The 51,450-nt window shown below is 37.1% G+C and overlaps 5 protein-coding genes and 1 pseudogene across 9 annotated transcripts; 4 read left to right on the forward strand and 2 right to left on the reverse strand.

Moving 5' to 3' along the window:
• The first annotated feature begins 243 nt into the window (after nt 1–243).
• LOC121755545 (eyes absent homolog) lies at nt 244–6,093 on the forward strand. 3 transcript variants are annotated; one of them, XM_042150853.1, is made up of 6 exons: nt 244–301; nt 4,069–4,321; nt 4,410–4,577; nt 4,809–4,902; nt 5,409–5,591; nt 5,682–6,093. In XM_042150853.1, the coding sequence occupies exons 2-6, from the start codon at nt 4,133–4,135 to the stop codon at nt 5,954–5,956; spliced, it is 909 nt and encodes a 302-aa protein (XP_042006787.1). In that variant the 5' UTR covers nt 244–301; nt 4,069–4,132; the 3' UTR covers nt 5,957–6,093. The 3 variants fall into 3 exon arrangements, with proteins under 3 accessions (XP_042006787.1, XP_042006785.1, XP_042006786.1); XM_042150851.1 differs by having other exon boundaries at nt 255–392; XM_042150852.1 differs by lacking the exon at nt 244–301 and adding an exon at nt 3,770–3,902.
• Nucleotides 6,046–10,672, reverse strand: LOC121755544 (protein TPX2-like). The gene is made up of 20 exons (XM_042150850.1): nt 10,421–10,672; nt 9,854–9,933; nt 9,700–9,755; nt 9,507–9,620; nt 9,370–9,410; nt 9,114–9,279; nt 8,933–9,032; nt 8,737–8,850; nt 8,373–8,648; nt 8,225–8,287; nt 8,059–8,136; nt 7,808–7,966; nt 7,592–7,726; nt 7,415–7,495; nt 7,216–7,335; nt 6,956–7,122; nt 6,741–6,849; nt 6,605–6,664; nt 6,408–6,502; nt 6,046–6,324 (listed from the first exon to the last, which is right to left on the reverse strand). Exons 1-20 carry the CDS (start codon nt 10,575–10,577, stop codon nt 6,207–6,209), a joined length of 2,289 nt encoding a protein of 762 aa, XP_042006784.1. The 5' UTR covers nt 10,578–10,672; the 3' UTR covers nt 6,046–6,206.
• A 1,341-nt stretch (nt 10,673–12,013) lies between these two features.
• LOC121755546 (probable protein phosphatase 2C 58) lies at nt 12,014–14,667 on the forward strand. Of its 3 annotated transcripts, XM_042150857.1 has the most exons (6): nt 12,168–12,677; nt 12,769–12,833; nt 13,488–13,739; nt 13,804–14,080; nt 14,160–14,317; nt 14,409–14,667. In XM_042150857.1, exons 3-6 carry the CDS (start codon nt 13,602–13,604, stop codon nt 14,544–14,546), a joined length of 711 nt encoding a protein of 236 aa, XP_042006791.1. In that variant the 5' UTR covers nt 12,168–12,677; nt 12,769–12,833; nt 13,488–13,601; the 3' UTR covers nt 14,547–14,667. The 3 variants fall into 3 exon arrangements, with proteins under 3 accessions (XP_042006788.1, XP_042006791.1, XP_042006790.1); XM_042150854.1 differs by lacking the exons at nt 12,168–12,677; nt 12,769–12,833 and adding an exon at nt 12,014–12,126; XM_042150856.1 differs by lacking the exon at nt 12,769–12,833.
• Nucleotides 14,668–19,024: 4,357 nt separating this feature from the next.
• On the forward strand, nt 19,025–25,307 carry LOC121756019 (annotated as a pseudogene).
• Nucleotides 25,308–35,932: 10,625 nt separating this feature from the next.
• LOC121756573 (ethylene-responsive transcription factor 4-like) lies at nt 35,933–36,973 on the reverse strand. Its single transcript, XM_042152150.1, has one exon. The coding sequence runs from the start codon at nt 36,876–36,878 to the stop codon at nt 36,252–36,254; it is 627 nt and encodes a 208-aa protein (XP_042008084.1). The 5' UTR covers nt 36,879–36,973; the 3' UTR covers nt 35,933–36,251.
• A 6,920-nt stretch (nt 36,974–43,893) lies between these two features.
• Nucleotides 43,894–47,127, forward strand: LOC121756428 (nicotianamine aminotransferase 1-like). The gene is made up of 7 exons (XM_042151978.1): nt 43,894–44,281; nt 45,104–45,443; nt 45,534–45,752; nt 45,970–46,029; nt 46,360–46,515; nt 46,601–46,694; nt 46,802–47,127. Exons 1-7 carry the CDS (start codon nt 44,001–44,003, stop codon nt 46,918–46,920), a joined length of 1,269 nt encoding a protein of 422 aa, XP_042007912.1. The 5' UTR covers nt 43,894–44,000; the 3' UTR covers nt 46,921–47,127.
• Nucleotides 47,128–51,450: the final 4,323 nt, after the last annotated feature.

Here is a 51,450-nt window from a genome sequence, read left to right on the forward strand (position 1 = left end):
CAGCGTTGCGGGTGCCCTAAGCATCTCGAAAAAACCCTCCACCAAAAGCTCTTCCCAAGCCCCCTCCAATAAACATATTTTTTAGTTACCTACATTCATATACACAAAACGCAAATGAAGAATAAAATAAACATATTTTTATATATAATAAAAAGTTCGAATGACACCGACATTTTATAGTACGTTATATAATTAATTGTGGTTAGATCTAATTACTTCACTAAAATTAATAGAAACATTGAAATTAAATTAACAAAATATAAAAAATAAAAAATATGTGGCAACCGCAGCTGACTCGTTGGTAATTCTTCAAAACCTTTTTTCTATTTCTCCAGCATTTTCAAATTTCAATCTTCGGTTCGCAATTGCTCAAATTGGTTTTAAATTTCTATGTAAGTTTCAATCTTTTATATATTTCATTCAATTTTGTAATGATCCGTTGATTTTTACTGAGTAATTTCAGTGTTTATTGCACGTTTCCCCTTATTACCATGGTGAATTAGCTGTAAAATCGGTTGATGTGTGCGGTTGAATTAGTCTTTGAATTCACTGTTAGAATTCTATGTTACGCCCGCTGATTTGCTGAAAGGCCTTTGTTTTTAGATGGATTTTGATTAATGAAATGTGTATAATGAATCAGTGGTTTCCCAATCGCAGTTTTTGACAAACATTATGTTGCAATTATTCTAAGAAGTTGTTGAAATGTGGTGATGATTATGTGTAGTGATCGACACAATCCCTGGTAATCGGAATTTCTTAAACGAGCAGCGGCACTGATAGGAGCTAGTTAATTTGCCTCGTATCTCCTTTTACGTTGCTGAGCTAATGATGAAGCAAATTTAACATAGAATAGCTAGAAAATGATGTGCTTGTGGGTGTCCATACCTGAGGTAAAAGTATCGGCACGAGCAATACAGTGAACGGCGGATATTAATGTAGGAAATATTAGATTATAATGAGAGCATGTGGCTGATGATATTAGGATTGATGATAGATGTTGATGGCACTGCAATGAGCATTGGAAGCTTGAACTGTGCCAGCATCTGTCAACGGGAAGATATAGGATGTTGGAGAAGGAATAACTGGTGCTGACTTGAGATAGTGATATCCTAAAGTCAATAGGGGATATGATTCATTTCATGAACTTCAACGGTAGCGGTTGTTCTATTTGTAAAATGATAGAACTAGATTGGTAGGAAGATGATTCTGTTGAAGTGGGACATCCTGCCATATATACTTTGATATAACCCAAGTTTCTCTTTGGTTTTGTCATCTTTTGCGTAGATTAGTTTCTGCATCCCTTTCGCTATCTTGGTAACTAATAAAACTAAGATCATGCCACAGCCGTACATAGATAACACACTGCTGAAGCCGAGCATCTTATTCTCAGTCTTTTCAGAATATCATAATGAGGCTTTTGGACACCCCAACCCCCCAAAAAGTGAATAGAAAAAAAAGAATAAAAACATCAGATTAGAGGCTTTGCACTTAGCGGGAGCTTAAATTATACATAGGTGGATGAATGCATTGTGTGTATCTGAATTGTTGGAATAAGACGTGTTAAAATTCTTAATATCTTGTTCCACATCGACTTGGTAACGATCCTAGCTCACCTATAAAAATATGGATAACCCTCCCCCTTATAAGGCCTTTTAAGGGGTGATTGGCCAATTTCGATATCCGGTGTTGCAGGTGCAGGAACACCCCTAGAGCTACTTGGTTTAGGCGAGACCGGACAAATTGCATAAATCGAGCTGCCAATAACAACTTGTACATCCTCGGCTTCGCCTTTTTCATATCCCTGTTCTTGGATATGATTCACGTGTGATATAAACAACTCAATCTGACTATCGAATAATTCCTTCTTGGATTTGGATTCTTTGTTGTACAGAATACCTTGCCAAAAGTGATGAGGTGGCAGTGTAGTTCATACAGTGTCGACCACTTCAGATGAGATAGATGCGGCCAAAGATGCATCTGTATCGAGTCTATCTCTGGATTCCCATTTCCTTTTTCATTTAGTAGGTGAAACCATCCGAGGCGTAAGACCACTCCTCCAGCGTTTCTGTCAATCGGGAATGCTTTGTGTTGTAGCGTTAACAAGCGTATGCACTCCACTCTTTTCAATCCCAGCCTGTATATGTTCAGCAAGTATTCCTTTGCATTTAGAGGCGGAGCGTCTCTCATCCACTCCATATCCGTGCTCCCGAAGTTATCCACCAACTCCTTAAGGCAATCCTTTATCCATTCAGCTAAATTGTTGTTCTGTCCTCTTATCTGAATGGCCTTCGATATCTCTCCAACTCCGGCCCTCCTAACCGAATCCCAGTCAACAGCGTCTGATGCCTCGGACATCTTCTTCTCGTTCTGATATTTGGAGTGACAATCTTTCATATCATTCAGAAGTGCAGGGTTATGTTTTGTCTTGGTTCTCATCCTCAAAGTTTTATCTTCTTTTTCTTGACAACTTGGATAGATGTATGCTCTATTCTCGAAGAGTTCTTCCTTTTCTTGGCCACTCGGATAGATGCCGTTTCTAAGGCACGAAGCCTAGTTTGAGGCCTCATGAGACCATGATCTTCTAAGTACAAGGCTAAGGATATGAAGAAAATGGAGGAGATGTCAAAATGGCCGGAATCAAGCAACACAAATAATACTTACACTCTTACTCATACAAGGCATCATTGGCGACGCAATACAGAAACTCAAAATACAAATGAACAGGGAGGAGATGAAAAAGGCAAAGCCGATGATGTTAAAGTTGTTATTGGCAGCTCGACTTCTGCAATTGGTCCAGTCTCGCCTAAACCAAGCACCATTAGGGGTGTTCTTGCACCTGCAACACTGGACATCATTGCTAGATATGGCAAAGCTTCTGCTACGGATGCTAATGAGTACTCACATTCGAAAAAAGAGCATGCTACAGATCATTAAATCTTGATACGAGTGAGAATGAGTACGAGGCTAAGGATATTGGGCGCCCTCGGATTCTTCTCGCGTATAGGAGAACACATGCAAAAAATCTGGTTCAGGGCACTAAGAATAACAGATTGATCAGCAGCATTACCGCATTGCCTAATGAGCTCAATGATTCAACAGGACCAAACAAAATAGTGAAGGAAAAACTAGCCAAAACAAAAGAATCCAAATCCAAGAAGGAATTATTCGATAGTTAGATTGAGTTTTTTATGTCACGCGTGAATCATATCCAAGAACAAGGATATGAAAAAGGCAAAGCCGAGGATGTACAAGTTGTTATTGGCAGCTCGATTTCTGCAATTGGTCTGGTCTCGCCTAAACCAAGTAGCTCTAGGGGTGTTCCTGCACCTACAACACCGGATATCGTTGCTAGATATGGCAAAGCTTCTGCTACGGATGCTAATGAGTGCTCACATTCGAAAAAAAAGAACATGCTGCAGATCATTAAATCATGATACGAGTGAGAATGAGCACGAGGATAAGGCTGTTGGGCTCCCTCGGACTCTTCTCGCGTATAGGAGAAGACATGCAAAAAATCTCGTTGAGGGAACTCAGAATAACAAATTGATCAGTAGCATTACAACATTGCCAAATGAGCTCAATGGACCAAACAAGATTGTGAAGAAAAAACTAGCCAAAACAGTTTTAGAGAATGAAATCTTGAGAGCTACTGAATGCAATGGAGAGCGTGATGAGAAAGAAGTACAGATTGAGTTGTTTATGTCACGCATCAATCATATCCAAGGTGAAAGAAAATTTTTCGAGTGGAAAGGTTCTGTTATGGACTCTATAGTTGGAGCATATCTTGCACAAAACGTGAATGATACGATTTCAAGCCCGGCCTTCATGTCGCTAGCTGCTAAGTTTCCGAGAAATGCAGCCAGCGCTGTGCATAAGGGGGAGGGTTATCCATACGTTTATAGGTGAGCTAAGATCGTTACCAAGTCGATGTGGGACAAGATATTAAGAATTTTGACAAGAAGCATTGTATTTGTTCAGTTATTAGCAATATTTTTCCTTCGTGAATTCAAAACTGATTAAAGTTAAAGTGATTGAAGAATGACGTCAAAGGGGAATTTCATCTTCCAGGGTGCACTGAGCTAACCATTGGTGTCTATATCGAGTCATTCATCATACTTTGCTGAGAGCAAGCATGGATAAGAAGTTGAAGGTGTACATCTGGGACATGGACGAGACTCTTATTTTGCTCAAATCTTTACTGACTGGGACATATGCTGAGGCTTTTAATGGTCTAAAGGATGTGAAAAATGGTGTAAATCTTGGAAAACTTTGGGAGAACCATATTCTTAAACTATGTGACACACATTTCTTTTATGATCAAGTAAGTGAATGTTTTATTTTTTGCTTTGTTCATATTTCCGCATTGGTGTATTTGCTACTTTTAGCTGACATATGAGATGATTATTTAGATTGAGAGCTTTAATCAACCGTATCTTGATTTCTTGAACCAATATGATGACGGCGCAGACCTCTCTGGTTACAACTTTAGTCAGGATGGTTTTGGCCCGCTACTTGATGACCTTAACAAACGTAAATTGGCTTACCGTCACCGCATTGTAGCTGAGAAGTATAGAAAGGTACATTGTAGATTAGGGACTTTTCCATTTCTCTTTTGGTTCAAGAACATTAACATGTATAAAGCATCTAACTTTGCTTATAATTTTTCCCAAGTCCTCACTGCTCAGACTATTTCTCATGAGTTTATTTACAAATTCAAAAGGATTTATGAACATAATGTTTCCACATAGACATAGGACGAAGTCATGATATGCTGATCTATATTTCATAACAACATTATGTTATTGCAGGGGTTGCATAGTATTCTTAATCAAGATATCATAAGATTGTGGGAAAGTTTGTATGACTTGACTGACACTTACACAGAGAGGTGGCTTTCTTCAGGTAAAAGTGTTCTCTCTGTGTGTACAAGATGATTTGTATAAGTTTCTTGAACTACTAGAGATAATAATTTGCTGGTAACATAATCTGCAAGAAGAGACAAACTTGTCAATACCTGGATAGTGTATTTGTGTTAACGAGCTAACTGCCTCAAAGTTCATTGGTGTCCTTTGTATTTCTACTTATATTAATGAGCTAAAAGGCTGCTTTTTTCGACAAGGTTACTTATTTAATCGAGAGTATAGCATGAGACTAGAACTGGTGTGAACTAGATTTGGCAAAAGTGAGTTTCATTTGGTTCACTGCATTTCTTTTAGGTTAGTTTTGGCTTTCTTAATGAAGCCAAATATGATAAATTTGAATTTCACTAACTTTATTGTATTTTATTTTGGATATCACCTTTCCTTCTCAGAGAAGAACAAATTGTTTTATGCTTTTGTTTAGGGAAGCTTTTGAATCATTTTTATCATATTGATATACTTCCTAATTGTTGTTTATACTCGATACAGCTAGGGCCTGCTTGGAGCAGTGTGCAGGCCGGAGAAGAGAATCGACACCCTCCTCAAACGCAGATGGTGCTAATGATGCTGCATTTGAGCACATCAATGTCTTAGTAACCTCGGGACCTCTCATACCCAGCTTGGTCAAATGCCTATTCTATCGGCTTGATAATATGATTACTTGCGACAATGGTTTGTTAACTCTCCCATTACTTTAAGAACGCTATCTATGCTCTTAAGAATGCCGATTCTGGCCTTTGCTAATTGATTCTTGCTTTCCAGTCTATAGCTCGCTGGATGTGGGGAAGCCCCAGTGTTTCACATGGATCAAAGAGCGCTTTGGAGGGCCGAATGTCCAATTCTGTGCTATCGGGGATGGCTGGGAAGAATGCGAAGCTGCTGAATCTATGAAATGGCCGTTTGTTCAGATCGATCCACAGCCAAATGGTCTCCACAGGTTCCCAGGTCTCAACTCCGGAGAGCTGAAGCACTATTTTTCGATCGTGTATGGAGATGATGATAATGAAGATAGTAGAAAAACAAAAGAGTTGTTATAACAATGGGTTCTTTCCTGTTAAGCAGAATACATTATTTGGATTTCTATGTTGGCTGTATTTTGTGCAATTTCCTATATGAAACCTCCTCGTGAAAGATGAGATTATTTATCATATAATATATTTCAGTCATTTGAACATATTTGCATTACAATAACATCGAACTATTGTACAAAATAATCAACAAATACATGATTCACATGGAGTAGTAGTTCAAGGGGACACAACACCCTGCACCGATCATTAGGGTCGGTCACCTCATATGGCACGCTGCTGCACCCGAAGCTTTACCAGCGACCATCCTTCGTTTCTCCTTCCTATAATTCACACGCAGCTTTGGGGACTTGGCTTTCGTAATCTCTTTGGCTGACCTGTTCATTCAGAGAAGACGTATCAGAAAACGCAGCACTCGCCAAAAATGACTTTGGAACAAGAATTGGTGTTAGATGCATACTTCTGTGGTAAGAAAGGATGATTGAAATTAGGTACTGGTCTTGCATGAGGAACCAAAGTCCTCCTCAGCTGTTTCAAAGCCTTCTCTTCCTCCATCTGTAATGTATTTTTTTTACATTGAATTAGATCTTTTATAATATTAAGTGACACAAGTTGAATGGATTTTAGGAGTATTTAAAAGAAATGTATGTTGCTCACCATCTTTGCAGCTTCTGTCTCCTCTCTGTACCTCTTGTAGACCATTTCTTTCTCCTTTATCTGGTTATAAATATAATAAGGATGGTAAAAAAACACAACTTTTGGCAGACTGTTTCTTATTGAAAAAGAGGGTAACCTTTTTATCGAATTCTGCTCGATCAACAGCCCTGTTTTCGACATGTAGATTGAACTCTTGAACCTCTGTGAGGGGCTTTCGCTCTTTCTCCGGGAGTGGAATCGGGTCCCTGATTTTGATAGATATTAAAAGTTCGACATAATCAGCGAGAGCCATAATAATAGGAAAGCCGAAAAATGGAAATAAACAAACATTATGTTTCATTGAGTTCATACTCTTTCAAGATAGGCTGGGCTTTGAATCTTCTCATCTCAGCTTCTTCCATTTCCATCCTCATCCTTTCCTCCATCTCTCTCTGCATCTCCTGTTCATGCCTTGCCAAACTTTCCAATTCGAATGGCTCTGGTTTCGTGCATGGCTTCACCTCTGGCTTTGGCGGAATCTGCAGTGGAGAGAAAATTACATGTTACAGCTTTCTTTCATCACATCAATGAACGAGAGATAAAAGATAGTAGTACTAGTTATATATGCATACCACAGGATAATCAGTTGTGTATGGATATGGATGAGCTCTCGGTATCCTAGCCCTCTCCTCTTCTAACTGTTTCTGCAAGAGTTCATCAGCTATCCTTCGCTCTTTCTCCGCCCCTCTTTCCTGATGAAGTAGGAAAAAAATAAATTGAAGTAGTAGAAAACAAACACCAATGGATTTATTCATGAGAAGGTGTCTGTACCTCTGTGTGGAGATGGAATGGACTTGGTGCAGTAATTCTTGGAAGAGGTTTTTCACGTTGAGATTCCGAACATAATGAAAGCTGAAAGGAGTAGGAAAAGGAAGCAATATTTAGCTACATAACTAACTAACTTGCTAAACACAAAAAAAAGGGCTTAGGAAAACACGGTTCTGCTACCTTATCGAAGAGGTCTACAACAGCAGTTGGTGGAGGAGGGATTCTTTTATCTATGGAAAAATTAAATTCCTGTGGAATGGTAACTTGCTTCTTCATGTTACAGAAGATTCCCATGTCCCCTTTACTCTCAAATATCTGTACAATCGAAAATTTCTTAAACAACGGTGTTTGAGCAAAAAATCAATATTTTAACAGAAGTTGTGGTAATGAATATACCTTTCTATTCAAAGGCCTTGCCTTGAAATGTGGAATATTTTCAAGCTCCTCCTTCTCTAACTCCTCAGAACTTTTGATCCCGGGAGGACGCGCTCGTAGAGATGTATGAAGAACAGGTGGTTTCGGAGTAGTAAGATGACTTGGTTTCCACTGATGGCTCTGCAAAAAACAAGGGTGTGTATATGATGAATTTTATGCCTCGTGGAAAACCAAGGCGATAAGAACTGATGATTACTCGACCGTAGCTTTACCTCTGTGGATTCAACCGAGGCCACAGTAGATGTTTCTGCATTCTGAGTGGCTCGTGACATTGTTTCTAGATGGAATTCCTGTCCAAATGAAGACATTGTTTCATATAATCTGGTTGAATAATATTTAATTTTTCCTAACTTTCACTGAGTAAAGACGTCCGTCTACCTTAAACTCCGGAAGCTGGGGTGTGCTTCTTGGCAATGGTGGTAAAGATGGGGCCTCAAAGATCTGCTGACAAGACAAAACTGGTAAGGATGAACATACATGTCTCAAATGTGTTTCAAAAACTCTTTGAAATCGATGATTTTTCTACCTTTTTGTTCAGTGGACGAGCCTTGAACTTAGGGAGCTTAGCCATCATCTCTTCCTCAATCTCTGCTGAGCTTTTGATTTTAACAGAACGCAAGCGCTGAGACGTTTCGAATTCAGGTGTTTTAGGCCTTGTCAGTGTAAGCTTCGGCTTCCTCTGCATTGCTCCAGCAGCAATACTCTGAGAAAGAGAACAAGACACATCTCTTGTCCCTGATTGGAATTTCTTCATCATTTCTGCCGTAGAAACAAATGGCGCTGCTGGTTCTCGAACGTACATCTAAACAATAAATTGACAGTTCAGCATCCTGACAACAACATTCTTCATGAAAGAAAGCAATACAACACTTGAATTAACACTGTCTTACCTTTCTATCTTCTTTATGAGTTTTAGCAGTTGCAGGGCAGAAGCTGGAGCTGCTGCTGACCATTCCAGTTCTTGTTTTGTGAGGCAGATTCGAAGGTTTGTTGACTGTAAGAATCTGAAAATAACATCATCAAAACCACACGTTAAATAAAGCGAAAATTCGAAAACCATGAAGTTGCAGTATAGCATCTATCTACCTGTCTAGACTTTCCTCCATCCAGTTTTTGCCTCTTTATGGCACGGTTTTCATGGGCAAAGTTGGGAGTTCCGACAATGTTCTTATTGCCATTTGTTTCCCTGAGAAAAACTACCAGTTCTTAGCACATGATTATACATGATTAACTAAACAAAGAAAACATACTACAAACAAATCCACACCTTCTAACACTAGAAGGTTTAGCACTCTTTGCTTGTGATTTCGGTAGCTGTTTCGTTGAACTAATGGCTGAAGAATTTTTCAGCATACTAGCAATCTTTTTTGCTGTCTGAAGCTTCCTATCATCCCTCGGCTTTTGTGGTGCTGGAGTGCAGCAAATCTCGGGTCCTAACAGCACAAATGACCTAATTCAGACACGACTCAAGAAGAAACGTATTCTACGCAAACTCATGAAGAAAAAGTGGGTGACTGACTGACCTTGGACAGCAGCCTCCTTAGGGACAGAGCCTTGTGCAATGCTGATCAATCGGAAACAGAAAACACCGTTGCTCGTTAGACTGTGTAACTGACTACCTAAACCATTAAGAACAAGTTGTGCAAGAAAAAGAACATACTTTTGCTTTTGCTGAGAGCATGAGCTTCCTACATTAGGTGTTGTTGTCTTCTCAATTTCCTTACAAGTTCGAACTTCCTCCGTTGCTTCTGTTGAAATCTCAGTTGCTTTATGTCTGTAATGTAGGTAAACAATCAGACGCTTCCTCTGAAGAAATATAACAGCAACAACACAAAGTAATTAAGTGTACTAACAATGTAGGAGTTGATTCTTGAGCAGAATTTGATGAACTCTCAGATGATTTTGGCACCTGAAACAAATAGAACATTTTACATTTGTCACATATATACATATATCCACATAACATTCATATGATAAATAAGTCACAAACAAAATATAAAAATCCACCTTCTGCATTTGCTGTTCTTCATTGAAATTGCAAAGAATCTGTTGAACTGTTCTTGTAGCTCTGATTCTAGGCATAAATGCTGCAAAACCAAAAAAATACTAAACATGAATCCTCACTTAGGCTAACTAACTATAGACAATTATCTTCAAGAAAAAACTTTTCATGATCAATTAGTTTCCAACTATCAACTTTTTCACTCTTGCTACGTAAAGACTTTACAGATAATAAACACAATTCATACAAAATGTTTCGTCATTATTTAATGATCATACAAAAGTTTGAAATTTTCATAAATAATACTACAAAAGGTTTCATTCGCATTTTATTTCAATACATTTCATAAAACGATGATGAAACAAATACTGCAATTTCCACCAAATTTTCCAGAAAATGCTAGTTACCAAGCCACTAAAAACCCCATAGATCACAAAACAAAAGTTAAAAAGGTTCAAAGCAAGATATTTAGGAAGAAAATAATCTACAATCCCTAAATTTACCACTCTCAAAATTCAATAGGGGGAAACAAATTAACATCGAAATTAAGCAAAGAGGGGAAGCAGACGCACGAGAAGGGGCGTGAGCGAGGGCGCTCTCGAACCAGAGCTCCGCCCTACAAACTTCCTCGGCAGTCTCCTCCTTCAGGAAATCGTGAAATCGCGGCGCCGAAAACTCGTACGCCTCGTCGATCATGGATAGATTACTTGATTCCTCCGCCGCCGCCATTCAATCGATCAAACAACCGACGATTTCCGGTAATTCGCAGTGTAACTGGTGAGTGTGGATTTAGAGAGAGAAGGATATTAACGTTTTGGATTTGTTTAACGGTCGAATTTTGAAAAAGGGAAATGTGGAGCTGGTGACTGTTATATATTGATGTGCCAACGGCTAGAAACCATATCCATTTCTATTTATTTGGACATAATATTAAGAAAAAATAAATTATTTCATAAACATTTAAGGGGCTAAATTCTAATTTATTTTCCTGGGTGATATTGAAAATTGTGACATCGATTAAAATTTGATATAACTTCATGGTTTGTTTCTACTGGAGTACAATTTTCCAAACATTTAATTATGTGGTTTATTTTTTGTGTTTCTTAATTAAACAGAATAAATTTAGGTGTAAAAGTAAACGAGGTCGTGTTTGGAGCGGTTGGATAGCATAAATTTCATTTAATGTACCCAAATTATATTATTGTATATACAAAGTAAATAATGATAAAAAAATATATTGTAGCAAAATTATGTCAAATATAACGTAAACTATGTTGTACTGGTTCCAAATTCATACGAGGACCACTATTGGTTCAAGCAATCATATTATAGTAGTTGTTAAACAGTTAATTTACAGAAGTATATTATTATTTAGTATTAATTAATTTTGACCAAAATGGACTCCATTTAGGGGTATGAGTTAATTGGGTATATAGTTTATAGTATAATTATACCATATTTAATCACCAAGTAATCTTATTACACCAAAATGTCGAGGTATCAAATATCATAATCAGAATTTTTATAAGACAAGATTTGATCACATCTATTTTAGTTTTTGAACAAACATTTATCTCAAAAGGGCCTAGCTAAAACCTATAAGGCCATAAAGAGTTAAAAGCTAATTTGGCCCATTTACTATAGCTAACATAAAATTCCAAATTAGTAGCACTAGAAAAAACCATTCACCCCAAGCTTTCAACCAACATCCCTTAATTGGATAATTTCCTAAAATAAAATAATACTCGGTCCGTCCACCATTACGAGTCTCATTTGAATTCGTCACAGGTTTTAAGTGATGAAAAAGAAAGTGAGTGAGAAATGATATTGGAATGTGAAGTCCATTTTTATATTAATTTTATAATAAAATGCAAATGAAATAAATTAACAGAAAGTGGTATCATTTATTAATAAAAGTAAATCGAAAATTCTAATGGTGAATAAACTAAAATGATAAATCAGGATTCCTAATAGCTAACAGAAAGATTAATATTATTAAAATTTCTTTTGTAGAGACCTAATGTTACTACAAAGAGGCCAAATTAAAATTAAAGCTCTATCCTTTATAGTTAATTGGCGCCACCTTTTCGGTCTAAAAGTCAAAACTGTCGACTAATAATATCTTTATCGATGAATTAAACAGCTAGTAACAGTAATAAATAAATTGGTCTAATAAAAATTCAATCTTTTTGTGCATCGCTGAATAATTGAGTTCCATTTTTTTTCTGAGAAAGAGACAGCCATGACAGGAGGAAGAGAAATCTTCAATAAGATGAAGGTTACTTCTCCCTCTTTCTCTCTCCTGCTATTTATTGAGTAATTTGTAACATTTTACGAGTTCTTGAACCGTTTATTTGCAGTTTTTTTTCTTACTTTCTTTACTCCTATCTCTGTGTGTAGTTTCTGTTTATGTTAGGGGGGTTTTGTTGGTTAGTGTAAAGGGATGTTGGAAAATGTTGTGTAAGTTTGTGCAAAACTTTGATCTGCATAGATTGAATCAAGAAATGGTCTAAATTTGTGATTTTTTTTGGTAAGTTTGCTGCAGAGGAAAAATGGATGTTGTTGTGTCAGTACACATCCTTATTGGGAAAATTTGAGGGTTGAAGTTTGGGGGAAAAAAACAACTTGCTGATTGCTATCTCTTTCTGTATTGTGGAGGCTTATTAATATGATTGCATTTGATGATTGTAGTGAAGCTTCCCTATGTTCTGTTATTGTGAATCATAAAGAAATTATGGATTCGAAGTTGTTGACACACTTTTTAGGCGATTACATTCGAAAAGAGCGTTCTTGGTCGCTTACTTGGCTTCCGATTTGGGGAAATGATGGGTAATCTAATGTGGCTGATGATATGATGCCAACAATTTGATATGTTAGTTGCTTTTTCTGTATGTGGTGAAGTTGTTCATTCACTTTTTAGGCGACAACATTCGAAAAAGAGCGTTCTTGGTTGCTTACTTGGCTTCCGATTCTTGATAATGATCGGTAATCTGATGTGGCTGATGTTATGATGCTAATCTGATATGGCCATTGTTTTTTTCTGTTCATGTGGTGAAATGTTGATGCAATTTTTACTGATTACGTTTTTGGTCGCTTACTTGGCTTCCGATTCTTGATGTTGATCGTATAATAGATCTAGGCTGATGATATGATGCCAATCTGATATGTCAACTGTTGATTCACTTTTTAGATGGTAATAGATATAGCCGATTAGTGTTTTTGATCGCTTACTTGGCTTCCGATTCTTGGTAATGATCGGTTATCTGATAATATGATGCTAATCTGATATGTTATCTGTTGATTCACTTTTTATACTGTGATAGATATAGCCTTTTAGTGTTTTTGGTCGCTTACTTGGCTTCCGATTCTTGGTAATGATCGGTTATCTGATATAGGCTGATGATATGATTCAAATCTGATATATGCCACTTGCATTTTCTGTTTATGTGGTGAAGATGGTCGTTTTTTGTGTTCGGGTTTGGGCTTTTCATCCTTCATTGATGACAGTTACGAAGTCTAGCTCAACTTTTGTGTTCGGGTTTGTTCTTTTTGTGTCTGTAGCTAAGCATCTGTGTATTTCCAGTTGTTGTTTAGACACCACTAGTGATCGTTCAACTTTAACCTCTCTTTCCGATTCAGGAAAAGGCGTGCTTCTCCACTCCTCTCACGCCCGATGCAAAGAAAGGCGGCAGCAAATTTGCCAAGCACGTTACTCACGGCTCCCATCTAGCGAAAGGAAAGGCGAATCACGCCATGGAAGACTATCTAGTTTCAGAACTCAAGATGGTAGACGAGCACGAGTTGGGCATGTTTGCTATCTACGACGGACACATGGGGCACGACGTTGCAAGTTACCTGCAGCTTCACCTCTTCGACACTATATTGAACGAGGTATGGTGCTACATTTCCCGTTTCCTCAGTAACATTCCTCATACTATTTCTTATATTCCAACAGAGCGATTTCTGGACCGACCCAAAAAATGCACTAAAGAACGCGTATCAGAAGATGGATAAGGTAATATTAGAGAAATCGGGTCAACTGGGGAAAGGAGGGTCGACAGCAGTAACTGCGATATTGATCAATGGACAGAAGCTCGTGGTTGCAAACGTAGGAGACTCCCGGGCTGTCATCAGCAAGAAGGGTGTCGCCAAACAACTATCTGTCGACCATGAACCTAGCAGGGAAAGGAAGTTCATCGAGAGCAAGGGTGGATTCGTATCAAACCTGCCCGGTACATAATCATTCTACCAAATAATCCCTCCTTTTTGTTTCCAAAATATCAATTGTAATCTATTTCTCAACTGCCACAGGCGACGTCCCTCGCGTTGATGGCCAGCTGGCGGTGGCGAGGGCGTTTGGCGACAAGAGCTTGAAGAGGCACATGACCTCGGAGCCTGATATAGCGTTTGAGGCCATAGACGATGACGATGCTGAGTTCGTTATCTTAGCAAGCGATGGATTGTGGAATGTGATCATTTGATAAACTTCTCTTCGGTTCGATTAGCAACAAGAGAAGTTATGAGTCATGCATTGTCTTTACTTCTCCTAAACTTTTGTAGGTCATATCGAACCAGGAAGCGGTCGACTCCATCAAGGCGATCAAGGACCCTCACGCTGCAGCGAAGCATCTCGTGGATGAGGCGGTGTCGAGGAAGAGCAAGGACGACATCTCCTGCATCGTTGTGAGGTTTCATTAGCCTTTGATTTGATCAGTTTCAATGCTCCCAAAGCTGTTAAATAGGATTTGAAGAAGATTGGGACATACTTGTGTATAATGTTATAATTCCAAAAATTATGTGATTCTATACTTTTGTCGTATATCGGCATTGCGTTTTCGCGTCTTCATCCGGTCTTCGTGTTTTTCTTGCCTTCGTGCTGTGTACCATGTCCGACTCGGGTAATGAAGATGTTGGATCGTGTTGTTATTGTTTCGTGTGTTTATTTTAATGTACAAATCATCAAACTGATTCGATTTCCGATCTTAATCTTTAAAACATTGCTTTATGCAAGAGAGAATAAAGCATAAGCGTTTTTTGACTCAATGTCAGAGATTCAGGTGGGGTAAGTGGTCGGCCGACTCCATCGTTAGCCATGAGAGTAAAAAAAAAACTACTCCCTCCGTTCCAAGATATTAAATTCGTATTCCACTTTGGGATGTCCCAACACACTTGAATCATTTCTATTTATAGTAAAAAATTAAGGAATTTAAGTATGATTTGGCTACAGTTTAACACTTTTATTACAATTAGCATTATTACCATCACATCACTTAATCTACTTTATTACAAACTTCACCTACACCACTAAACAACACCTCCTAAATTTCTATATAAAAAAAAATGAGTTTAATATCTTGAGAAAATTTCTATACACAAAAAAATGAGTCTAATATCTTGAGACGGAGGGAGTACGTTAAATCCTAGTCGTGAAGCTACCACCGAACTCATGATGCAGAAGCTCGGCCGATATTTATGAGTTTTCTGATCACTATCAGCCAGCGATGGCTGTTACACCGCCTCTGTATTTCTAACCCCGATGATGCCACGTGCGTGCCACGTGGTTATCAAATGCTGATGGGTCCAACAGCAGAGCTGAGGCCCAAACTTTGAGCCCATCATTACGCAACCAACTTCCATTTAACTCTTCCATCTTTCAGTGCAAACATACAAAATTCTTGCAATTTTCGAGATACTCCTTTTACTGGATGACACGTGTCCGCCTCCACCAAAATCAACCTCTTCTTTGACCAATTGTATTCATGGGATCAAAATGAGATATGACAAAATAGTGAAGCAATGCAGGTGTTACACTTCAGTGTTTCGTTTAAACTTATGTAAATTTCATGTGTGGATTTGTCACAATGCACATTCGGATTAAGCGTTACATTAAAAAAAATTAAAATAGACCAATGGGTCGTAGCGCAGTTGGCAGCAAGAAGCTATAATAACCTCGAGGTCTCGAGCACCTGCTGGGAGACTTTCAACCTTAATTCGCAAACTCGATCGAGCAAGATTAGTAGACGAGTTCGGTATACATATGGTCAAACAAAAAAAATAACTAAATTAAATATTTACTCCTTTTTATTGTGGCACAAACTATTGATCAAAGCTCGGCAAATATTAGAAATATTGAATTTGTTTGTAAAATAGGGAGCATTACTTGTTCTTTTGGCCAATTAAAATCTCATTTTATCATTTTATGCCTTCTGATTTATACGGTTCATATTTTTTTAAATTTGTGCTAGAAAAAAATAGATTTAGAGGGAGTATCATTTGTTAGATTGTCAATTTTTGTACGTAAAAGAATTTCTTTTTTTTAAAGCCACTTTAGTGGTATGATCCAAGGAAGAAAAGGGAGTCACATTTATTGGCATGGAGTAACTTTTTTTTCCTTTCTAACTATATATCTTATCTAGAGATGATTTTTTTGGCATGGAGTAAATATTATTTTCCTTTCTAACTATATGTCTTATCTAGAGATGAATTTTCTTCTCAAGAATCTCTACTACGTTTTTTTTCTCAAAAGGTGGAGGTAAAATTTATATCAATTTTCTGATGTCACCTTTGTGATAAATACACAAGCTGTATACATTTTAGTTTTTTAATTAAATGGTTTGGGATATTAAAAGTTAAAATATATATGTATATAAATAGTCTGCAAATACATAGAAGTATAGGCCTGCAAATTCGGGTACCTGCATGTATCCAAACCCGAAAATTCAGCTACCCGAACCTGAAATCTAAAAAATGTTATACCCAATACCCGACCCGTATGCAAATTCGGGTATCCTAATACCTGATGCGGGTACCCGAGCCCAACTAATTGGGTAACCATAAACCCGAAATTATTAGATTTAAAATTACTTTTATATAAATTATTTTGTGATGAGAATAGAAATTATTAAAAATAATGCAATACTACTATTTGTTGACTATTATTAAAAGGCTAAACTTCAATTCTAAATTTCTAATGTTTTAGCTTTCTCTATATAAAATAGACATTAAACAAATAGACACTACTTAATTTTAAAATAAAGAAATTTTTGGCATAAACTGAAATATAAAAGAGATTAAAACATCTTTTTAAGACATTAAATGAACATGTAAATAAAATGGAGAAAGCATAACTATATATTTTCAAAAAATAACAAGTAAGAACATAAATAATGCAACATGAACATAACACGAATGTAAAGAAGTATTAAAGTCGAGATAATAGAATAATAAAATGTCAAAGCAACCTATACTAAATAAAAATATTTATCATAAATATTTATCACAAATACATAATTAATCGGGTATCCTAATACGGGGTTTCGGGTACCCTAAATCCGAAAAATTCTAACATAAACTACCCAAACTCATACCCGAACCCATAATTTCGGGTTTCGGGTAACCAAAACCTGTCGGTATTGGGTCAGGGTCGGGTATACCCGAAACCCACGGATTAAATTTGCGGGCCTATAGAAGTATATTAGTATTGGAAATTAATTTGAATTCGATAGTTTGCCCATTTTTGCATAATATACTGAGACTTGAGTGTCACGATCAATTAATTAAATTAAATCGATCGATAAATATGAACTCTTCTATTGACAAAACGTTCTTGTCATGATCAGGCTACACTTTGTCGAATGCAGGAAATAAAATAAAAGCGAAATAAAGTTAGCATATTAAGTACATCATTAATAAATTAATCAATAATAATAATCCTATTATTTCATTTCCCTCTTTTCGTTGAAAGAAAATCAAATTAATTTACAGATCATATTTTCTGAGAGAATTTAATACAAGAGGCCAAATCAGATCTAACTGCATGTCGATTGACTTCACTAATTCTGGAAAAAAAACAAAATAGAGATAAGAAAAGGGATATAATTATAGTAAATATATCAAGGAAATTTTTATTTCTAAAGTATAATTCAAAGATATTTCCTTCATCTCCATCTTTGAAAAACAAATTAAAGTACCCTAATTTGTAAAGAATTGAGGATAGACTCGAGTTACTGCCTATAAAGATTATTGAAATTAAATTGTTTTATTATTTGCGTCTATGTTTCACTCTAATAATTTTTCTAGCTAGGTACATATATTTTGAAATATAATAATATAACAATGAATATATTGATAGTAAGTATGTACTTAGTATAACTCGATAAAGAGTATCATACTTGACAAGTACAATTCAAGTCCACTTTCATTTATTTTGATATTTAATAATTTGTTTTTAATTCAAGAAACCATCCACTTTTTAAGCAGTAATAAGCACTTATTTACACCATCCATCTCTTTAAATATTTTATTCAATACCTAATTAAATTAAAAATACTTCATTTACATTTTAATTTTCATATAGTACATTTTTTATTTCATATAAAATCAATTGTGCAGTCACTAAATAGTCTGCAAACTGCCACTATTAAACACATACTTCCACCCACATCATAAACATTTTTCTTAAATAAAATAACATGCATATAATAGAAAATGTAAATGAACAAGTTATTAAGTGCACATGTAATGGCAGCAAGCATAGTTGAGATTCAATAAATGTTAATTAATGAAGTTGATGACGGTTAATATTATTTTACCATTGATAAACTTGACCAAGTACATCATAATTGCATAAAATTAGCGTGGTTTATGATTTAGTATTTAGTTCAATTACACTATTGTAACAATTGATTACTAGACTAGCTAGAGACTTATTTGAATTTCAAGTAGTGAGATCTATATGCCACTCTATGAGTATTAATAGGCCAAGTTTTTGTTCAAAAGTCGCTCATAATATTTGATAGGGAAAAAAAGCAACTTTCCCCAACAAAATTTTAATAAAAAAAAATTAAATTCATGATATCTAATATTTCACCCATCCATAATCAAAACTCTTGTTTACTTTTTGGGTCAACCATAAAACTAGTTACCTTTCTAATTTTAGTATCCCTCTATTTTTAACAAGGGGAACTTGATTCTTTATTAATAATACTTTAACAAATTTTTATAACGATCTTTTTTATTTATTTATTTTATTTTACATGTAGTAGTTTGATCTCGAGCTGCCACATATCTCCCTCTGCATGCATACTATTCCGCCATGCACCCCCTTTTCAATTCCCCCCTATTTAACCCAACTCAACCCCTTCTCTCTCCTCACACCCACACAAATCATCACAATGATGGGCACCGATCACCACCACAAGTTCCACCACTCCCACCAACTCCTCCTCTCCAAAAAATCCCTCGACATCCCTCCCCGCAAGCAGCTCCTCCTCGGCCGCCGCGCCGGCACCGATTCAGAGTCCGGGGCCGGCAGCAGCCTTGGATTCTCGAAATTCCTCCCCTACAACGACTGTTAAACGGCAAAGGAAAGGATTTGGGTAAAAGCTTGATTGTTTCTCATTACCAACGTATAGGTTAAATATATGATTACAAGTCTTGTATATGGTAACTAAATCATTGTACTCTATACATGATATAATCAATCCCTTGATATAGGTAATTGATTCTTGATTTATTCTTTCCTAACTTAATGAAATCTTTTTCTTTATTCTAACACTCCCCCTCAAATTGAGTAGTGGGATCCCCGATACTCAATTTGCCAAGAACATCTTCAAGACTCCTCGAACTAACCGCCTTGGTTAGTATATCTGCCAACTGATCTTCCGAACGCACAAATGGGAACTCGACCACTCCCTCTTCAATCTTTTCCTTGATGAAGTGTCTATCCACCTCAACGTGCTTTGTTCGGTCATGTTGCACGGGATTCTCTGAAATGCTTATAGCGGCTTTGTTATCGCAGTATAACTGACACTTACTTGGAGTAGAGTCAATCTCTGTCATCAATTTCCTTAGCCACATGATCTCAGTCAGACCACTCTTTATTCCTCTAAATTCTGCCTCTGCACTAGACAGAGCTACCACCTTCTGCTTCTTGCTTTTCCACGTTACCAAATTTCCTCCAACGAATGTGAAGTAGCCTGAGGTCGATCTTCTATCCACTGGATTACCTGCCCAATCTGCATCAGTATATCCATGGATTTCTAAGCTTTCATTTTTCTTGAACACTATTCCATAACCAACGGTTCCCTTCAAATATCGAACTATCCTCAGTGCAGCCTCTAAATGTTCGGCCTGGGGTTGATGCATAAATTGGCTCACCACCCCTACAGCATAGGCAATATCAGGTCTAGTGTGAGATAGATAGATGAGTCTCCCAACTAAACGCTGGTACCGCCCTCGATCTGCTGCCTCAGCTCCATCTTGTATCCTTAGGCCATGATTTTGCGCAATCGGGGTCTCGACTGGTTTACACTCTAGTAGGCCTGTCTCTGCTAGAATGTCCAAGATGTATTTCTTCTGCCGCAAAAATATCCCTCGCGGTGAGCGGAGGACTTCAATTCCCAAGAAGTACTTCAGATTACCTAGATCCTTCATCTCAAATTCTTTAAAAAGCTTTTCCCTCAAACTCTTTATTTCCTCTGCATCATCACCTGTAATAATCATGTCATCAACATACACAATTAAACAGGTAGTCTTCCCTTCGTGCCTCTTCAAGAATAGTGTATGGTCTGAGTTGCTCTGTCTATATCCATAGCTCTTCATTGCGTCAGCAAATCTACCGAACCAGACTCTCGGTGATTGCTTCAACCCATACAGAGTTTTCCTCAATCTGCATCCTTCACCTACTTTAAATTCATTAGAAAAACCTGGTGGTGCCTCCATGTAAATTTCTTTCTTCAACTCTCCATGAAGGAAGGCGTTTGTGACGTCGAACTGGTATAGTGGCCAATCTCGATTAGCGGCAATGGAGAGTAGTACTCGGATTGTGTCCATCTTGGCTACTGGAGAAAAAGTTTCAGAGTAATCTATTCCATAAGTCTGAGTGTACCCTTTAGCCACCAGTCGAGCTTTATACCTCTCTATACTTCCATCCGGTTTCCGCTTAATGGTGAACACCCATCTACACCCAACTGGCTTCTTTCCGTCGGGTAGTTGACACTTGTCCCAAGTGTGGTTACGCATTAGAGCGTCTATCTCCTTCTTCATGGCGTCTCTCCAATGCTTGTTCCTCATAGCCTCGTCTGCCGACTGTGGGATCTCTTCCTCATCGTAGAGGGCTTCCTCAAATGCTTGAGCCATCTCAGTTAAGTGACCTTTCGCGAGATTCACGATAGAGTATCTCGCCTTTCTGTTGATTCTCTCTGGACTGTACCTCTTCGGTGGTACTCCCCTGTTCGCCCTTGGAGGTAGTATATATCTCCCAGTGTCAGGATCGATTCCCTCAATTTCATCTGTTTCAACCTCTTCAGGTTGGACGTTATCCTCCCCCTGAGTCTCATCCACCACATTAGATCCAATAATCTCATTGACAGGAGCAAGAGTACTTACATCCGATATCAGAAGCGGAGAGTCGTCATCAGGACTTGTGTCACCTGCTGCTTCAGTCTGCACCACATCAGAGACTTGCCCAGCGGAGTTGCGTACTGCTTCCTCTGGTAGGTCCGCTTCTGGTACACTTGGCATTGACACCCAGCTTAGTGGGTCACTAATGTTTTCCCTATTATCACTCTCCCCCTGACTACTAAGATGGGTGTAGAAGTACTCCGATTCAAGAAAATCACAGTTCATGGTCGTGTACATACGGTTAGACTTAGGGTCAAAGCACCTATAACCCTTTTGGTTTACCCCATAGCCTACAAATACACATTTAATAGCACAAGGGGATAGCTTTGTTCGTTCATGTTTCGGTATATGGACAAAGACTGAGCAGCCAAAGACACGGGGTGCCAGAGAAAGGTGTTGGGGAACAGTTGTCTGTAGGGCTAGGATATCGGTTGGTGTTTGGAATTGTAGGATATGGGTAGGTAGCCGATTTAGAAGGTAGGCGGAAGTGGCAAGGGCTTCAGGCCAGAAGTTTTTTGGAACTTGTGACTCGATGAGCATGGCTCGGGTCATTTCTAGTAGGATTCTGTTTTTTCTCTCGGCTACCCCATTCTGTTCGGGAGTGTGGGCACATGTGGTTTGGTGTATCATTCCCTTTTCTAGGATGAACTGTTTCATTTTGGAATTGATGAACTCCCCCCCATTATCAGATCGAAGGATTTTGATGGATTTTTGGTATTGTGTTTGGACAAGGTTATAGAAGTGGATAAAGTGTTCAACAACTTCAGATTTATGCTTCATAAAATATGCCCAAGTCATACGGGTACAATCATCCACAAAGATAAGAAAGTATCTAAAGCCCTGCCCCCCGATTACTGGTGCGGGTCCCCAAACATCCGAATGTATTAAATCAAAAATGGTTTCAGTACGAGAATTACTCAAAGGATAAGAGTTTCTATGGCTTTTGGCCAAAACACAAGTCTCACAATACATGTTCGATTTTGGAATAATATTAGGAAATAGCATTTTTAAATAACCCGGAGAAGGATGTCCTAAGCGTCGGTGCCAAAGCCAAGCTTCCCTGACAGCAGGCCCGTGAGTTAGCATGGCAGCTCCTTTTTGGGCTATCTCATCCACGTAGTACAGCCCGTTGCTTTCAGTGCCACGCCCAATAATCTCTCCGGTCCTGATATCCTGTAATAGACAGAAGTTTGGTTGCATCAGCAGTGTACAATTTAATTCTCGTGTTACATGGCTTATCGACAATAATTTATGGGAGAGTGAAGGAACATGCAAACAATTAGATAACTCTAAAGTTGGAGAAATCTTCACAGTCCCTGCCCCTTCTACAACAGTAAATTCCCCACTAGCAGTCTGAATATGAGATAAATGAGGTTTATGAGGTTTAGTAATATCCGACTCATCATAAGTCATTGTATCAGTAGCCCCGCAATCAAAAATCCACCTATTAATTTTTTCAGACCCTACAGATGCTGTACACGCAGTCCCAAAATTTTCTAGTACTTGAAACTGATTTTTACATTCAATTGGGGTTGATTTGTATTTTTCAACACAACTGGGGGTCAATTTAATATTTCGGAAAGTGTTTGGGGCAGAATTGAAAGATGAATTGATATGGGGTAATTTTTCGAAATAGCATAAAGGTTGAGGGTTAGGTTGTAAACCTAACCCTAATACCCCGTTACCTCCCGCCGCTTCGTCCATTTCCTCTTCTGGTCGGACCCCTGCAGCGGCGAACTGGGCAACTCCGGCTGTCTTCGGTGGTCCTCCAATCGGTTGTTCGTTGCCCCGAGCGTGAGCGGCCGCATCGCGGTTGCCCCCGGTGGCGGCGTGGTTCGCTGCTCCTCCATCTGCTCCGACAGCCGCGGCGGCGTGTCCCTTGCTCCACGGTGGGCGAGCGGCTGACGGTTTATGTTTCGATTCCCACCATTCCGGGTACCCCACTAATTCGAAACATTGGTCCCTCGTGTGCTTTCGTTTTCCACAGTTTGTACACACTAGTTTGGATCGATCTTCATCCATTCTCCGTTCATCGGGGGTTCGTTGACTCCATCCTCCGTTTCCACTACCGCCGCCGCGGCGTGGAGCATTGGAGTGGTTCGGCCTTCGCGCCGTGAAGAACCCTGCTCCGATTCCATCGGCTTGGGTTCGTCCGTCTGCAGGGCGAAGGATCTCCGATCGAATATCCTCCCTTTTTACTATATTGTATGCTTGCTCGGCTGAGGGAAGTGGCTCCATCTTTAGCACCTCTCTTTTTACTAATTCATACTTATCATCCAATGCAGTGAGGAATTGATATAATCGGTCTTGTTCTGTCTCTTCATTGTAGATTTTGATATCCTCCGGATACTGCATTCGGTTTGGCCGTTTCTGGTCGATTGCAGTCCAGATCTCGTTGAGATCGTTCCACACTTCCTCCAATGTGGAGTTCCCCTGTTTTAAAGTGCTTGCTCTTCGGTGAAGGTCGTAGGTTTGCAATGAATCTCCGCCACTCTTGTATGTTACAGCCAGGCTGTCCCATATATGTTTTGCCGTCGGTTGTTGAGCGACTCGGCTGACCAACTTGGTTTCGATGTTTTGAACAAGCCACGTAAATACACAATGATCGGCTTCCTGCCATTGTGTAAACGTTGGATCTGTTCTTGGTGGTGGGGATGGGACTCCAGTGATGTGAGATACCATCCCCCTTCCGCTTATTGCGTTATGCATCAGGATGGACCATATCGAGTAGTTGTCTCCGTTGAGTTTGAACCCTACTGTCAAGGGTTGAGAATCGGTTCTGTATGTGTTTTTTTCTGGTTTGGTTTCGGGGATTTCTGGTGGTTTGTTGTGCATAAGATTCTTACGCATGAAGTTAGAAAAGAGGCGTGCAAACTCATCCGCTTCGGATGTGTTCTGGCCGCCGGTTGCCCCTTTTTCGGGATCTGACATGGTTTTCTTTCACAGGTTCTTGGTCAAGAGGTTGGGAAGGGATTATGAGCGATGATGATATTGATTCTGAGCTCCCAGAATCGTTGCTGGCTCTGATGCCATGTTAAACGGCAAAGGAAAGGATTTGGGTAAAAGCTTGATTGTTTCTCATTACCAACGTATAGGTTAAATATATGATTACAAGTCTTGTATATGGTAACTAAATCATTGTACTCTATACATGATATAATCAATCCCTTGATATAGGTAATTGATTCTTGATTTATTCTTTCCTAACTTAATGAAATCTTTTTCTTTATTCTAACAACGACGGCTCCGACTCGGACTCGGACGACCCGTACTCGTCCGACCACTTCCGGATGTACGAGTTCAAGGTCCGGAAGTGCAACCGCAGCCGGAGCCACGACTGGACCGACTGCCCCTTCGCCCACCCGGGCGAGAAGGTGCGGCGCCGCGACCCGCGCCGCTTCCAGTACTCTGGCACCGCCTGCCCAGAGTTCCGGAAGGGCCACTGCGGGAAGGGGGACGCCTGCGAATTCTCGCACGGCGTCTTCGAGTGCTGGCTCCACCCCTCCCGCTACCGCACCGAGGGGTGCAAGGACGGGAAGGGCTGCAAGCGGAAGGTGTGCTTCTTTGCGCACTCCTCCCGCCAGCTCCGCATCGTCCCCGACTCGGACGCCTCCCCGGCCACCGCCGATAAGAAATCGGCGGTGGGCCACCACTGCTGCCTCTATTGCCACTGCTCGATGTCGGCCTCGCTGACATCGACCCTTATGGGCCACATGGCCCATAACACCTCCCCACCCCTCTCCCCTCTCCCCTCTCGCCCTGGGCGAGAGGGGTAGCGCATCCTCTTACAGGAACGCGCTCGCTGAGCTCATGGCCTCGTTCGAGGCCATGAGCCCCAGCCGCACGGCAGGTGGCCTGCCGTGGCTCGACGTGAATTTCAACGTCGAGGAGTCGCAGCTCGTGATGTCGCCCTCGACACCGGTGAGGCGTGGGCATAGCAAGTTCTACTCCGGCGAGAGCAAGTTTTCTCCGGTGGAATATTCCGGGAGGAATTTGACAGATGACGGCGGCTCCGGTGGGCCGGATCTCGGGTGGGTCAACGATCTGCTGACGTGAATGATAGAAGAAGACGGAGAGTTCTCTGTATATATGAGGAGGATGAGGAATGGAGGGCTCGTGTATACATACACGGAGAAGGGTGTATGTATAGGTGAGATTACTTTTTTTAGCGGTGAAATTGTTCGACTTAAGGTGTTTTCAAGTATGTGTTGATGAAGATGAATAATGTGTTTTCTTAATTAAGTTGGGAAATTTGGAGGTGTAATTCTTGTTTGATGATCAGCTTCAATGGTGATCAATGATCAATGTGAAGTGTAATGTACCATATTCTATCTTGATCTTTTTCTTAATTAAAGAACACCGTATTTCGTTAATTATGTCTCTATTTTTCTTGGTTACATATTCTTTTGTTGCTAATAGTTGAAGATTACCAAATATGAGTGTGTTTTTGTGACATGTCAAAGCATATATACAGAGCATTTTAACAATTGCTTATACATGATCTGAATTAAATTAGAAGTATTACTGATATATGAACACGAAAGAGCATGCAAACATGCCACGTGAGATATTGGATTTGATAAATATTGTTTCTTATTTTTTCCATTTGTTCAATTCTTTGGTTAATATTCTCAGGAATCTTGTGAATATGATACTACTATTAATTAGATGCATCTTCCTTGAAAAAAAATTATTTAGATACATCTAAAAGTCAATTCATCCATTTTTAATATAATTTTTTCGAACAACAATTCAGTTTTCATTAACTGCTATTTCCCTTAGCGCACACCTGCCCTAATGATTAAATCACCTAACTTTTCGACAAGAAAGTAATATTAATCCCTATTTGTTGTCCTAGTAATTAGTATATACTACTCTATAGTCTGTCATTAATTTATACCATGGTCGCTCCATGAAACTAGTGTAGCTTCAAAATAAGTGTATACCTAATTAAATAGTAGGAGTATATATTAAGAAAAAAAAATGTATTTATAATCTTATTAATATCCTAATTCCTAACAAAAACGTATGTACAATTCATAAAATGTTACATTTACAATCTTACTAATATCCTAACAAACACATACTAGTATTTACGAACAATATCAAAATTCAAAAAGCATCATACTCGAAATAAATAAGATAAAATGGGAAATATATCATAATTTTGCTCTCCTTTTTTTGGAAATGAGACCACTTACTGTGGAAAAACAAAAAAAAATGTAGTACACTTATTTAAATAGGAGTACACTTGCATCGGTTTTGAATAATACAAATTTATTACTAAATCATTTGAAATTTATATGTATACAAGTATGAAGCATTGATCCAAATTATGGTACAATTAGCTAGGCTTAGTTATGGATGGGGCAGCTCATATTTATTAGTGATAATACAATTAATAGTTGAGGTCGTTGCCAAATTGTATGACTACGAACAATAATTCTGAAGAATGAATGTCTAGAAACATTGATAGATTATTAATTTAGACCTTATAATATCCTACATATAATCCACTAAAACATAACACTTTATAAGATATAATTATATTTTTGCATATTTAAAATGCTTGTAATTGCTATCAATCTTGTCACATTAATTAGTGATTGTCAATGACCAAAAAGGTTTAGTTTCACACCCACTTGTTTAATACTACTATTAATCCTAAGTCCTTTATGCTATTACAAGGCATATACATACATATATGTGGCAATATATCTATCATGATACCTTATATATAGACATAAGATATCAATATTATTGATGAAGTTGTTGGAAATACTAGAAGAGGACAATGGTGTAATGACAGTGGGACAATAAAATGAATAATGCAAGTGAATAATTTGATATACAAATGTAGGTGTGTTTCCTAGGAAGGGAACTCATGTGGTGGACAGCAAGGGAAGTAGGGTAGTGTGATTGATTTTCTTGATTGATGAGACCATAGAAAAGTGTGTGGGGATTTATCAAAAGTTAGGGTGGATTCATGCCCTAAATTCACAACTATATGACTCAACATTTTCATGAACTAGCCCATGCTTAAAGTGGCCTATTTAGGTTCAATTTAGGGCCCCATTAATTATACCCCTCACATGCATCTCTAATAACTCACTCAGTCACTATCTATCCACACCCTCATCTACATTTTTATGTCTCTCATTTTGGAGAGAGGGAGAGAAATTATGTGCGTAGTCGGGTTAGAAACAGCCGGTTCCGTTTTTAGAAATGTAGAATTGGAACCAGTCCAGAAAGGATTTTGGTAGTTTCGGGCTTTGAAGTATAACCGACAATTCCAATTCAAAACTTGATGGAATAATCTTTAAAAAAATTTGTTTTTTTTTTTTAAATTTTGGTTGAAATTGAACGGTTTTCTGCTGAAAAAATGTCAGTTCGCGGATTGAAATTTTCAAAATCGTGAACTGACCACTTAATTTGTGGTTGAGGTTTAGGTTTTATCTATTGAACGTTGCTCCGATTTGAAACCGTTGGCCGACGACACAATTCTAGGCGAAGTAGCGTTTTTTATTTAACCATGCATCACTATTTCTCTATTTATAGATTGTGTCAATAAATGGTGGAAATGAACAAGATCTTAATCATAAAGTGAATAGGCCTAACAGAGTGGGTCCATCACTATAGGCCCAAAACGAAATATTAAATAAAATATGTATTGGGCCAAAATGGTCAATTATATTGTAAATAGTTTCACTATATTTATGATAATTTTAATATTTTTCGTCTCAAGTTACTATTAATAGTCCACAAAATGTATCCAAGGCCTATAATATTGATTTCTTGAATCTAAAGGTTTCATACAATGAGAATTAAAAATTTTAGATTGCCAAAAACTGAAGAAAATATCATAATAATTGCAAACTTGAAAAGTTTGGTAACTTCTAAGCTAAGTTTTAAAATGATAGTAACAAATTACAAATTGCATGTTCGTTCATAGTGTAAAAAGCAATTAATACTATAATTATTTTGATATATTCTATGGCGGGTGCACAACTTAGATAGCACCGTTGAAAATTTGTAGTAATTGTGTTTTACTTTGATTATTCCTATCAATATCACCTTTGGATCTCGTTGACTCTAATGAATGGATATTATAGTATGTCAATTTAAATAAGTGGACGATTTATTTAATGTAGCCATCATGGACTAAAAAGTTCGAAATTAAGAAAATTATTTGGTCAATTAACTGCACTGTATTATAACGTCAACGTGTTATATAAGAAAAAGTAAATTGATGGATTTTTTGTAGCCATCATGTGTTCAAAAATGAAATTAAAAAGATAATTCGGTTAATTGCATGCTCTAAATATTTATAAGATGTAGTAGTATGTAAGAAAAAGCTAAATTGAGTAAATCTGAAGAAATATATATGAAGAGAAATGTTATATTGTACTACCCTTCTGATAATTACATGTTATTACACTTATATTATATTAAGTGCTCTTTCATTACACTTAAAAAGCTAGTACTCTATAGTTTCACCAAAAAATCAATTCCAACTTAAAATAAAAAGTGTGAACAACATGAAACGGTTGGATTACCATATCATCGTTATGATAATTATCTGTCATTCTCGTTTAGTTTATGTTTAGCACAATTTATTCTATTGCAAGGATTTAGTTTGATTTTAATACTTTTAAAAAATTCGATTTGTCATTTTATTTTTTTATTTTTATTTTGGAGAAAGTGAATAAATCAAACTTTGAAGTTAATTAACTTTTAGAATAATAACTTCAATAATAATTTTAAGGTATTAAAATAAAAAAAAATAAATGCTGTATAAAAGAATATAGTTACACGTCAGCATCCAACTACCATGTAACAGAGCTCAACTAACGGCGTACCAATAAAAGTCGACGTTTTGTTAGAGAAAACTTTTCCGTAATTAAGAGCATCTCCAATGGTCGGCGTCACCACCGGAGCGCCGATTTTTCGCCCACGCCGGTTTGACGCCGAACCATTGGAACCGGCGTGGGCGAAATCGGCGTCAAAATCGGCGTCGCCATGCCGATTCCCGCGCTGACGCCGGTTCCCACGCCGATCCTCACGGGCGCCATTGTGGCTCCCGGATCGGCGCCAAACCGGCGTCGGATTTAAATATTTTTTTTTTTTTTTTTCGCAAAACACAATATATACGCGCGTTGAACCTCATTTTCATTCGCACCACTTGTTTTAACGAGTACTCTCTCTCTACCTTACTTTCTGTACAAGATCAATAACGAGCAATGGAGAACAACTACGAAGGTACTCCAGTTAATCCCGGGGGATGGTCTCAGACTCCCCCGGCTCCCGGTGTAGGGTCTCAGACGCCCCCGACTCCCGGGGCAGGGTCCCATACTTCCCCGGCTCCTGGGGGAGGTGGTTGGCCTCCAATGAGCGGGTACTACAACGTGTACCCGTGGCAGCAGATGATTCCGGGGTGGGCACCCGGCATGCAGCCCCCTATGCAGATGATGCCGGGGTGGGCACCCGGCATGCAGCCACCGGCGCAGCAGATGATGCCACCGGCGCAACATATGATTCCACAGTCGCAGGCGACGCACGGGGGGGACAACGCCTATCGGCCGACTTTTGATTTTTCCACCGGTTCTTCGCACACATCGACCCCAACGGATGCACAGTATTCGGAGACCTTCTCCTTAGCGGACTTGGGTTTTGATATTAACGACGTTTCTGAAACTCTCATTCAAAGCCAGGGAGTAGGGCGGGGTAAGAAGAAGGGCAAGGCGAAGAAGGTCGGCGAGTCGTCGCAGCCCCGCGCCGAAATCCGGGGCCGGAGGAAGTGGACGGACGCGGAGAACGTTGCGGTTGCCAAGGCGTGGGTGAGTGTTTGCGACGATCCTCTCGTTTCAAACAACCAGAGGATCGTCAACTTGTGGGCGAAGATAGCTGCAGCCTACAGGGCATTTTGCCCTGAAGGGAGACCGTGCACCGGGGAGGAGGTCCGGAAGTGCTGGGACCGAATCAGGGCTGGCGTCTCTCGATTTTCGGGTTTGTACGCCAACGCCCTCCGCATGCAGACCAGTGGCCAAACAGAGGAAGACTGCAGGAGGATTGCGGAAAGAGCCTACCCCGATCCGGATAAGAAGTACTATGAGTTCACCTACTGGAACTGCTACGTTGTGCTCAACGAGTCGGAGAAATTCCGGGCAGGCGTCGACGCTGGCTGGCCGAAGAGGCAGAGACTGAACTATACCGGAGATTATAGCGGCAGCAGCGGTGGTTCGTCAGACCTCCCCGAGACGGCCCAGGAGGTCCCGACTCCTCGGTCGTTCGGTCGCCGACCTCGCCCGGTTGGGCAAAGGCGGGCGCAGCAGGTTGCGAGGGGGGGCACACCGAGTTCCCAGGATGTCCATTCGGCATCCCCCCTCGGCAGGTCTACCGAGGAGCTCAAATTCTTCGCGCGCCAACAAACGCGCGCTCAAATGGTGAAGACCTTAGCCGACTTCCAAGCGGCGGTGGACCCCGAGGTGAAGGATTTTCTTCGCGTATTGCTCCAGAGCCAGCGTGAAGAACTGGAGGCGATGAGGAGGGACACCGGCGGGAATAGCCGCGGCGTAGGTGGCGACGGAGGCGGCGGCGACGGCAGTGAAGAAGCGTTGGGCGACGACGGAGACGAGGACGGCGGCGATGAGTGATTTTGTTTTACTTTTTTAAATTAATGTACTTTTTACTTTTTGTAATTTTTTTAAATTGTTGTACTTTTTTTTAAAAGTAATGTACTTTTTAAATTTTAATATTATTATTCGAATTTTCCGTATTTGTCTCGTAAATTAAATTATGTATGTTGATACAATTGTAAATTAAATTATATAATTGTTATTAGTGATGTGGATAGGTAGTGTGAAGGCTATTTGATGGCTATTTGATGTCCAGTTGATGTGGCAGGAGAATTGTAGTGCTGATGATGTGGCAGTGTGAAGGCTATTTGACGGCTATTTGACGTCCGCCAGCATTGGAGATGCTCTAAGATTTGGTAAGAGAGAGAGAGAGATGGCTGCTTGTGATGACGGCATCGCACGTGCGACGTGGCGAATATTTTAGAAGCAGTTAATGGAGTGGCGGCCCCCACGTGATTAGCCGTCATTGTCGGCCCCAGGCGGCGCACTCTCTCTCCTCACGACACGTCTGCTTTGTTCACGCGCCTCCACCCACGTGCTCTCATGTCCCCCATCCCCACCGTCACCGCTACCACACGCTCCGTTTTGTGCAAAGCAATCATCCTTTTTCTTGCTTCTTTTCATTTTAAATCCACATTATTTAGAAAAGAGTTTATGTTAAAAAAATAATAAAGTTTTAAATAATTTTTGTTCACCCACAATTTATAACATCACTTGAAAAACCATGAGTATTGAAATTTTTTGTGATTATTCATCGATGTCATTTTTTGATTAATTGTGTATGGCCGCCGAATGATAAGTGTTAACATTCGTGTTAAATAATGTCGTCTATTTATAAAAAAAACTACTCCATTTTGTTTGAAAAAAAACATTAAACTTATTCTAAAGAGGTTTGTGTACGAATACAATAAAATAATGCATGGTGAGAAATTCATATAGTAGAAACATTCAGAGCTTCAATTTTCCCTTGCCATCAATTAGTTGTTGCGAACAATTCAAATTATATAATTTCTCTATATGAATTATTTTTTGGTACAGAAGAGGACAAAGCCCTTGGGAAAATACTACAACTACAATATATTTGGTTCAAGCATATGCAATTCCCAAATGATCTCTCAATAATAAGTTTCGTACCTCAATCGGTGACTCATCATGCAAATGCAAACCTGTATCTCAACCTAACGACCAACTTGCCAGATAATCCGTAGCCGAATTAGCCTCATGATATACGTGCCTCATTGACGCAAACCAATTTCTGTCACATATACTCCAAATATTTCGAACAAGACTAAAGCAACTTCCATCTTCTATATTTGAGTTGGTCATAAAAACTACAGCTTTATTGTTACTTTCGACTTCAATACTTCATAAATAGTTGTTCCAAGCAAGTTGCAAACCATCATGTATAGCCCATAATTCAGCCACGATTACCAAACTATCATATCCAGATGATTTTTAAATTTGTGGGATAAAATACTATTCCAATACCGTGATGCATCGGGTGGGCTATCGTCCACCACTGTAGCCCCGGGGACGATGCCCGATGCATCGTCAGCGCCCTATACATCATCCGTGCACGATGGCGTCGGAACACGCATCGTCCACGGTATCGTCCACCCCACTGCGGGTCACGTGGACGATGCAACGGGTTTTCTTTTTTTTTTTAAATTATTAATTCTTCCAAATTTATATATATACACCACACTTCTATTTCTTCCTTTCACTCTTCCATTCACTCTTTCATCGCATTCTCTCTATTTCAATTTATAATGAATCCCGGTGATTTCTAAAATCCGAATAGTCCCAACGTATTTTCGATATTCGGTGGTGGTGCATGGTGGCCGGGTACAGACCCTTCGTCTCCAACACCCAGTACGATCCGGATTTCAGTACGGATTCGTACGGGCTGTCAGACATGGAGCCATCTCCCAAGCCGGCGGCCGCCTACAAGCGCCATAGGGAGCAGCTCCGCAAGCTCTGAGATCAGATGAAGAAGCATCTCAATTTGTTCTCGGCGGAGTACGATAAGTGCTTGAGGGAGCAGGGCGGCGGCAAGAATTTGACTGATGTGCGCAATAGAGCGCTTGCGTCGTACATTTCATTGTACGGAGAGTTCAAGTACTAGTCCTCCTGCTGATCGTAAAGGACAAGCAGAAGTTTCAAGGATGGATTCTGCCCATATCGGCTGCATCGAAGAGGATGAAGAACACAACCGCTGGTGATTATACGAGCAGCAACAACGGCGCCCCTTCGATGGACCTCAACCAACCGATGTACGAGGATGAGAGTTAGGGCACACCGATGTCCTCCCGGCGTCTCATTGGCAACAAGGCTGCCAAGAACAAGGTCAAGGCGAAGGCGACGTCCACACAGAACCCGGCCCCGACCGTGACCCCGATCGCAACCCCGACCCCGACTTCGGCTGCAGCTCATGCCTACGAAGAGTTGGTTGTGGCCGCCAACCGGAGGACGTTGTTGGACACGTATAATTCCCTCAGGCAGTGCGAGGACCCGGGTGAAGCTGAATGCCTCAAGTGAATGATCGATGATCTGCGCCGCAAGTTGGGAATGCTTTAGACCAGGTTTTTTATGTGTACTGAACTTGTTTTTTTTATTTCCACTCTTGTAACTATTTTTTTTTAATTAAGTAATGTAGGATTTGCCTTAAATTGTGGTGTATTTTTTTTATTATTTTGCATGACATATTTGAAAACATAAAAATTAATTAACAAACTAGTAGTTAAAACTATAGGGCGAACTTTAGGGCATCCCATTACAGGTGGAAGGCTAGGATGGTAGAATGCTGATGTGGCGGAGCATATGGCGCCCCATTGTGGATGCTCTTACCCTCTAATACTTGTGAATTCACTCTATTGATAGCAAAAATCTATAAGTCGGTGTGAAATAAATCGTAAAAGGAAGAAAAAGAATTATATTCCTTCAATTCCTTTATAAGTGGCTAGTCTTTTTTTACTCCCTCCGTCTACAAAAAATAGGACACATTATGAATGACACGTGTTTTAATATGAAATTGGTAAAGTAAGAGATAAGGGAAAAAAAGTAAGAGAGAAACAATGTTAGTGGAATGTGAGATCTATATTATTACTAAGAGAGAAGGAAAAAAAAGTATTCCTTCCGTCCCACTAAAGATGATTCACTTTCCTTTTTGGTTTGTCATATCCAAGATGACCCATTACTATAAATATAAATGGAAACACATTTATCACTATTTTATTCATCTCTCTTGCTTTACTCTCTCCAGTTAACACACAAAATAAAGCTGCATAAAACTATGTGCTCCCAGTCCCAATGAATGGGTCATCTTCCTTGGGACGGAGGGAGTAAGAGAGAAGCGGAAAAGTAATAGAGAAGTAGTGTTAGTGGAATATGAGGTCCATATTATTAGTAAGAGAGAAATTGTTGAAAACTTTTATTTTTTAAATGTGCTCTACTTTTTGTGGACAACCAAAAATTTGCAAATGTGCTCTATTTTTCGTTGAAAGAGAGAGTATGTCCAAGCTGAGTATACTAGCAAGAAAACATCTACAGAGTAATTATGAAATTGAGATTATGATCAACTACTACTCAGTCCAACTTTAAGTCTATATTTTTCTGTATGTTCAACTTTAAATAATACTCGTATATTTTTTAAATATGGAAATATTATTTTATTTTATTTTTCTCTTTTTTACTTTATTTTTTTTATTTTATACATTCCCTTCGTCCTGCCATAAATGAGTCACTTCTTTTGGCACAAAATTTAAGAAATTGATACTTAAAGAATTAAATTAAAGAGAAAAGTATAAGAAAAGGGAAAAGTAGGTGAGTGAAAAAAATAAAATAGTCTGAAAATAAAGTAAGAGACAGTGATTTTTTATTTTTAAAATGGAAATGACTCACTTACTATGGACGATACAAAATAATTATTCATCCGTTCCATAAGAATATTAACTCTTTTCTTCGTTGGACAAGAATATCCGCCTTATAATTTTAACTATCAATACTTTAACTATATTTCTCACTATATCTTTCTTACTTTATACGTGTTAAAATTTGTGTCCCAACTCTATATTATTATGGGATATGAGCAGTATTACATACAGTAAAATTGTGTCAAATTAGAATTACTTAACTTAAAATGGGAGTGGATATAAAAAAAGAGAATAAAGTAGGGGAACGCGGAAACCAAGTTGTGTAAAATCCACAAATTCCGCCGACGGGAAAAAAGTCTGGGTCCCACTTGATAGCGGCCGGCAAATGGCGCAAAATCCAAAGTCCTCCGCCGTGGACCCCAGCCGCCCCCTGTCTACCTCCCGCTCCCCCACACGCTTCGTGTGCCCAACCACTCCGAAATTACCAACTTACCAATTTACCCATCCCCTTTACAACAAAATAAACCTACATGATCACATCATGGTCAACCATAAATTAATTAAATAATAAAAAATATTAATTTTTTAAAAATTTTTTGATTTAATTCTATTTAATTTTACTTTTATATTATCTTCGTTATATGCTGCTCAACATGTTAGTGTTGCTCTTTCATAGTTTTTACTCAACTTATTACTACTGTCATTTCTTGATTGTTGCTCAACGTATACAGTAATTCGTGATATTAATGTGTTTTACGTAATGTAATTCAAAGATAAGTATCAACTTACAAGTCCATTCACACACATATAAGTTTATATCGGTAATTCTAATTTTTTTTATACATGTAAATGGACTAAATTAACTCTTCATGGCCGGCCACGTTATGGCCATTTAGCATCACTCTTTACCAAATTACTGCTCCTGCGTTTAGCAGTAAAAGAACACTAAAATATTTAAAATCATTAAATAATTGAATCTGTGTATTTATTTATAGTGGGCGGCAGCAACAAAGTTCACACGTGCCGTCCACCTTAGGCATGACATGCACCCCGTCATCACGGAATTCCTTCGGTGCTCTCCTCTCTCCTCTCTCATCCTTCTCCTTCCGCCACTCAATTTCCTCTTTTTTCCTTCACTTTTTGACTACTCATACACAATAATTTCAGCTGCAAATTCCGAATAATGGCAATTATTATTCATGAATCAAACACAATTCAACATACCACATAGGATTCAAAATCGAATGAGCTACATGAATGTCTTCATCTTTAACCTTTTTTTTTTGCTTTTCAAAATTACAAAAAAACGGGAACTAATTAATCCACCAAAACCCTAACATCCGCCGCCGGCGGTGGAAACAACCAGAGATATCACATTCTCAGCTGCAAAAAACAAGGGTTCCTTTTTTTAATTTTAAATATATATACAAAAATCAGACGTCATTTCCCTCCCTCAGCTCCGATCCAATTCTAGAACCTTCCTCCGCCAGCATTCACACCTCCACAGGCGGCGGCATGTTCAGATCGAGATCCAGTCCCCTCTTCCCCTCCCCTCCGTCAAAATTGATCTCATCCACCACCGACGAGGTGTCAGAGTCGCTCCGCTTCACTCCGCCGCCGCCGCACCCCGCCGCGCTCATCCTGTAAGCCGCCGCCGCCATCGCCGGATCGAACAGGATCACCGGCTGCCCGTTCGGAAGCACCGCCATCCGCCGGAAAAACTGGTATCCTCCAATCGGAGCTGCATCGGCGACGGTCACGCTCCGATCCGGCGCAGCGCCGAGGCGGCGCGTGAGATCGAGCTCGACGATCTGAGCGCGTGCGTTCAGATCGGCGCTGGAGGACTCGACGGTGCTGCTTTGGCTGGGGCTGCGCACCGCGGCGGACGAGGCGTGCGCGGGGAAATTCGTCTTCGCCTTCGCGCCGCGGAATTCGCGGGCGGCGGCGTCGTAGGCACGCGCGGCCTCCTCGGCGGTGTCGAAGGTCCCGAGCCAGACGCGCGATTTCTTCCCTGGATCGCGGATCTCGGCGGCGTAGCGGCCCCATGGCCGCTTCCTCACCCCCCTGTAGTGCACCTCCTTCGCCTTGCTGCTTCCCTCCGCCTTCTCCTTCATCGCCATTTCCGATCTCTCTCTCTCTAAAAACAGGCGGCGGAAATTTTGATTTATAATTTTAGTGAGAGAAAGCAAGGTGTATGGATATGGTTTGGGGGAAAAAGGCTCTTTTTATATAGGGAAAGATGTTCGGTTTGGGGGTGGTGGCGCGGTCAACGAGGGATTTGACTGGGGGCGGAAATGGTGGCGCCGCCCCATTATTTGAGTGTATGTATATGGAGTACTCCCTGCGTCCCAATAAATATGCAACATTTGCTTTTCGGCACGAGATTTTATATAAGGTTGTTTTGTGAGTTAATGAAGAGAGTTTAAAGTAAGAGGGAAGAAAAAGTAGAGAGAGTATTATTTCCATTTTTAGAAACGTTTCATTTTTAATAGGACAGACCAAAAAGGAAAACGTTTCATTTCTAATGGGACAGAGGGAGTACTATTTACTCCGTCCCTAATTAATTGTTGCTAATTTTTATTTCGGTACATCCCTCAATAATTATCACACTTCATTTTTATCATAAATTGTAAGCAGGTTTTACGTTCCACTAACTCACTTCACTCACATTTTATTATAAAAACAATATTAAACTAGTGGGTCTCACATTCCACTAATTTTTTCAACCAACCTTTCTTTACATTTCTTAAAACACATGCCCGGTCAAAGAGTGACAATTAGTCAGGGATGGAGGGAGTATAAAATTGTGAGTCTAATTTTTCTATTTTAATCTAGAAGGAGTTTCTATTTATTTTTGTTATACATAATAGAATTTCAAATTTATTAACTCATTTTGTTTTTATTTAATTATAAGTGGGATGTTCTATTGATTTTTTAACAATTTTTTTAATACTCTCTTCATCTATAACTAATACTGTGTGAAACTTTTATTTTACTTTGTCCTATAAAATAGAAACAAAATGTATTTCTATTTTGAATAATGAGTTATTTTAGTTTGGGATAAATTAAAAAAAAAAGTGGTATGATATTGCGATGGAGTATTATCATACCGTACGGTAGAGAGAGGGAAAATGGGGTGTTGTGAGTGTGTGGGGTCCACGTGAAGGGGGGTGGGGAACTTGTCACGCGGCAGAAGAAGAAGACAAGAGCGGCGAAGATGTTGATGTGCCGGCAATTAGCGTTATATACTGCCGCTGTTTCTGGGAGAATTAGATAATTGGAGTATTAAATTAGTAATCACATAATACTGTGTAAGATTGGATAGATAGTAGGACCACATGTGGATAGTGAGGTATTGTTTTATCATTTGATTATTTTTTAATTAGTAATACTAATATATATATATAGAAAATATAAATTTTCTGTCAGTACAATGAGTCATGTGACTCATGTTTCGGTGCGATAAATGGATTTGTTGTGATTGTATTATTATTTGATTTACAAGATAAATTATCGCATACCTGAAAGAGCATATGCTGATTTTTAGATTTTGTCGGGTTAGGTTAACCAATTAAATTGGTGGATTAATTTACTAACATTTACTTGATTAACAATATTAAATTACGTATATACCTTTAACATTTTTGGCATATACTCTGTTTGTCACAAAAAAAATAGTCGTAGTTAACTGGTATATTAATTTTAATTCGTGATTTGAAAACTGGAAATACCGAGAAAAAATATTTTTAAAAAATTCGATAAATAAAATGAGATTAAATTTTTTAAAGGTCAACTGAAAAAATAAGACTATGTTCAGTAGATGGTGAAAGTATATATCTGGTTTTCAAGTAAATATTAATTTTTGTAAAGTTCATTTTATCCAATTGCAATTTAAATCAATTTGCTAAGTTAAAAAGGGGATTGCAATCAATTAATAAAAATTCTGCATTATACTATATATGTTAGTATATAATTGTTTAAAATATAGTAAAATTCATTTATTTCAATCTGATTTTATAATGAAAAAGACGTGTGGAGAAATAATTTAGAGATGAAAGACTATCGAAGTCAGCCTAATCGAGCTATTAAATTATCTTTCTTTAATCTGATATATTTATGGAATATTTCTTCTTGGATTTTATGGAATGGTTTGTAGTAGTATAATTTATTCCTTTTCTGGACAAGGGTATAACAGGGGATTCCCAATTTTCTACATTGGTTTTAATGGTAAGAGAATGCACAAAATTGTTAAATAGAGTACACCAAAAAAATCTCACTATGTGTAAACTTATTATGTGTAATTAGCAATTTTCTTGTTGAGAAGCTATGCATTTTTGTTTTTTTCCCTTCTTGAAGTGTTAGTATTGACTTGAGTAGTAGCTCTCTTTCTTGTCTTTCTTGTTGCATACAGGGAAAAAAGTCATTATTGATGTAAGTAGATGCAATGGACAGTCAATCCTAACAATAAATATCATTGGACTATGATATCACAATCTACAGTCATACTAGCTCCAAATCCGAATAAATAGGGGTTTTCAGGCTTCATGGATCGTCAACGAGATGTGGCCTGTTTTTTTCCTTATTAATGTGTTAATACTGACTTAACTAAAAAGTATACGGTGAAAAAGTCATTATTGGTGTAAGTAGATGCAATGGACAGTCGATCCTAACAATAAATATCGTTGGAGTAGGATGTCACAATATACAGTCATACTAGCTCCAAATCCGAATTAAATAGGGGTTTTCAGTCTTCATGGATCGTCAACGAGACGTGGCCTGTTTTTTTTCCTTATTAATGTATTAATACTGATTTAACAAAAAAAGTAGCTCCATTTTGTGTCATATGCAATGAAAATGGTCATTATCGGTGGAGTAGATGCAATGAGCAGTTAAACCTAACAATAAATGTCGTTGGAGCAAGATGACATAACATATGGTCGTGATAGCTACCAATTTACTAAATAGAGTTTTTCAGTTTTCATGGGTTCATCGACGAGATCGAGCGACCCCAATCACATTTGGATCTATGATTGTAATTATATAAATTTAGATTTAATATGAATAGTAGTATTAGATTCTAAAATATGCAGAGTTAATAAAATGAATGAAATAAATTATTGGAGCGGTGGAAACGCATGGAAAATTATTATGAAGCGACAACCGTATTAGAGTAGTATTCCACCGCCCACGGTTGCTTCATTTTGTTATACCAACTAAAATATTTAACACTATTCTCTTTATAATAATGAATGTACAAATCTCCAACTAAAATATTTAACACCATTCTCTTTTTATAATAATGAATGTACAAATCTCTCTCCCATGTCCTTATTAACATGGAGTAGTAGTTTATTTAGACATTTTAGTAATAAAAATAAAAATATTTCCATCACTTACTTTCTTGACTTGCAATATATTTTTTCACTTTTAAAGTGAAAATCTTTCTCCACTCATAATATACCAATAACTTTTGCTATTAAAATTCATATTATTATTTATCTTTAAACCCAACCTTCATTTGTGTCTTTTATTCTTTTATTCAGAGTTATAGCATAAAAGAGTGATTGAAATTGTGATTTGGTTATTTTATTATTTAAAATAAATATATAAAATAAATATAGTGGTTATTTTATTATTTAAAATAAATATATAAAATAAATATAGTGTTGACTAAATGAGAGCTGTGCTAAAAAAAAATTCAGCCGTCTTCGCATTAGCCTTCAATCAAACAACTCGTGCTCCATCTACATTATATTTTCGAGTTTTAATGTTTTATAGTGGGAGAAGGTAAGGTACTAAATAGATATATAAGTGAATAGTTAAAAAAATAAAATATGTGTCTTTAAAAAAATATTAGAATGATCAACGTGTTATACGACGGTATATTAATTAGCACTATCTCGGAATCAATAATTAGGTGCATAAGGCAATGTTATTAGTAAATTATAATAGTCCTATTAAATCCACGCACAATCTACAAATATATTTTAGTACTACTATAATTACTTATTCACGTGACATGATTAATCAATTTTAATAACAAATCCTTTTAAATAAAATACAAGATCAAGATGTATACAATAAAGTTATAAACACATTATTTCATAATGTTCTTTAACTAGGCATCTACTCATTTGTTGGGCCTGGCCTGTTTCCTCCTCGGGCTACGATGAGTATAGTTCGGCCCAAATAGTTAGCCCATGATGTTTGACCGTACAAAGTGAAATTAACTTTGAGCATGGGTTATTTAAAAAAAAATAATTAGTAGTTTAGTACTTTAGTACTCCACCCGTCCCGGTCTAAGCGAGACGTTTCTATTTTGGCAAAAGAATTTAGGTAGTGGTGTTTAGTGAATCAAATTATTAATAGTAAATTAAGAGAGAGAGAGTAAAGTAAGAAAGAAAAAGAGGGAAAAAGTAAGAGAGATGAAAAAATTAAAAGAGAAAGAGAGAATAAAGTTAAAGAGTGAAAAAGAGAATAAAGTAAGAGAAATAATATAATAGGAGAGAAGAGTGAGTTGATTGTAGCCAAAAAAAAGAAATGTGTCACTTAGGTTGGGACGTACCAAAAAGGAAAATGTATCACTTAAGCTGGAACAGAGGGGTATTTTTTATTGAATTTACGTTTTGTGGGAAATTACATTTTCAAGACCATCAAAACTAATATGAATACAGGAGTATTATGTACCATGCACTGATTTCATGTTATATAGAAATATTATGTGCAATTTGAATGTAAACAATAACTTCATAAAAAATTATATATTACTTGTTGAAATCAAGGAAACAGTTTTAAATTATTAATATTGTATATTTATCTTCGATTTATAGAACTACAGTTTAAATAATACCGCCAAACATGTACCTACGCGATAGTGACAAAGACTTGGAATTGCCACAGATATGAAAAATCTAACCATTTATATAAAATTCTATAAATATATACTAATAAACTAAAATTGGAATAAAATTAATATTCCCACTTCCCAACCTGGCTAATATTTATATAGAAATATTTTTTTACTGTAACATATGGAGCATCATTCACTATTCACATCTAGTTCGCATAGGGGTGCATCGGTACAGTATACCGTATCAAAAGTGTCATACCGCATACCGTACCGAAAGTAGCGGTATGACAAAATTCCATACCGATACCTTACCGAATTTTCGGTATGATAATTTTCAATACCATTATCATACCGTTATTGCGGTATACCGTACCGTACTGTATTACGGTATACCATACTTTTAGGTCTCGTTTGGTAGCTATGTCATGTTTCGACTAGAAATGATACCATTATGATAGTAATCATAGTTTCGATTAGTTAATTTACATATATTGGGTGTTTGGTAGATTAAGATAACTGTGAGTTATCTTATTGTAGTGTTTGGTACAATAAGTCACAAGCAAGGATTAAAATTATGATTGCCAAAATTATCCTCATTAATTTAAGTTAATTACTAAACTATCCTCATTTTGCCCTAATAATTCCTATAAAATCATATATTTTTGTTTAAAATTAGCATCTTTTCAAGCTAAACTCCTTACAAAAATTAGCATCTTTTCAAGCTAAAATCCTTACAAAAATTAGCATCTTTTCAAGCTAAAATCCTTACAAAAATTAGCATCTTTTCAAGCTAAAATCCTTACAAAAATTAGCATATTTTCAAGCTAAACTCCTTATCAAAAAAACGTATATTTATGTTGGTATTCTATTTTTGTGAGCATTGATAATTTTGGACAAATTTTATGAATAATCACTGATTAATTTGGACAAATTCTATATGAAAATATTTTATCAAGTGCCAAATTTTATACGTTCAAATTTTTTGAAGTTTAAAGCGTTTGTGGATTGAATAAAATCGTATATTTTTGTTTAAAACAAAAACAATTGCCTTCAAGTAGTACGTAATTATAAGTATAGTATAATATAATGTTAATAAAGTGAGAACAACAAATTGACATCAACAAAAATCATAACATGATTTAATAGGAAAATGACGTATTTCAATACAACAACTAAGTAAAATTGATGGGTTGAAAATTTTGATGGGTAAAATTGTATTTTGCTAAATTAACTAGGCTTCCATGATAAATAACATAGGATTTTGGGTAGTTACAAATATGATTAAAACATAAGATTTTCAGTGGGCTTTGTGCGGGCCGGATACAAAACACGGACTACTATGTTTGGTAACATAACTACCAAACACACAAATAAACCCAGATTAATCTCTTATCTAGGCGAAACATAGTTACCAAACGGCCACTTACGGTATATCGTACGACATATCGTAATACCATTCTACCTGTTATAAAAAAATCTATTATAATTTTTTATCCAAAATATAAAAAATAACATTTCCAAGTGTTTAACTATCTGAAAAAAGTCCAAAAAAAATAAATAAAACTTCAATAATCCAAAACAACCAAACTTATATCAAAAATATTTAAAATAACATTTCAAGTGATCAACACTATCTTCATTTCTTGCAACCTTATTGTCTTCATACTCACAATCCCACAAGAAATCTTTGAAGATGCCATCTTTCATTTGACAATCTTTATTAATGGTCGAGCATAATCACAATGGTAAATACAATGAAACAACCAAACCAAAATAAATATATGAAGGGTAAAATCCATATATGGACACCACCTAATTAACTATGAGGATGAAATGATTAAACTTAAACTTGATGAAACCATCATAAGCTAACTACTAATATTATGTGCCAAATGAAAGTAAAGTAAAATAATGACAACACATAAATATATTAAATATTTTAAATTTTTATATATTACACCGAAGATTCGGTATACCGTAGTATACCGCATGTACGGTATATACCGAAGATTCAGTATACCATGATATACCGCGATATAGGATATTTGATACCGTTGTCGTATCGAAAACTTTCGGTACAGTAAGTCCAGTATTTCGGTACGTCGGTATTTTTTCCCACACTTAAGTTCACGCAAGCATTATAATTTTGTTTTAAAAGAAGGTGGTAAATGTCATTGTTTTTTATAAAATTAAATTAAACTTAATCAAAAAATTTTAAATAATAAATAAAAGACGTGAAGAACTTTTTATAGTGGATGCGTCACTGGGAACGAACAAACAAAAAATCCAAATATACAATGAGCGAAAATCAGCCTTTTCTCCCCACTTGAAAAAACACCGCGAATTCTACTGAAACACCAATTCAGATAGATAGAGAGAGAAGAAGCAGTCGATGGAGAACGAAGGCTCAGCGGCGGCGGGAAAATGGCGATTCGCGGGGAACGAGCGGCTCACTCTTGCCGGAGCTGTGACCGTTAGAGGCGTGCTCGACACTATCAAGGGAAATCTCAACGGAAACGACGCCAGGCCTGTTATTCCGCTCGGCCACGGCGATCCATCCGACTTCCCCTCCTTCCGCACCTCCTCTTTCGCGGAGGACGCCGTCCGCGCCGCTGTTAGCTCCGCTAAGTTCAACGGCTACTCCTCCACCATCGGTATCCCCGCCGCTCGGAGGTATATAAAGTGAAGTGACTGTGATTTTTGTGTATTGCAGTTTGATTACTGAGTTTTTGGAGTGTAATTGTTGCTCATTGTTCGGAAAATGAAGCAAAACAGCTACTGTTTTATGTGATTTTTGGAACGGAGGTGAGCTTAATTTCATGCATGTGGCTAATTATGATAGATTAGAAGGTTTTCTGCATAATTTCGTTCCTCACTGTTAGGAAAACGAAGCGAAACAGCTAGTTTTATGTGATTTTCGGATCGGAGATGAGCTTAATTCAGAGCATGTTTATGCTATTGTGCGGCTAATTTTGATATTATAATAGAAGGTTTCTGCATAATTTGTTGCTCATTGTTAGGAAAACGAAGCCAAACAGCTACCGTTTTATGTGATATTTTGTGGATCGGAGGTGAGCTTAATTTGAATCATGTGTATGTTATTGTGTTATTGTTCGGCTAATTTTGGTAGATTAGAATGTTTTTGTGCATAATATCTTAGGCATGAGCAATGTACGTGATTAATTGAAATCGAAGGGGTGATTTGTAACTTTGATCAGCTGCAGATTGATTTCATTAGTTCATCTGATGAAGTTGATACAGGCTTCATTGAATAGAATATCGAAATATAGTTGAGTTTTTTTGGATAGGTAATGTCTTTGGTGGATGATCTTCTCATTATTTTAATCATGTTGCTATATAGATTCTGTAATCTATGGTTTTGATTGTTTCTCTTTGTAAGATTTGTAAGGTTGATGAGTATCATTAGTTATCGAACTAGGCCGGTTTTGAATGTTTGAGTTAATCGTTTTTGTGCAACTTCTCTGTATCGGACAGCGCTGTAGCAGAGCACCTTTCTAAAGACCTTCCTTACAAGTTATCACCTGATGATGTTTTCCTGACCATTGGATGCACTCAAGCATTAGAAGCAATTGTAACTGTCCTTGCTCGTCCCGGTGCTAATCTTCTGCTTCCAAGTCCCGGATTTCCATACTACGAAGCCAGGGCTGGCTTCTCTGGTCTTGAAGTCCGCCACTTTGATCTTATCCCCGAACAAGATTGGGAAGTGGATTTGGCTTCGGTTGAAGCTCTTGCTGATGAAAATACAGTGGCAATGGTTATTATAAATCCTGGCAATCCCTGTGGAAATGTTTTCAAGTATGAACACTTGAAAAAGGTGCCTAGTTTGTAATATACTGAATGAAACATGGAGACTATGATATTCGTGGAAATGGTAGCCTTGTTAATGAGTGTATATTTGCTGTAGGTCGTGGAGACAGCTAGAAAGCTTGGAATCTTAGTGATTTCGGATGAAGTGTATGACCATCTTACTTTTGGTAGCAACCCTTTTGTCCCAATGGGAATCTTTGCATCAATTACCCCAATCATCACTGTTGGATCGATATCTAAGAGATGGATTGTCCCTGGTTGGAGACTTGGCTGGATTGTCACAAACGACCCCGATGGCATCCTTACTAAGCAAGGGGTATGTTCTTGTCGCTCAACCTTTTCCTTTGCGCCCAAATTTGTTGCTAGATGGTTCTGTTTATGAGCGTTGGGTATGTTAGATTTGTAAAGTTATAGATCATTGAAGAATATTTATGAATGTTGATACATCATGTAAATATATTTGCTTAGTGTTTCCTTTGTGGCTTTCTCTCTATATGTCATTTCATTAAGAAAAATACGAATATTATCTGCAGATTGTTGACAGCATCAAAGGTTTCCTGAATATTTCCTCTGATCCAGCGACCTTTATGCAGGTTTGTGATTCTTCTTGTGCTTCCGTCCCGTTTCTTTCTTTTATCGTATATATATGCTTTTGGTTTTTTCTTGTCTCTATCTTACTTGGTGAAATCTGCAAGTCTAATTCCGATGGTTCTTTTAGTCAAGTCTACGAGCGAGACGCAGAACTTGAGTTTCCTAAAGAGTCCGAGCAAGATGAAATCGAAGTTTAGGTCCTTTGCTAAAGTAAAAATATGAAATTGAATTAATTATGCAATATTGCTAAACACACACTCTATGTAATGTAGCTTATCTGGTCTCAGTTTCTTATATCCGTAGTGATTCCGTCTCACCATTTATGCGAACAGGGGGCAGTTCCACAGATCCTTGAGAACACCCCGCCCGACTTCTTTCAGAAAATTGTTAGTACGCTGAAAGAAACTGCAGACATATGCTATGAACGCAGCAAAGAAATTCCCTGCATAACTTGCCCGAGCAAACCTGAAGGATCCATGTTTGTTATGGTAAAGACGAAACCACTTCATGACTCGTTTCTTTACATAAATATACGCTGTATTCACCTGCAACGGGGGGTTTTGCACATGTCAGATGAAGCTCAATCTGTCTCTCCTCGAAGGCATCAACGATGACTTGGACTTCTGCTGCAAGCTCGCGAAAGAGGAATCCGTGATAGTCCTCCCAGGTAAAGAAACTAGCTATATGACCATTACTATGCCATTTGATTCATCGCGTGAGTCTCAACACAAACACGTAGTGTTCTTTACAATGATGGATAGTTCTCGTGCGCAGGTTTTGCTGTAGGGCGCAGGAACTGGTTGCGCGTTACATTCGCCATTGAACCATCATCTCTCGATGATGGCTTTCTCAGAATCAAAGCTTTCTGTCAAAGGCACGCCAAGAAACCATGAGACGAGACGTCGTGTTTCAGTCTCGTATTTCGATGATGGCTTGTTTGGACATCGAAGGATCAATAATGTGTCGTGTTTCAATCTCGTATTTCTATGATTGTCTGTTTAGACATTGAAAAGATCAATAATATGGGTTGTGTAGTGTTCAAAAGTTTGAACACGAACATTTAATAATGGTTACAATGTCGAAATTTCTGCTTTTTGGAATATTGCAATAATATCTCAATTTGTAAATTTGTTGCAAAATTGACATATTTTTAGTTTGGCGACGGAAAGTTAACATATTGAGCATAATAATAATCAAATTCCGATTAACATCTAAAAGTGGAATTGTTGATTTTGCAATAAATTGAAGTTGCATTAACATTGCAAAACATATAAAATTGAGTGAAAAGTAACTTCAAATTGGAGGTTGCATACTCAAAAATTGCATGGATTTTATATTTTCATAGTTCAGTACTCCTTCCGTTTTTGGTCGTTGCATTATAAATGAGTCATTTTCGTTGCATTATAAGTGAGTCATTTTCATTTTTACTCTCTGATACTCTTATTATCTTCCCATTTAATTTGTAAACATCATTTTCTTAATTCACGTTTCCAAAGATTTGTCCTAACTTATTAAGTTATTTTTCCCTATTTAGGCTAATTTTTAGAACAAATTCCTCCCCCCCCCCCCCCTCTTATTCTTCTCTCTCTCCCCTTTCAGCATTAGCAAGGATATAATCCATGCAACCTCTAAAACAAGATTATCTTATTTTAATTCACTCTAATTTTAATGAATTAATACTACACTATTTATCCTCCTCAAAAAATAGTTACTAGTTACTTTTGAGATACAAGATTTGAATATATATCTAAAAAAATTCATAATTTAAGCATACAAAATTTTGTAGTATCTTTTCTTGCTTATCACATAAACAATATCCTTGGATAAAATATATTGTGTGATGAAACTTGTCCAATTGGAAAATGTTGAAATTGGTGGCCAACATATACTATTATATATTCATATTCTTGACAATTACACACATATACCAATTGTTTCTAATTCAATATACTCCAATTAAGTACGTTTGAGAAAATATAGTAAAGTCATGGAAACGTGAAAAGTGAAGTAATTGTGAATCTCATTTAAAAATAGTATAGTTGTGAATGTCGTTTGTTACCAGTTAGATAAGTAGCTACATTAATCATTCTTGATTTTCATTACAACTCACACGTATGCTCGAAATGATAAAAACTATCATTCTATTAGTTGGAAGAGAAACGATCTATGGCATGTATACAAGTTAGATAAGTAGCTATCTTATTCATTCTTGATTTTCATTACAACTCACACATATGCTCGAAATGATAGAAACCATCATTCTATTAATTGGAGGAGAAACGATCTATGGCATGTATAATTAAGAAGTGTAATGTAATTGGAACGTTTTAATTATTTTATACACTTTTATTAAACATGAATTTATTTTTACAAATTATCCAGGTTGTATAAATATATATAGACATTATTTTGCAATTTTTCCTTTTACCAAATTAAGGAATTTAATAATCCCTATAGTGTAAAAAGGATTTTATGCTAATTTGAGATTTTGTATCAAAATGTGACACCACTTATTCGATTATTAAACGGGTAAGGGATGTTATATACAATATGCTAATTTGAGATTTGTACCAAAATGTGACATTACTTATTCGATTAAATTAATCGGGTAAGTTGTGTTGCATGATTTATCGACAGAATTGCGACAATATGTGAAAAAGCAGTTGTGAATCTCGCTTGTTAGAAGTTGGATAAGTGGTTGCCTTACTAACTTACTTGTACTTCTTCGTCCCCTTTTTCATTCTTGTTGCGACGTATTAATTGGAGGGTAAACAAAAAAGTGATCGTGAATCTCACTTGCTATAAGTTAGATAAGTCCTCACCGTTTGTGTTACAACTCGCACACCGACACCCATCTAAGTTGACTAGACCACTGTGATTTATTGGTTCGACATGTCAAAAAATAGTCGTGAATCTCGTCTGTTACAAGTTAGATAAGTGGCGCTTGCACTCAAGGGACTTGAACCGCATGATCTATTGATTATGCGGGAAACGACTTACCGACTAAGTCATTGTAGTTCCTCATTGCCTTTTTTTCACGTGTTTTGTTGTTTAAGTTCAGTGAATCTAAGAGATTTACAAATATTGTCACAAGCAATTAAGAGCTGGACTATTACCTCCTTATCCCAATGAAATCAAACCAAAACTATTGTGAATCATGAATCACGAGTTCAATTTAATGTACTAATATATGTGTATATTAAAAAATATGTACTAATATAGATATGCATGAGCAATTTTAAGATTTGTAGTTCGTTTTACGCAACCTTTTATTAATGAATAGTTATTGGAAATTTAATTTGCTATACAAAATTTTTATTATGATTGTTCGACAATAGTTCAGTAACATTAGGCCATCCACAATCCTTGAGCACTACACTTCACCTATTTTTTTTTTATATTTCTCATTTCTTATCTTAATTATAACTTGCAATTATCCACAACCCTTGAGCACTAAAGTTCACCTACCTTTTATATTTCTCATTTCTTATAAATTAAATTAATTTATACATAACAAATAATACTAACATTTGTAAAAATGGAATTTAAATTGAATATACAAAAGAATAGAGTTTTAGCATGAATGAAGTGACTAGTGCGGGAAGTGATGTATCATGAAAGGTAAAATTATTTGTTAAATAGTTACTATTATGAAAGTTAAAATTATTTGTGAAATAAAAACTTCTAACCACTGAGCTAAAATCCAAACTTAAGAAAAAAACAATATTTATATATAAATCATCAATGAAATATGATAAACACCCACCAATAAGATTTTATGATATGAGCATTATTGAAGCGAGTTTAGGTGAAGGTTTTTAATTCTTTTATAACCAAGTAAGTTTATACGGAGTAATTGTTTATTTGAATTTCCCTTATCTTTTATGATGAAATCAATAAAGAATATCATCGAATCAGAGTCGATGAGCTAGAAGATAATTGGTTGTCTGTTGTTTAGAGTTATTATATCGTGATATCATTTATGGGTGTTTATTGTTCATAAATGCTAGTAGTAATACAAATCATTGATTAATTTTTTTTAATCTCAATTATTTCTCTATTAGCATTTTGTCAATGTGATAAAAATCAAGAAAATATACACGTCAAGAAAAAATAAAATAAAATAATGAGTCCCGAACTAAAATTGAAAAGTTATAAAAATTATAAATCGTAATTATGAAATACTAATAAATATTCTAATGATAAAATTATTGACCCTAATTAAAAAAAAGTGGGAACATCTTTTTTAGTACATCAACTATTTCATAATATTTTTTAAGGTTCATTAACTATAAGTTAATATCAATTCAACTACTTTTTTGCTATTTTCAATATTTTCATGACCAAAGTACCCTTAAGGCCAATGATGACAATTCAATCTATTTACCCTCTCATTTTCATTAAAGTATGTAATTTTAGGATAGTTGATGTAAAAAAAGATGTTCCCTCTAATTTTAATTTCAAAATAAAAATATCTTAATGATATTAATATTCTATTACCATTAACTATTTACGTTTAGTTTTACATATTTGTAATATTTTAAATCATTGTACTATATTTAATATTAATAGTGACATAACTTAGATATAAATATATGTAAACATCATACTTATACAATATTTGTATATAAAAGTAGTTCAATTTATTAGATGGAATATTAATTTTTCAATATTAAAGCTATACATAGAATATGTTATTTTTAAGTGCAATACAAAATTGATGATTAAAAATAAATTAAAATTTATTAACATACATAGAATCTTAAATAATTCAAAAAGCTAAGTTTTATTTTATCTACTCTTATGTAGTAATTGCAATCTAAAAAAATTAGTTAAAATTATCAATAATCAATTTAATAAAAAAGACAATGACATTCTTAGTTGAATATATAATTAATTTAAATCTATGATTATTTAATTATATAAAAAATAATAGTTGCTATCAATTTTTTAATATCACAATGTCGTGTCTTAATATTATCATTAAGTCATTTACAACATCATGAAAACTATTCATAGTTCTCATATCTATTCCATTGACTATTCGTGAATCATATTTTTTCTACTTTATTAAATTTTTATTTCAATGTAGTATATATTATATATTATGATTAACTTAAATTATTAGTTTAATAAAATTACGAGATTCATTAAAATAAATATTTATCTTAGTTTTATCTAAATAATTGAGAATGTAACCGTATAAAAGTATTAACTAGCACTAGAAAGTAATATCATAATATTCAAATAAGGTATGGTATATATTAATAATAATAGTATAAGATCAATTACACTTAATCTCAAATAAATTAGAAGAAAGAAAAAAGTGGATGAATAAATAGATTGAATTGCCCTTCATGTCCTTAAGGGTACTTTTGTCATGAAAATATTGGAAATAGCCAAAAAGTAGTTAAGTTGATATT

This window comes from Salvia splendens, chromosome 11, assembly GCF_004379255.2.
Source record: "Salvia splendens isolate huo1 chromosome 11, SspV2, whole genome shotgun sequence".
Classification (NCBI taxonomy): domain Eukaryota; kingdom Viridiplantae; phylum Streptophyta; class Magnoliopsida; order Lamiales; family Lamiaceae; genus Salvia; species Salvia splendens.

What these genes read in the sequence shown, in the direction of transcription:
- LOC121755545 (XM_042150853.1), top strand. Translation starts at nt 4,133, where the DNA reads ATGGATAAGAAGTTGAAGGTGTACATCTGGGACATGGACGAGACTCTT. An exon ending in CACATTTCTTTTATGATCAA is followed by an intron (nt 4,322 to 4,409) that starts GTAAGTGAATGT and finishes ATGATTATTTAG; the next exon opens with ATTGAGAGCTTTAATCAACC. An exon ending in TATGATTACTTGCGACAATG is followed by an intron (nt 5,592 to 5,681) that starts GTTTGTTAACTC and finishes CTTGCTTTCCAG; the next exon opens with TCTATAGCTCGCTGGATGTG.
- LOC121756573 (XM_042152150.1), bottom strand. Translation starts at nt 36,878, where the DNA reads ATGGCGATGAAGGAGAAGGCGGAGGGAAGCAGCAAGGCGAAGGAGGTG.
- LOC121756428 (XM_042151978.1), top strand. Translation starts at nt 44,001, where the DNA reads ATGGAGAACGAAGGCTCAGCGGCGGCGGGAAAATGGCGATTCGCGGGG. An exon ending in AAGGATCCATGTTTGTTATG is followed by an intron (nt 46,516 to 46,600) that starts GTAAAGACGAAA and finishes TGCACATGTCAG; the next exon opens with ATGAAGCTCAATCTGTCTCT. An exon ending in ATCCGTGATAGTCCTCCCAG is followed by an intron (nt 46,695 to 46,801) that starts GTAAAGAAACTA and finishes TCTCGTGCGCAG; the next exon opens with GTTTTGCTGTAGGGCGCAGG.
- LOC121755544 (XM_042150850.1), bottom strand. Translation starts at nt 10,577, where the DNA reads ATGGCGGCGGCGGAGGAATCAAGTAATCTATCCATGATCGACGAGGCG. An exon ending in CCCAGCTTCCGGAGTTTAAG is followed by an intron (nt 8,137 to 8,224) that starts GTAGACGGACGT and finishes TCATTTGGACAG; the next exon opens with GAATTCCATCTAGAAACAAT. An exon ending in ACACAACTGATTATCCTGTG is followed by an intron (nt 7,123 to 7,215) that starts GTATGCATATAT and finishes TCTCCACTGCAG; the next exon opens with ATTCCGCCAAAGCCAGAGGT.
- LOC121755546 (XM_042150854.1), top strand. Translation starts at nt 12,091, where the DNA reads ATGACAGGAGGAAGAGAAATCTTCAATAAGATGAAG. An exon ending in TCGACACTATATTGAACGAG is followed by an intron (nt 13,740 to 13,803) that starts GTATGGTGCTAC and finishes ATATTCCAACAG; the next exon opens with AGCGATTTCTGGACCGACCC. An exon ending in ATTCGTATCAAACCTGCCCG is followed by an intron (nt 14,081 to 14,159) that starts GTACATAATCAT and finishes CAACTGCCACAG; the next exon opens with GCGACGTCCCTCGCGTTGAT.